The 65591-nt window shown below is 41.3% G+C and overlaps 3 protein-coding genes across 3 annotated transcripts; 2 read left to right on the top strand and 1 right to left on the bottom strand.

The window, feature by feature from the left end:
- Positions 1-4607: 4607 nt before the first annotated feature.
- On the bottom strand, positions 4608-24454 carry LOC119910297 (RAS guanyl-releasing protein 1-like). Its single transcript, XM_038728817.1, has 17 exons — positions 22771-24454; positions 21945-22120; positions 16338-16443; positions 14829-14891; positions 14610-14741; positions 13807-13960; positions 13442-13615; positions 12500-12616; positions 12139-12414; positions 9728-9808; positions 8609-8713; positions 8322-8431; positions 7703-7847; positions 7534-7570; positions 6987-7118; positions 5935-6254; positions 4608-5844 (listed from the first exon to the last, which is right to left on the bottom strand). The coding sequence occupies exons 1-17, from the start codon at positions 22905-22907 to the stop codon at positions 5710-5712; spliced, it is 2400 nt and encodes a 799-aa protein (XP_038584745.1). The 5' UTR covers positions 22908-24454; the 3' UTR covers positions 4608-5709.
- Positions 24455-25916: 1462 nt separating this feature from the next.
- exd1 (exonuclease 3'-5' domain containing 1) lies at positions 25917-30240 on the top strand. The gene is made up of 11 exons (XM_038728818.1): positions 25917-26289; positions 26456-26530; positions 26651-26684; positions 26767-26843; positions 26968-27041; positions 27154-27240; positions 27374-27478; positions 27568-27648; positions 27753-27896; positions 27985-28176; positions 29045-30240. Exons 1-11 carry the CDS (start codon positions 26157-26159, stop codon positions 29774-29776), a joined length of 1734 nt encoding a protein of 577 aa, XP_038584746.1. The 5' UTR covers positions 25917-26156; the 3' UTR covers positions 29777-30240.
- A 27598-nt stretch (positions 30241-57838) lies between these two features.
- LOC119910536 (delta-like protein 4) lies at positions 57839-64634 on the top strand. The gene is made up of 11 exons (XM_038729193.1): positions 57839-58293; positions 58395-58646; positions 58951-59008; positions 59538-59801; positions 60669-60729; positions 61078-61208; positions 61320-61489; positions 61753-61972; positions 62075-62816; positions 62950-63058; positions 63209-64634. The coding sequence occupies exons 1-11, from the start codon at positions 58240-58242 to the stop codon at positions 63212-63214; spliced, it is 2067 nt and encodes a 688-aa protein (XP_038585121.1). The 5' UTR covers positions 57839-58239; the 3' UTR covers positions 63215-64634.
- The last annotated feature ends 957 nt before the right edge of the window (positions 64635-65591 follow it).

Raw genomic sequence — 65591 nt, forward strand, 5'->3', positions numbered from 1 at the left:
CAGACATCGGGTGAAAGGCGGGGTACCCTGGACAGGTCGTAAATCCATCGCAGGGCCATACATAGACAACCAGTCACACTCACACCTAAGGACAATTTAGGGTCACCAATCAACCTAGGCCGCATGTTTTTGGACAGTGGGAGGAAGCCGGAGTACCCGGAGAGAACCCACGCAGATACGGGGAGAACATGCAAACTCCACACATGGGACCTTATTCTGGAAAAAATATGTAAGGTAGTCAAAAGCAAGACACAACTTATTTTTTGATCCTGTTTGAACTGTGCCCTAAATTACACATATGAAATTTGTCAATTTAAAAGATAATTTTGTCTGTCAAGAAAGTTGCAGTTTGCCGTAAAACAGTAAAGTTACGTGTTGTTTTGTGTCAAAAAAGTTCAATGAACTACATCTCTCATCTTGCACAATTCACGTCACCAACAGTGCTATAATGCTAGCTTACGTTTATTGCTTGGTTGCTGCTAATTAGAGAACCTATCTATGCTCCACACAGAAATATATCTCACCTGATGTGTTTAATCCAACGACTCTCAGTCCTTTTATCACATCATCCTGTCATGTAAGTTTTTTGATGTTAGCTTAATAACATTGGCGTCAGTCATTGAGAGAAAAAGTTACAACATCACATATGCGAGTTTTGGGTTTGTGGTCTTTGTAATTATGTATTTTCACAGTCTTATACCTCAACAGTTTTACATCAAACAGCAACTTTCTTGACTTTGAAATGTATATTTTAAATTGACTATAATCATATGTGTAATTCAGAACACAATTTAAACATGATCAAAATATTTGTCGTCTCTCACCATTGAGTACTGTATATATTTTTTCTGAAGTAAGGTCCCATGGTGGTCCACCGGAAGGGGAGGGACTTTAGCTGTGAGAGCCAGATATTTGGGTGAAAACTGGACTTGAAGGAGCACAGCTCCAAATGAATGATAATGTTGCTCCATAACCGCTGCATGTGTGAATGTATTTTTTTTTTACGTTCTCTATTATTATTTAATACTAAACTAAAATAACTCCACATAAACTGTTTTGTAGGAAGTCAAATAATCTCAAGCTTTGGAGCACATTTGGTTTTAATGTAACATAACATAAAATTGCATTAAAATGATATTTTAAAGTTGAGTGTTTTGTTTGGTGTCGCAGTGGTGCAGTGGTTAGCACTGTTGCCTCACAGCAAGAAGGTTGTGGGTTCAAACCCCGGTTTCCCCTGCCTTTCTGTTCTCCCTGTGTCCGTGTGGGTTCTGTCTGGGTCCTCCCACCATCCAAAGACATGCAGGCTAGGTTAATTGGTTCTCTAAAATTGTCCTTAGATGTGAGTGTGACTGGTTGTTTGTCTGTGTGTGGCCCTGTGATGGACTGGTGACTTGTCCAGGGTGTACCCTGCCTTTTGCCCGATGTCAGCTGGGATTGGCTCCAGCCCCTCGCAACCCTGTATGCAGGATAAGCGATGGATGGATGTTTTGTTGTGTATCAATCCTTTATCGAGGCTCTTGCAAAACAGGCACACACAAGTGTTAAAAAAACGGTCCACCATAATACCAGTCGCAATTTATGATTTCAGTGATCTGTCGTACAACACGTTCTATTTTTGTGTTAGTGAAATCAGCAGACTGTGGTTTCTATTAGGCGGGTGGGGGAAGCCAACTGTGTCCCACTGCTCGGTGGAAAAAGAAGGAGATGTTGAGTTTGGACGGTTCAGATACAGACCGGCTCAGACGAGTGCTTGATTTGCTCTGTGTTGCTCACCTTCATAAGGAACTGTCACTGGGGGAAACTCCCTTGCCTCCTCCTTCTTCCTCCCCTCCTCGCTCTATATCTGTTCCTCTGCTGCAATGCTTTGCTTCACTTTCCTTGATCTTGGCAATGTGTTTCAGAAGGTTCTGCTGATTGTCAAAGGAGCCCTGGTTGCTCCAGCACAGCAGCATCTGCTCTCTTCTCTCCCTTTTTTCTTCTTTTTCTCACTTGCCTGCTTCCTTTTTTTTCATCAATAAGTCTTCCTCTTATGCAGTCTGTGTTTGCAGTATATGTTCTCTTATATATCATATAGCCCTCAGTTCTTGGCGTGAGTGAGTACTTTACATCAAATGCCATGATTTAATTTGGCTGCTTGAGGATGTACATGAAACAAGACATAGATATTCTAACATCTCTGCATTTATTTCAGTGCAATTGCTTCGTTTAGAACTGGTTTTCTGTTTATTCCGCCAACACTTTCTACCCAAGTACACCATGAGGAGCAATAACAGGGAATGAAAATAAATCATAAATCTCTCTTGGCAGCTGCATTGGTGAAATGTGTGTTAACATAAATCTCACGTTACCTAAACGAAGTCCAAGCTGTATCCTGTTTCCTTTCTCATGATGTGTATTATTTATACTGTGACGAACAGGTCACAGGAACAAGCAGTCTAGCTATGATAGCATGCACAAACCAACCTAAATAACGGATGTGTTTTTGGCTTTTAAAATGCGTCACCATGTGAGTCTTGTTAAGTAGGCTTCGCTTCTTTCTATCCGGCCAAAATATATGCCTGTGCCAAACCCAATGGGGAGCAATTACTACAGGAAGAGGAAAGTTGCATTGTCTGGTATGCCAGTAACAGAAATACTGTGAAGCCACTTCATTGGCTACACAGTTCTGGACCCATAGATTGCTTTATATGTACACACAGCTTTATTCAGAGACAGAAATGTAAACCAATGTTTCTTTGTGGGTACTTTCACAGTCAACAATGTTGCCCACAAATTCATTACCCTTGTATAGGCTCCAGGCGTTGCCTCTCCTCTCTCTATTCTGCATTTACCAGGAACTGATAAGTGGATTTAGTCTGTATAACGAAGCAAAAATTTACATGATTGTTAAAGGCCAAAAAGGGACAAAGCTGAGCGACGATGTTTCTCTTGGCAAACTCCACAGCCCTTCTCCTGTTACACTCCTCCGCTATCATCAAGGTTAATTAAAAATTTCACCATGGCTTCACATCATTTTCACCACCTCCAGAAAAATTCTTCTAAATATGTGTCTTTCTCTCTCTTTTTCCTCCACCTCCACTGCAGTTTCTGTCTCTCTGCTCTCCCACAAGGGTCCTTTGGCCATCATTAGAACTTAATGAACTCGGTTTAATAATCAAGGGAATTAGTGGAGTTGGGTTCGGCTGTGGCTTTGCGGTATCCTACAGGCATTGTGGCGGTGGCTCATCCTCGTGTTTGAAATGAGCGTCGCCCATGTGTTAAATGTGTTGTGTTCTTATTGTGTTTTCTGTGTCCCACACTCTGCTATCAGGGGGACATAATGGGATGATCCACATCTTTCCTTAATTAGTTTCGGAGTGTGTTCATTAGACTTAGCACATTTAGTTAACTTATGGGTATCTCACAATGACCCAATTCCCCCAAGTACACTGATGTCTGGGTGATAAATCATCTCTGTCTGCCTGGTGTAATTACTCAGACTTTTGAAGTGCCTTATTTTGCTCTCAATGTATGAAGAGCTGAGTTATTCACTGTATCAGTTAACCACATATGAAATGTCCTTCAGGCTTAAATGCACCACAATTAATTATGTTTACATTCTCTGTTGGGTTTGTAAACGGATTTAAGTCTAATGTATTTATCTTTATGATGTCTAGTTTCACATGTCAGGTTTACATACAGCCTGTGCTGGGGGCATCGTCCCTTGAGTTTAACACATTCTCTCTGTCACATTCTCTCAGCCAGCCATGATATTGGAAATGATTCAGCATCAGTGTGCATGGAGCATGGTAGACTTGGGGTGTTACTCCCTTGCAGCTGGGTGTCACATTCAAATAGAAGTAAATTAGCTGTCACCAAGGCTGGGCTTGGGAGCTGCTGCTATGCCTCAGAGACTATCCTTTTTCACTGGATCTCTGATCACTGCCAAGTCAACGCAAGGTAACAAGTCATTATAGCCGCAAGAAATGAAGAAGCACAATATAATTTGAATCAAATGGCTTTCTTTACGTGAGAATGAATTATTGCCGTAGAGACACACAAACTAAATCCCAGCACCAAGAATATGGCAGTGCAAAATCACCTGCTGTTTGCAGTATTGCTTTAAGAAAGCTGAAGGATTAGGTACTTGGTTTGAATCTCTGCTTTTCCAAGAGCAGACAGTTGCCCTCTTATTATCTACAGGCAAACATTCACTGTGGAGCTGGACTCATTACCAGCAGCAAAGCACAAGGGACAGCGCAGATTGGCACAGTCTCCGTGCAAGAGGTTGACACAGCCCGTCTTTAAAGGTATATGTCCCACTAATTTTATAGGTAAATTCAGATAGATTTTTTATTATTAAACTCTGCTTTCCTCTTCTTTACAAGAAACTTATTTAACCACAACCTATTAGAGACAATAATCCAATTGTAATGCTTTTTTGTGCTTTAATTTGAAAGAAATAGTCAAGTGAGTTAAACACACCGATATCTAATTAGAGTGCTATATTTATAGTAAAAGGTCACAGAGATTCTGAAAACTGAACGTCAATAATCATCAGCAAGAAGCTATAGCAATATTATGAGGCTTTAGTGACCCCCAGTGGTCAAACTGAGTAACACAAGCAATGCTTTTACATAGAATGTACAGTATTTATTGTAATGAGAGAACAATACTGAAACAAAGGATGAACCTTGACTTAATTGTGTATACTTTGTATCTACAGCACATTACACACATTACAGACACATGTATCCCAACTCCCATTCACAGCACAACACTGCTACAGTGGGCCACACAGAACAATGACATGACCACACAATAACAATTAACAAATCGATCAATCAATCAGACGCCAACACATTCAAGCATAAATAACTGAAAGTACCAGTATACTGTACAAAATGTTCATTTAAGTCACCCTCTTAATGAATTGTGTAGTGTTTCAGACAATAAATATTAACAGAAGCACTTATCTTGTGCATTGGCACGAACAGGGACAATGATGCAACAACAGTTCTGTACATCTGAGGCCTCCAACATTCATTCTGCTGCTATGATCAGAGGGCCCTCGTCATTAATAATAATGATAACAATGCAATAAACTTCTTGTTTTTGAAAACTGTTTTGCTTGATACATTTTACTACAGACTCTGATTTCCATTTTTTTATGTTTAACATAAATATCTAGTATCATTATTGATCAGGAATTGATCAAACACATTCTGCTCTGTTTTCACTCCAAAATACCGCACTCCTTCATTCAGTGATTTAACATAGGAAACTCCATTCCACCTACTCTTAATGGTTCACTACATAAAGTGAGTAATGCTCATTGCAACGACTTTCATTCTTCGGTGAACAATACAAATGCAGTAAAGGGCCTTCATCTGCTCACGTTACACTTCTTTAAATATACCACTACAGCGTTTTTAGTCGTTTTACTGTTTTTTCTGTGCTGTGTACTGTAGCTGCTTTCAAAAAAAATCCATACACACCTCCAAAACCTCATTATTGGTGACATACTGATTGGCTTTTTTTGATTAATTGTGTACCATTAGCATTAAAACACAGGCTATGTGCATTATATGCCACTTTATACCATGTGATGCCAATTTGTCCTGTTATACTGATAAAATACTTGCATTGTTCATGACCAATAAGTTAAACATTGGAACCATACGGGGGCAGCACCAGTCTCCCTGGAGAAGGTCCAATGTGTGTATGTGTCTAGGAGGAGGAGTCCTCCTCCACAGGGTGGAGAGTGTGCCTCTTCAGTAGAGTCTTTAGTATCTCCACCTCCCGCTCTGCCTGCTTCAGTTTCCTACGTAGTGTATCGTTAGCTTTCTGGAGCCTCAGGTTGTCCTGAGAAAGACATAAGATTTGAATAATGTACAGTAACTGTGGTGCATTTAAGTACCGTGCATTAGGAGGAAAAGTGGTCCTGACACTCACTGATTCCAGAGATTCATAGGCAGGTTTGCTCTCATCCTCTGGATCCTTAGGCACAACAGACTCTCTGTTTTCCCACTTGGCACAGTGTCGCTGTTTTCTCTGGGGCACCGGGCTGGGACACAAGGCGAGGGTGGGTGCTGCTGGGACCAGCAGAGAAGGCTGAAGGCGGGTGGCCTCAGGGGCTGCAGAGGAAAGCTGGGGTCCCTCCGTCTGGGTACCACTATGGACCTTCAGAGGCCTCAGGTGGGAGGTGACAGGGGAGTCAGGGCTCCAGTCTTTGCCGTCATCTGGTGGGTAGGGGAAAGGACACTCCTCTGAACCTGGAGAGCAGGGCATTACTAATAATTATTTCAAATGAGACAAATGGAAAATGTAAATTGTTTATTGTGGTGTACTTTTCAGTCTTTAATCACAATCATGTCTTAAAGTAGAATAAGCTCACTAGATCTAAGCAATCAACGACCATAAAATGACTCAATTCAGTATGCAATGGAACACAAGCCAAATAAACCATATGAGAAAATAGCACGTCATAAATACTCATTTGAAGAAGGGGTAGTGTTAATAAAGCCCCCATGTTTTTAAGATGTGTCTTGTTGAAAGTTCTTCTGTTCTGAATATAGTAGCTTTCTCACAGCAGGTGGGTAGCTTAACTATTACTGTAAGTGAAACAGTTCCTAATGACAGCTGGAGGGAAATCACCCTGACAATAGACACTGCGCTCTAGAGTTGTTTTCTAAAAGCAGCAGCAAACAAAAGTGAAATCATGTAAATTCTGACTTTAACTGATTTCTGTAAAGTGTGGCAGGCAGTGATTACAGGAAATGACATCGCTTAGTTGGTGAACACATGCCTTCAAAAGTCTCCACCACCAAAGGGCACGTCTTAGAGACTGCTGCCATGTTACATGCATGTTATTGTCTTACTACGTCAGGTGAGAGTGTTCATCTGTGGGAAAATGATAAAAAATGATTGTGACTGTTTGATAATAATGTGTGTGTGTATCAATGGGATTGTTTGTGCTTGTGATGAACCCCATCACCTAAACCCACCCTCTGAGGTGCCCATGGTGACAGGTGTGGAGCTCAGCGTCGGACTGTCGATGGCGTTGGTCATTTTGGTGTTCTTTTTGCACTCAAACGCCACCTGGTCCTTGCACAGCTTGTGGCAGTTCATCCCGCAGTCTGAGCCAAAAGAATGCACAACATGTCACAACAGGAACTAGCGTTAGTCTAACATCGGCAAACTGACTTCTACTGACTTTTCTTTGAACACTATCTGTGCTGCAAATGCAACTGTCACAGAGCTTGCATGCTTACTGTCAGGCAAACAAATAACTCTCAGATCTTTTGAGGGACGGGGGAGGGGGAAAAAACTGTGGTTCTGGCTGCAGACTTTTTCTGTTTGTTTTTTTTTTTTTCATGTGCTGCAAGGTTCAGCTAGCTGTGTGCAACACAGAAAACCACACTCCACCTTCCTAAGATAGCTTCACTTTACCTGCTCCCCACAAGATACTCTGTTCACCTCTCCTCATTTTTAAGCGAGATACTTACATTTGGCCAAAGATAGACATGCCACAAGATTGAGTGCAGTAATTACCTTTGCATCTGTAGCCTTGCTTGATGACACCCCACAGCTGTAAAGAATATGGAGAAAACATCAGTATCATCAAGGAAAGCGTATATATTTGGAGAATCTGTAGACTTGTGGGGGCAGTAAAGCCCATATTTCATCATAAACCTTCATCCTTGACTGCGTGGTGACTTACAAAGCCTGAGCAGTTATCACAGAAGGTGGGCTTCATGTAAGTGGTCTCCTGGAAGTTGTGGACAAAGCCAAGACCTAGTTTGGAGCAGATTACACTGGCCCGCATAAAATAGGCTGTGATCTCCTCTCTGCTGATGAGGCCTTCCCTGGACAACACGTATACGGCATCATTTAACACAGGAAACATAGCTATAAATGCATGCATACACTGTGTGTGGGCAAAAAACATTTTGACAAATATTTTTGGATCTTAACTTACTATAGTTAGATTATGTTAATGTTCGGTAATGTCTGACATGATGTATTTATGACTGCACCCACTCATTGGCCCTATGTGTTAAACACTATATCATTTTGTCATTGTGTACTGTGATAAGAGTGTTGTGAACACAGATCTAAAAGATAAACCACGTACTTCTGTGGGTTGTCAGTATCATGTACAATTGGAAGGGCATGAGAAATGTTACAGTGAATATGTAGTAAGGGGGGCTATGGTTAGTTTTGCAGCTATTTTATGTTTCCTGTTGCTACACTCAACACTACAAATACCACTTTTGATTCCTCTCTTCTGAGCACACCAAATGAGCTCAGAGCGAGTACGTGACCTGTCAAACACTCACTTCTCTTTGTCCATGACACAGAAGGAAAAAGGAAAGCTAGCAGCAATTTTCTCAAATTCCCCTTGAGAAATGAAGCCGTTCTCGTCGTGATCGTAGTTCTTAAACACGGACTGTGAAAGACAAGAGGCAAACACCATTGTTGCTTAACTATTAGTGAACAATAGCTGCAAGAGCAGGCTGTCAAAATGGCAGCATCCAGAAGAATAGTTCAAATAAATGATTATGGTTATATAACAGCATTGCTGAGTAGCTCTGCGGAGGCTACACTTGAAAAGGGAAGCACTTACGTCCACCATTCTCTGTACATGTTTACTGATGGTTCGGGGGTCGGGTTTAGGAGCAACTCCTGATGCCCAGTCCACAACCACTGGAGGTCTAGAGGGGGTGGCTGGCTGATAGAAAATGAATAAGTCATTAAAAAAAACAGGCCTGGGTAGGCAGATAAACATGTAAAATATTATCTGCGCAATTATATTGCACTAAATAAATACACAACCTGTCCTTCAGAAGCAGAAGCAACACCGTCAACTAGCTACTAAAGAGCTGAGTTATGATTAGGACATTAAAGTATTTTGACATTTTAGGAAATACACATATTCACTTCACTTGCAGAGAGTTAAATGAAAAGATTAATACCACTCTCATGTCTATGACACGAGCCAGCAGCTAGTCAGGATAGATTAACTAAAAAACAGGAGGAAAGAACAAGCCTGGCTTTGTCTAAAGTTGAAAACGACAATTTGCTTTTATAGGCGTTCGTGTGCCAGACCAATCTTGGCCTCCTGACATTTTTATACTTCAGTTTTTGTACAAATTAAACAAATAAGATGCATGTTTATTCGTGAGCTTTTGATGTGTTAGCAGGTGGATTTTTGTTAACTTTGAACAGAGCCAGGCAAGGTGTTTCCCCCTTGTTTCCAGTCTTTGCCTTAAGCTAAGCTTAACAGGCTGCTGGTATTTAGCTTCATTTTTAGCGTATGGATAGGAGAGTGGTTTCAATCTTCTTATCCAACTCTTGGCAAGAAAGAAAATAAATGCATTTCCCAAAATGTCAAACTATTCCTTTAAGCATTACTCATCTTTTGTTTTAATAATATTCTCCTGATTTTATCTGAGCCACCAGCTCATTTCAATGTCTTACTTTTTTTTTTATCACATCTTTATCCTGTTTATCTATTTTATATGTAAATGTATGTTTTCATTTTCCTGTTATGATTTTTATTTTATTTTTGGCTCTTTACGTTTACCGGCTGCTGGCTTCGCTTCTTATTTAGCATGCAGACATGGTAGTGGTCTCAATCTTTCCATTCAACAAAAAGTAAATAAGCCAAAAAGCAAATGTCAAACTACTGCCTTCAAGCCAGCTGGTAAACAGTTGTTAAATTAAAGTGTCTCTGCTCACTCACAGGTGCTTTACAGTTCTTGGGTTCCCTGGCATAAGACAGTTCATAGATCTCATCCTCAGAGTAGTAAAGGTCCAAGGACAGCTATGGGGAAGGAGAGAGCACATGTCAGGACATGGGAGGTAAACAGAAAGAGAAAGAGCTGTCTGTAGATTTTTATCTTTGAAAAATGTTTTTCGATGAGGGCAAAATGAGGTCACGGGGTAACTATTATCCCTTCATGGGCATTCTGTTGTTCAAGTACGGTTAAAGCGCTGCACACAGATAGCACAACAATACAGAAATCTGAACTCACTCTCATTCACACTCAGTTCGTCACCCACACACTCATAGATCAGACTCTTATCACACCCACGCGAGCACAGACGATCCACATGCTCATTTGCATCTGTGCTTGTGTTCTATACAATCTAATGAATCACATGAAGCTACATAACAATTTAAAATGAATCTAAATGAGAGATCTTAATTCAAACAAAAAAAGAGGGTATATGGAAACACATAGCGGCGGATGCCGGGTGGTCAAGTCAGAGATAGCGGAGAGAGTGGGGAAATCTACAGTACACACTACAAGATTATACACAGGCATTATTGCAACCAGTTAAACCTCAAAGAACTCTGGATGACAGCTACTTTTCGAAGTGTCAAAAGGAAGTAGATACTTTTCTTCATTTACTGTGGAATTGTTCTTTTGTTTCTACTTTCTGGAAACAGGTATTCAAAAGTGTTGGAGAGTGGTTGCATAATCCATTGCCAGAATGTACCCAGTTGTGCTTATTAGGAGACAGGTTTCTCCTCAACACCAGGTATATCCAAACAAAAATGTGGACTTGGACTTCCATTGGCACTTTTATTGGCACTTTTAGGATTGCTCTCCACCACTGGAGTCAGACAGCTTGTTTTTGATGAATGGTTAAAATTAACGACAGATATTGCTTCTTTTGAATCTTTAATCTCAGTGAAAAATAATTATTACCAAGGAAAGTTTTAGGAAGTCTGGTCTCAATTTTTAATGTGTATTAAAAAAGAAACATAATGGAATGAAAATATTCCTACTTTTTTTTTAAACTGTGCTACTTAATTTATTATTTATACTTTGTGCCCCCCCCTTACTCCTTATTTTATTGGTTTGGCTTCTTTTACTTATTATTATATGTGCTCAGATTTGTTTTGTTCTATTTTGTTTGCTACCTGTTCTTGTACCTCGATTTAGTGTAACATCCTGTCTTGTGTTTCATTATGTTGTTTATCTTTTGGAAAACTTAATCAAAAACTTGAATTACAAAAAAAATAGAACTGCAAGCAGTTATAATCGGGGTCCAAGCCACCCATGCAATTCATAACAGTGGATGTCAGCAAACCATTGACATTTAACCAATGTAAAGTAATGTTTTTGGATGCAGCTATATTGTCGCATGTTGTGTATTCAGTAAACACGCTCAGCATAACACACTCTATACTTATAGAATATACAAGGTTTTTGGAATTGGTGGGGTCCCCTATGGGTCAGACTCAAAATGCTTTGGTCTCTTTTCAAATAATGAATGGAGATCACTATAAAGATATATGATGATTGGACAAATGGCCAATGAGTCATTGCCATTTTCTGCTAAGCCACGCCCAAGTTTTTTGATTGATGGGGGCCATGTTTTTACAGTTGAAATCCAAATAGAGGTCATATTACTGTTTTTCTGATTATACAAATTTGCAAAAAATCAATCGGGCCATGCTTTATCGTCCGGACGCGTTTCTGTAGAATAGTGTGAGTTGGATATTTCAAGTCAGTTGGACTCACGGTATGGGCGTGCCAACCATTATTAAGTATTATTATATATAAGTATTAACATTTTTGTCATTAATATCACCCTCATGAGGCCTCTTACTCTCCGTCGACAACTAATCCGATGGTTTGTCATTATTGCCAGGAGTACTTTTTTTAGATTAGATTCTTTATTGTCCTTTTCAGGAAATTTGTTTCCACAATCTATACGTACACTGGGTTCTACACTGCCCAATTAATAATAACAACAAGGTGGACACTAGAGAGATGTTTTGTTTTTAAATCAATATAGTGCGAAAACTAGCCACATGTGTAATTACTCATTATGCAAAAAACATACACCCTAATTTATTGAATGAAATGTTAAAACAACTTTGTCATTCGGCACTAGGGTTAATGAGTTTGAAGCTTAAGGGCTTAAATTATAGCATACCTGATGCGGGTCAGTTGTTTTGTGCAAGTCATTTTGCATTTCATGTACAAACTATTAAAATTTGGTGTTAAGTTTGGCCTGCAGCATAACTTTCAATGGCCGAATAATAATAAACAGTACAAAAACAATAGGGTTCCTGCTCTTCCTGCTTGGATCTCTAAAAAAAATCTAAATGCAAAGTTGCACTGAAAGGTGCACTACCGTCAACAGATGGACCAGGTCCTTGTTAGCGTCCAGCCTGGGAGGGATCTGCTGGAGCTGGATCAGCTCATTAATGTGGCTGTAGAGTGCTTGGAGCTTCTGGACATTCACCTTGTCATCCTCCACATAGTCTGACATGGCTTCATTGACCGAAATCAGGTCTTTGAGGTGGACACCCAGGATGGGGATTTTAAAACCTGTACACCTGTTGTAAGCTTGTCTATAGTTGTCATAGTTTCTGCAGGAGGACAGCAGGTCTGTCATCTCGTTCAGTACCTGGGGAGCGAATAGAATTTTTGGTAATGATTAATGTGAGGATGTTTTGGCTCTATTATCAGCTGGATCTTATTGTGTCATTTACCTTGGTGACCTCACTGGGTACATGTGAGGTGGTGTCCTTCAGTCTGGAGATCGAGCTGTGACAAAGCCCTCCCACCACTGCCATTAGTGTGTTGTAATTGTGCATAAGATGTAGACTCTGGTGGACGTACACAAAGAAGCACACGTATCAGTCCATCCACGCACACACATATAAACACACACAATTAAACTTGCTCCAGGTAGCCCTGGTTATATAATCCACAATGCTGCAGTTACATAAGCCACTTATATTGTTGCCTTTTTCTTACTGTGCTCTGATATCTCACTCTTTTCTCACAGTATTTTTCCCTCTCTTTTCAGTTCTCTAATTCGTGCTGTCACTGGAGCATTATGGTGTGAAATTCGTTTCCACACCCGTGGGTTTTGAGGTTGATAGCAGTGAGCAGCAGCAGACTGGTGCATTAGTGTTACAGTGCAAGAGGTCCTCCAGAATACAAGCCTGCCTAACGGCTCCCTGAAGCCAGCACATCACTTCTCAGCAGGCTGCATGCGGCTTCACATTGGAGTGGTTTTAACAAGCAAGGTCTACAAGCAAGCAGCTACACTCACGAGTCATTTTTCCCTTTTCCACTTCCACAAACTCCTCAGTGTCTGTGTTCCTCTTGATGAGTCCATTAGCTTGCATTCAGTTAATCTTATTCTATTGGTAAAATCTTTGGATACGCTAAAAGCCTGCAGCAGAGCTCTTGAGAATCATTACCAGCTCTCTGTGAATATGCATTATGCAACTGCCAATTATGTGGCATCTATAGTGTTGTTCAGAGTAGTGACAATAGACTGTCATTAGTTAGATAAGGTGTGTGAACAACAGCACGTAGATGCAAGCAAAGAGGAAATGTGTCAAATAGAGTTCCAGTTTTCCTTTTTGCTAAACCAGGAACAGAAACCGTGAGAGGTAGAGATGGGTTGATTAAACCACTACCTGGGCCACGTGGATAAACTTGGTGAAAACCTCAGCTCTCAGCTGAGCGGTCGGCCTGCTCAGCACCATCAACTGAACCCACTGGGAGATACCATTACACAGGGCGATTGAACGTTCCATCACGGGGATGTCCTTCATGCAGCAGCTGCGAATGTAATTCTGGAAGTCTACAAACTGGCAGAGAGAGCAGAGAGGCGAGCATAAAAGTGCTGCATGGAAACTGCAAGTCATTTCCCTCCCTGGGAGGAAACATCACAGTTTTATTAGTTCATAGAGATGCATGTCAAATAAAAAAATCATTAAAGTGCAAAAGATAACCTATATATATACTTATATAGTCATATGTCATGTGTTTGTATGCTCACTGATATCCTGCAGAAGGACTTGAATTCCAGGTAGGTGAGATGCTCAGCCAGCTCAATGGGCTCGAGGTGATCAAAAAGAAGGGAGACCTTCCTCTTTTTACTGCAGTTAGCTTTGATCTTCTGGCTGGCCTTCCACGACCAGTCCCGTTCACTTCTAGAACACAACATAACCACATTTACAATCAGCGTTAATGTGCACACTCGCTGCTCATTATTTTAAACTCTAGTCAAGATGCAAACACGTCCACACATTGAATTTTGCATTTATATCAAATTATCAAACATCCTTTTGATATGCAGCCATAAATTTTACAGTTTGGATTTAAATAAGGCTGACATCATTTATTGATTTGCAACAATTCAGCAGTTCCAACTTCTCAAACATGAATATTTCCAGTTTTTTATAGTCTTCTATGATCATAAATTGAACATCTTTGGATTCTGTTGGTCAGATTTTATAGACCAAACGATCAATTGATTAATTGAGAAAATAATGGGCAGAGTAATCAGTATTGAAAATAATGGTTAGCTGCAGCCCCAGATTTGAATTTTTCACTGAATACCAAGTAGTCACTTATGACATGTAGTAACTTAAATACTAAACTAGTACAAGAAGACAAACATACTATATGTATGTCAAACAGTGTGAAAACAAACATTTGACTTAACTTTGAAGCTTATGTTCACTGTTCAAAGACTTCTTGATCGTGACTGATTTCAACATTTTCCATGACGGAACAAACAACTGAGAGTCGTGTAGGCCTAACGTCGCAGTTGCCAGCTGGTCAGAGATTAACACTTACATCCATTTGGTCTCTAGGAGAGAGCAAAGATGCTCCTGTCCCTGCTCTCTGATCAGCTCCCGGAACTCGTCCAGGCTGTCTGACAAGCTGTGGTGCAACCGGAACATCATCCAGAATTCCTGGACCCAATACCTGGAAGTCAGGGAGGATACCATGTGACTGATACAAAACATACAATTAAAGTTTGACTCTTAAAGTGTGTCCATGTGTTAAACTGACCTGATGAAGTAGCATATCCTCTGGCACTCCGTTGGCTGCTCATTGTCCACCGCTATTTTAAATGTAAGGGCTTTGGTTAAGGAGCTACTGCTGACTGACTGGGGTTATTAACCTGAGTAAAGTGCAATTTTATTGTCTTAAAGTTCAAGCTGGGACCTGCATCAGGAGTCAGTAGCTTCTCATGCTTAGCAACACTTTTGTCTAGGTGAGAACAATTAATCTGCAAATCTGCTGATATTCAGGACAAGGTGTGTTTTGAGTAAATAATCAACAGATGGTTGATTTCACTGCAGTTTCTTTCGTGCTAACAACTCATTAATAAAAAGCTACAGCAGCTGAACAAAAACGCGAACAGAAGTGGCATTTGGTAATGTGGGAGGAGGCATCATTGAATCATTTTGGCATACAGAAGTTAGTGAACAACACAATAAATACCTCACATACTGTAGAACAACTGTTGGAGTAATGTGCATTGTTTACTGGTATGACGCTAAAAAATGTTTAATCACCATGTAAATATTCATTACTATGGTCAATTTGCTCTCCATTTTGCACCACAACAACACTATGCAGTGCACACAAAATCATAATCCTTATTATAAGAAGCAGCTTCTATAAACAGACAGGACACTATAGCTCTCAATTGGCACATAAAAAGGCTAATTGCGTCATGGGAGCAGAAGAACTGCCCACGCAATCCCAAGGCCAGACTGTGATGAAGGCTGTTAATGGCCCCCGTGTCTCTTTCCTGATGCTTACCCACACACTGAATTTATTTGATGTATCCTTTCAGGTCTTCAGCTCAGAACGAGAGGGTTAAAAATAGCAGAGGGGCATTTGGCGTTACATGCTCTGACGTGATAAACGTGAGTGGAGGCCTCTTTAAGCAAAAAGGTCTGTGTTTAAATATAGTTGAAGAGGACTTGTATGTGAAAGAGGCAGAGGTAATTAACACCTGAAACCCCAAGGCTGCTCGCCGGGCCAGCAGGCTCCTCTGAGAGGCTTTGTGACGCCACTGCTGTTTCCTGAATGGAAGCCTAGATTACAGGCCCTCCACTCAAGTCACGAGACAATTACACCAAAAAAACATGTTTCTTTTTAGGTGGTAAGTGGGGAAAATGAAAGAGACAGAATTAAGCATTTTGAAAGAGACCAAATACGTGATGGTAATACTCCCTGTTATTGAATGCATGGGACACGAGGCACAGAGGGAAGGAAATTTACACAGACAGAAATGTAAAACATCTACAGCAACTGACAGCAGGAGTAAACACGAACTGCCACTTGCCAATCACATTTTACTCTGACAGCTACAGGCTGCACTGTAAGCCAAGTCCAAGCTTGATTGCCCGTTGCTGTTGACAACCACAGGAAAGCAGCACAGCAGAGCCACTGATCTGATCCCATGTTACATTTAGCGCTCAGAATTGGCCAGTGCACTGTTTGTGCACGGGCTGGTGTTGTGATAGCAGTTATAACTTTACTGTATGTTGGACTGTTGAAGGATATAAAGTGATGAGTTTGTCCAGCAGATCGCCGGAGGAGATGAGGAGACGATGCATGGTCAGGCTGATGTTCAGCAGGTGGCTGCTCCCACACACACAACCCTCCGAGTCTGCAAGACAATGTGCACACACTTGAGTTTACCCTCATTGCTACAAAACGGAGAACTAATCCTCTTAAAATAAAAGTTGGAACAGTGATATGAGGTTTCTCTTGTTAGGTGGTATCTGCAAGTAAAAAAAAAAGAATCAGTGGCATCTGACACATCAAGTGTGTCTAACTTTACTTTGCATCTATCATTTCTATGCTTTCACAAAGTTAGCTGGTTGAACTGGGATACAAGAGCTACTGCACAAACTAAAAGAAGTAGTGGGGTGGTGATGGCGCATAGACATCCACCATTGTGTCCCTGAGCAAGACACTTAACCCCTCGTTGCTCCAGAGGTGTGCGACCTCTGACATGTATAGCAATTGTAAGTCGCTTTGAATAAAAGCATCAGCTAAATGAATAAATGTAAATGTAAGTATTCATTATACAATAGCCTAAAGCTTATTATTAGTTATTATGTTGTATTTATTGGAATTCTCCGACAGCAATCAATAAATCAAATGCTCTGACAAAAAAATGAAAAAACATCCAATATCTGTGGCTGTCGCAGAAAAAAATAAAGGGAACAACAACTCTGTGTTGTAAAATAATAAATGATCCACCTAGTAATAAGCACGGCCAATTATTTCATTCTGTCCGAATGAAATTTTGGCTGGCCTGCCTGTCTAATTGCCTACGCATGCACTCTACCCATGCAACCACTGTGCATCAAAGTGTGTTTTGGAGGAGTGGCTTTGGAGGAAGGCTTGAAGAGATGTGATTTTTTTCAGTTGGATACTTTCAAAATCTAGCTCTCTCTTGCTAGTTTCTCCAATATTTCCTATCCTAGCTTTAATTTGGACCAAAACAGACTAAACTGTCAACTGATATGGCTGGTGGCATCAGTCAGTAATTCCCACCAAAAAAACCCAACAATAGTTACCTAGTCCATCTGTACAGTATGTGTGTACAGTATGTGAGACTGAGGTTCCATCCACACTACTTCATTTTAAAACGGAGACCTTTTGCTACGTTTGCACCTCCCGTCCAGACGAAAACGAAGACCTAAAACGGAGAAGTTTGGAAACGCTGCCGAACCCGTTTTGCGTTACTAAACTCCGGAGGGCGTTTTAGTGGAGACGGGCAAAAACGGAGGACTTTAGAAACATGCCACAAACGCTCACGCTCGGTTCTCTGATTTGGTCTTATATGTCAAGCAGAAACACAATGCTACTGACAGAGTTTTTGAGTTGGTATTTTTATTCAAATATACTGTACCGTGCAAATAACACTTAGGCCTATCTGCCTACACTTGTAGGCTACTGTGCATGTCGGCGTTTACTTTGCAACGACTCCCAGTCTGTTTTCCCGCCACCACACTCCCGTGTTACATTCAGTAACAGTCCCAGCTCCTTATTGGTGCATGCAAAAAAAATCTGGTCTGATTCTGCGTCTGCATTTCTTTTTTCTTTCGCCAAATCTTCTGTAACTACAGAACAGACCGTCTGCTTCTTGTTTACACTGGCATGCGCATGCTCAGTGTGCCTGACCGGGCAATAGATGTGCGTTTTAAGTCGTTTTAATGTAGATGGAGATCAACTCTGATACGCAGCTATAAAGCTGGTGTAAACGGAAATCGTATTCGTTTTAAATCTCTGTAAATCTAGCTGTAAATCTGTAAACTAAAACGGAGTAGTGTAGGTGGGGCCTGACTGAAAATAAACTACAGAGCCCAGGAAGGAACATGTCACCCAGTGTGTTGTGGCTCACTAATTAGTTTTTACTAGCTTTTAGACAACAGTATAGGCACAGAGAAATAAGGTTTTGGTCTTTTCATGGGATTTGATGATGAAATAAAAATACAATATCTCATCCTTATCCTTTAATTACTATTTCTGGGGTGAACTATGACCGGGTTGAGAACAAGTACAAACAGATATTACAACTCAACAAGTATTACTTGTGAATCCATCACTGGACAACACAGGGTTAGGTCAAGCACACACAAAAACAAGTTATACACAGACTGTAATACATTTCATCATACTATCCACTGTTTCTGAAGATTTGCTTTTTCCTCAGATTGTGTGAACCTCTGTGGCTTGTTTGTCTCACTACCTTTTCGCTTCCTTTTTCCTTACGCAAATATCTCACTTCCTCTCTTTGTGACCAGAGCACCTTTTCCTTATCTTGGTTGTCAAAAACTTCTCTACAACTGACATCTTGAGAGCCACAGAAACTTTCTTGTCAACCAGTTAAAAAAAAAAATTAGACTACGTGTGTGCAAAATTTTATATATAAGGTCACATTGCCAGATCTGATCTGTAATTGCAGAAAACGAAATTTTCTTGCCCACTTATGCAAAGCAACGCACCACTTATCTTCTGCAAGACTTAAAAATACTGCTATAAGCAGTGAATTAGTAGGTGACATAAAGAGGAAGAGCGTTTAATTGCGTCTTTGAAAATATTATTTATACATCATGGGAAATTTTCCTCCCACAATATAGAGAGAAAACACATGGTGCTGAATTTTGAAGAACAACATTTGTGAATTCTCAAGCTCAATATTGTTTCCCCCTTATGCTTTACCAGTATCTTGACACCATCAAGGACATCAGGCATCTGTGGACCCATTTTTAAACCATATCACCTTGGAAATATCTTGGGCGCCATGGCAACCTGTTTTCTAATCTTTGTTATCTGTAAGCAACTCACCACTCCAGCCGCAGCTGACTAATCCACCCCCCTTTCCTGCATTGGGTGTGTTTCTGTTTGTAACACGCAGCTACTACCAGCTAAACCCAGCGTATGTGAATGACCTCATCAGTCAAGTCAATAAGACAGCAAAAGAGACAAGTGAAACAACATCTAGTTTTCAAGATGACATGGCTGGGAAAGCAGCAACCTTAATGCAGTTAAGACATTTGTATATAAAGCAATGCCCACTGCTTCTAGTTGACAGTTGTGTTCAACTCAGCCTGTTGTAATAAAATTAGCAAATTGAACTTGTGTTTTAGTTCACAATCTGGTAATAATCGGGTGTGAATCAGCCAAAGTCAGGCCTATGGCAAATGCACAGTAGGAAGTCATGACTCTCCATCAGGTAAACAATTACGCCATCATTTTTTTCACAACTTTCCAACCATTCACTGTGCAGGGTTAATTGCAAAAGGAAATCCCCTCTGGACTATCTGTTCCTGACTGGAAAATTAGGAAAGCTCCCGCCCGCGACACTGGAACTGCATGATGATGATGTATGGCTGTGTGACTGCACAGTGATAAACACTGTCGCACGCTACTGTCTAGCCCACTTTTAAGGTTATCTTAGTCATTCATCAGCGGCTCCAAACCTGTGTGTGGCTTTTCCTTGTTTTGACAAGAGTCTATCAGACTGGATTGTCTCTTTCACCTAGGGTGATGTTTATCTCTCTGCACTGAACATAATAATCAGGACACACTGTTACTTTATGGACTATGTTTCACTTAAAAGCAGTGATTTCCAATCAGTGCTACTAGTACCCCAGGGAGTACAAGTTGTCAGGGTGTACACTGAAAGATTGTAGTGTAGCTTGACTAATTTTATAAAATAGAAATTAACAATTTAATTGTCCACATATTGAGTCAGCTATAGCACCTGGACACCTCATGATAAGAGTGCATGAGCAGTTAGCAAAGAAACATGGATTTATTAAGAGAACACAAAGAAGTTGAAACAGCTAAAAGCAGTGGATAAATGGTAAAAAAAAAAAAAAAGATGGTTACATTATTAAAATAGATAGTAAAACAGTTAAGGATGATGGATAACTAGTTAAAATAGCTAAAAGCAATGGATATATACAATAGTTAAAATTCATGAATAGCAGTTGAACAAGTTAGCCTAAAGTAATGGATAAAGTGCTGAAATGGTTAACTTAGATATAGATAATGATTAAATGGTTGACATAGTTAGCTAGCAGTAATGGATAAATAAAATAGCTAAAAGTAATGGATAAATGGTGGAAATATTTAGCTAACAGTAACGGATAAATAAAATAGGTAAACGTAATGGATAAATGGTTGAAACACATTTGCATCATGATGAGTCGTGTCAGTGAAGGGGCACCACCCATAACTGAGTTCATCTGACACCGCTGTGGGGGTTTATCTTACAAAATGAGGTGGGGAGCCCCTAAGGTTCAGGGCTTTCTACATAGTAGAAAATTGAAGTTCTCACTGTAAGAAATATATTTTTTGATGTCTTACATATTTTATAAATACCAGCTAGTAAAAAAAATTTAAAACCTGTATTAATGTAAATGAATTGTAACCTGCACGTTTGGTGAGTGCGGCGCAGCCCAGTGCAGTGTAGAGCAATGATGTCAGCAGCCATTGATCCACACCTCATAGTGTTCTACATTTCAAAGGCTGGTCAGCATCTGAGGACCACTGTTAGGGAAGCTGACCTTTCAGCTCAGCCAGGCTTGAAGCTGCCATCGGGTAATCCTTCAAATAGCTCTTACGTGCACTCTCACATTTGAAAAGGTGGCAATGACTCGTGGACCTTAGGGGTTCGCCTGTGATGTGGGCCAGGAGGAGCAGGACTGTGCTCTATTTTATCAGGAGCAGCTGTTCAAGGAAAGTCCCAGTCATAACGCACTGTAGAAAGTGAGATACCGTCTTGATCGTGTGCGTATGGATCTCGTATTTTGCACAGTGACACTGAAGTAACTTTTTTGAGCAAGTGGTCAGAGCATTGCATGATACTGTACTACGTGGTTCCTTAACACTTCCTCTCTCCGCTGTCATTACTGCCCGGACAAATGTAGTTATGGGACGTCATTTTATGTGCAGCCTATTGTTACACCTCTCCATTGCTCTTGCTCCATTTGTGTAACCAGGCAACGGCAATTTGAAAGCTTGTCTCTTCAGAGACACAATCACCATAACTCTGAGAGCACTCCAGACAACTTGATGAAGCCAATGATTTTTGCGTGATTGATCAAACTACAGCCCACGCAATCCCTACTGAAACCCTCTGCATATCTTGTATACAGTCAAATATTAATCGGCAAATACAGTGAAGAACACAAGGAATTAGTACATAAGAATCATCATTGAACATTTTCAAATCACACGAAGAAAATACACAATCAAGGTTAACCCTCAGACAAATCAGACTGGCAAGCATCAACAGGAGGGATTTCACCTTCAAAACATAAAATCTGTGCTGTGTTAAGAAAATCCATTTCACTTGCAAATGCAAAGCTTCCCAATCCTGCTGTTTAGATGCCTGCCCAAACTTGTTGTAGATTTGCAACAAAATGCCAGGAAAGGGAGTGGAAACAACATAGACTTCTGGGAAACTACAACAGTATATTTTTTCATTTACACTTTTCCTGTTTTCGAGCTTAGCATCTTATTGTTTCTCAATAACAGAGACGAATACTGCACAACAGCATCAATCTTTAAAAAAATTCACGCTTCTCCAATACTCCACCTGGTCTAACTCAACACTAGTGCCAAAGCGGGCCAGCAAGGACTTACCAAAGGACTGCAGACAAGCCTGGATGAGCTCCTCCCAGCTTGCCCCCTTGGTTAGGTGTCCCAGGGGCATATTTGGTTTAGCCGGGACACTTTGGGTGAGACTGGGCTTGTGGAACCTGCGAGGGCGGCCTGGGGGAGAAACTCTAGGCCTGGAGGTGCATCCTGGAGTCACCCTCCTTGAGAAACAGCAACACAAGTAGAGTTAGGGGGAGGAGAGAAGCGAGGGCTTGTTGTAATGAAAGTGCGTTTCTCTATTTGCATATGAGGATGTAGGGTAGCCTATTGTATGTGTATGCAGACTACATGTGTTTCAAACCATTATTGTATGAGACCACAGATTAATACACATGAAAAAATATGTGCATGCCTAACTGTCACAAAACACTGGGGCGATTGTTTAAACTTTAAACCCCCATAGGATGTTGCGATTCATTGTTCTCATATCCTTCCTTTAACGTGGGGAAATACCGGTTGATTGCGGACATCCAGTCTAAACTGTTGTTGAGTGACCAGTAAACAAGAAGGAATGTGCTCGAAACATGTGCAGTTTGAGCGCATCGGGTCATGAAAGTAACAACAATTCAGATTAAAGACCACGTTAACCTCTTGCGCGTTGGTGCGCAAAATAGTTGGGTAGCTTCATTTCACTTTTACGAACCTTTCAGGCACAAATTAAGACACGCCTGTTTATGTACCACTACGAAAAGTCAGTAATACAAAAATTGATAAATCAAATAAGCATCTGTTGAATAAGCACGCGCGTTTTCGCCAAGCCAACAGCAGACGCTCTTCAGCAAAACCATTTAAAAAATGTGATCTGACTTACGCATCCTCCTTTCCCTTTTCGTCCGGCGTTACACTTTCGTTTTGGTTGTTTTCTTTTGGTTGACATCCCATGGCGAGGTACTGGGCGACGAGCGGCTGAACTAGGCTGTCCATCTGTGTTCTCCTCGATGGGAGCATTTCATCACTCTGCTCGGTTAAGTGTGCCTCCGCGGTCTCCGCAGCATTGTGCTGACTCGTCAATGAACATTACACAATTAAGAGTCACCCAGCTTGTCGGCGAGTGGGCGGCGGTGGCTTGTCACTCACACAGAGTGGGCTCCACACTTCACCAGTCGTCAAGTCGAGTTCTCATAGGTTTATAATTTACAACCTTCATCAAAGAGTTGCTTTATTCGGTGAAGTCTCTCTTGACATGGGGAGCCAACAAAATGAGAAGCAGTTAATGTTTCACTGTCTTCTCACTTATTTGAAACTGTAATAAGGATCAGTAATTTGATCATAGATTTCAGTCTCCACATATTTATGCTGTCCTTTATCAAATCATATTCAGCAAAATAAAAAAATCTCATTAGATTCACACAAACCCAAGGTCCATGTCTCTTCGGGTCTTAATAGCCTTCATTTTGCAAAATCTGTGGGAGGCAATGCCTTTTTTTTAGTTTACTAAAACATTTTTGTTTGCTCAGCCTGCAGAACAGGAAAAGGCTGGACCTTCCTCTAAAGATAACAGCGGTTACAGGTTGTACCATACTGTAGGTGGTCCAGAGAAGATGTTTCCTGAAGGCCTTTCAACAGCTTTAAGAAGTTCTGCGAGTCTTATCACATGGATCCGGGTGGAGAACAGAGCTCTGTGATAAGGGACTCATGTAGACAGCATGCCAATGAATAACAGCACAGTCAATTAGTTAACATTTGATTGCTAAGGGCCATACATAGACTGATTTAAGGGATTTAGAATTTTAGAATTTTGAAAAGATAGGTAGAGAGATATAGAATTTTACTTTTTTTACTATGACTTAAAAACTACATCTACAATCACAGTTAGTGGTTCACAAGAAGAAGAGCACACCTGAGTTCTCATCTGCATACACTGCTGTAATAGGTAATATGAAAATCTTTACATATGCAATTAATCACAGCTTTTCGTTGACCACAAAACATCCAATTTAAGCAAAAAAAGAAATGTTGATGAATAAGCTTTGTCTTTGCTTTTTTTCACTTGACTTTAAGTGAGTATTAAGCACAGGAGAAACAATACACAACAAAGGACAAATAATTTAAGGTGAGTACAGTCTATGATTAAATCTGAGACGGCTCTGTGTCTCCTGCATCCCAGAGCGCCCTTCCTTTGATTAGGTGTCTCCCTGTGTGCTGTACACAGACAAACAGTAGCTGGAGTTCATGTGTTTCCACAGGCAGCGTGAAGTCATGAAAACCTGTGTATTAGCAGCTGGCTACTTCTGATAAGATAGCTTGCCTGCACACTTGTGTGTGCCATTGCTGTTATCAGACCAGCCAGGGATGCCTTAAGGCTGCCTTTTTGTCATAACAGTGAGCCTAGTACTGCTGACAGAAATGCCCTGCTTAAATAAACATTAAAAAAAAAAAACTCTACATACATTACCATTTGGGGTTTGTGTTACTTGTGACCATGGCCTCTTTGTGAGTCTCCATCCAACCTTAGTCCAAAGACAAACACATACCAAAGTCTGCCTTCTACTACAGGAGTGACTTGATTCAACTTGTTCCAAGCATTTTAAACGCATCTCACTGTAGCACTGCTTCTGGCATTATATGATACATTTGGGTGGATCATATTTCTACATCGGCTTATGATTATGCCCCCTGAGAGACCCCATGCAAAGTTAGGAATGTAGATGCTTCCTTAGATAAAATCTCTAGATAAGTGGCCAATGGCAAACAAGTGTCAAATGTTTAAAAGAGAGAATAGTTTTGGGTTTCATGGCAGAAATCACATAGCTTTTCATGTACATGTCATCGTATCTTATCTTATTATTATCTTTATTTGCATTTTGTATTGTAGAGGTAAAATATCAGATGTGTTTCGCCTGCATACCCGGGTACAGATCATCTAAAGATGATGAGTTCAGGCATCAGCCCTGTGGTCTGACGCAAAATATGCAGCATGGCCAATTAGTAGTCAGCCAGTCACTGCTGCAGCCAGCAGCACAATGATTTATGTCTTTAGGGTGTAAGTAAAAAGGGCAGTGAAGGATTTCTTGATAAATTATTAAGATCTAATTAAACTATATTCAAATGTTATCTCTCTAAGGATATAGTGTGGGCCAACACAGGGCACTGACACACTGTACGCAGGCAAATGAAAAATGGTCACATGCACACACTTTGTAATGTGGATGAAAATGTATGACTGCTTTTATGTAAAGTGTCATTGTCCGATAGAAAATTGGCAGAGTTCTAATAAACAAACTTGGGTCTAAAGAGTGAAAGACCTCGGAGTAACAGCAATTAGATCAATGCCTGGGCTGTGACCACCCCCTGGTGGAAATTTTGAATTATCTACTTACACCTGGGAGCATACTGGCCTCTGGTTTTGAGAATTACCTACTGCAGTGAATACTGTATAAGATGAAATAGCTCACTCAAGTGTTAGTGTTGCATTTCTTTGTAGACACTAGCTTACCATACCAGAGCTGTCTGCCCCTGCTGTTTTTCACCACCACAGACTCCACAATTAGCTGAATCTGAAAAAGTAGGAGCAGGACTGCAGTACGCTTCAGTAAAACAAAAATGTTGCAATCATTCTGTAAACTGTAAAAATTTTCATTTTTAGATTGATGTGCCCCCTGATTTTAATAATATCTATGTTTGTTAAATTGGCTTAACACAAGCTTAAAAGTTTGAAACACACAGACCGTATCAATTTCAAATTCAACTCCCACCAGTCCTTATTAAAGACCTAATAACAGTTAGTGTATTTTAGATCCTGACGTGCCGCCTGACACAGTCTCTATTTTAATCCACTGGGGGGCGTCAAAGTTAGAAATTATGGAATTATTCACTTAAGGTTAGCTTTACACAAAACTAATAATGCTGATGCGCAGTTTGTGTGGGCAACTATATAGCTAATGATATACATACATTTCTATGCTAATATTAGATATTGCATTTTAAATTAGTTTAATACTTGTGTGTACGTGTAATACGTGTAATGTTGATCTGTTAGCCAGGGAAAAGAAATCGTTACCGTTAACGAGGAGCTGTTGAACGCAACATTAACTTGATTTGCACGTCAGGATGCAACGCTAACTTTCTGACGCTTAGCCAGGTCAAGCCTTGCTAGTCATTACTGTGGCTAAAGGAAAAGCGTCGACAGCCTGATCCTTCTACGCTAGCAGCTTCATTGTGTTTAATTGCTTGAAACAACTCATACATGACTTCAAAATGGTTGTGGGCGACGTCCAGTTACTGAACAACCTCAAGGGAAAACGCATCAAACTGACCCTCAAGAGTTCATCTTGTTGCCTTGGCGTCGTCGAGCGCATCAATCCCAACAAAACGTTGATTTTGGCGGACGGTTAGAAAAATGTTCATCGTGCATTTTGTATAGTTACTTTTTTTTCGCACAGCATTGTTTAAGAGTTAACTTAATAATTGGTAATAATTGGCAACTTGCTGCCTGTAAGTAAAAAATGATTCACTATTCCTAGCTAGAATAACCTAACTGGTGTTTTTTGTTGCAGTTATGGGAGCCACTGATGGTGGTAACGTTACTTTTCACCCCTCAAAACTGTTCTTCGGGCACCAGATTCTGAATGGTGAGTTCACTCGTGACAAGTGCTATCTGAAAAACTGAAATATCTGCTAAATAGTTTATTTTGTTTTGTAATTTAAAAGTTTATATCTGACGTGCCATTTTTGTGTAATTCAATTAACAGTGGAATTTACCAAAGAAGCAAACACTGACAGTGGGTAAGAATTTAACCGCTAACAATGTGTCACTATTGGTGACTATGACTTGACCATTAACTATAACATGCAATGTGTTGCACAGAAATAGTCATGACCCCATACTTGAAGAGCACTTGAATGTGGAAAAGTTTCAGCCATACAGGAAGACGATCACATTGGGTAAGTATAAAGAAGGCATGGGATATTCTCTGAAATTGTTTTCTCTAAAGTTTTATTCATACTAAGAATTCATGTCTTCTAAATGGAAATCATTAATCGCCATTGAGAGGATCATTATTTGCAGATGATGATAAAGATGAAGAAGAGTATATGAACCTTGTAGTCATTGATGAGTTTCATGAGAAGTTTGTACCTGCTGTAAGTTGAATTTAAGTTCCTTTATGTACTCTTGACGTATATTTTTCAGTATGCAAATGTGTAAGGACAGTGAGACCTGTTTAAAAAACTGTAATGAGTTCCCATCCTTCAGGTGATGCACATCAAGAAGCAGCGTGTGATCAGTGTGGGAGCTGAAGGAGTCGAGGTGTATAAGCAAGGGAGACTGTGTTGGCTGCAGGTGAGAAGTTTTGAATTGCTGCTTTTTTTTTGAGTCCTTCCTTCTGACCTTTGCTCCCTTCTGCTTTCTTTTCCTTCGTCACAAGAATGACAGAAGAAAACACCGTAACTGAAACTGGTCTTGATTCTTCTAGATTGCCACTAAAAACAAGGTATACCTATTTGATATCCTGTTACTCGGAGCCCGGGCTTTTAAGAATGGTCTCTCCATGATCCTGGAAAGTAAGCACATACTGAAGGTGAGCAGCATAAACAGACTAGAAATACTGTCCAGTCACAGGGATGGATTATTACCATAACATCTATGTTGATTGTGCATTTCGTACAGGTCATTCACGACTGCAGAGCCATTGCTGGATGTCTGATCTCTCAGTTTGGAGTGCAGCTAGTCAACGTCTTTGACACACAGGTACACGTACAGAGGCTTACTTTAGAACACTTGATGTTATTGCATCACTTGTGGTTTAGTTGAGCTTACATATTTCCTGCTTTTCTTTCTGCATCCTTGTTAAGGTGGCAGATGTCCTGTGCTTCTACTCCGAGACAGGAGGTTTCCTTCCCAACAGAGTCTGTACTCTGCAAGAGGTGGTGAGTCTCCATCTGAAGGTGCCCTCCTCCCAGCTCTTATCCCTTCAGATGAAGTCACAGCTCACCAAGGTACAGCAAACAGTCTTATCCAGGATAGGTTTATTTGACGTATAGTTGTATCTGTGTGTGCTGTAATCACCGGTGTGTGTTTTTGCAGGAAGAAAGGGAGATGTGGCAAAAACGGCCCTGTCCTGCAGCCCTTCTTAAGGTGATGGCTCTGTCAGTGATCCACCTTCAGCCACTCAGACTGGTGCTGCTGGACACTCTTATGACAGACTACATGGCACTGGTAGATTCATACATCAACAGCAGTCACTATGAACCTGATTACTTGGAGCATGTCAGCATGGTGGGTAATTTACAAATTGTTTTTTTTTAAGTTTTTGCTGCAACTATAATCCTGTCAGGATTACACAAATGCGCACATTTCCACGGTGTATAGTCATCCGTCTTTAGATTGCAAAATCTGGCACAATTTGTCTTTGAAATGTGCACTGCTTAGTAAAAGTCTAAAGTCTTTTTCCATTTTGATAATTTCTACTTGCTAGCCACCTTGTAGATTCTGTGACCAAGTAAAAGCAAAAGTATATCTGTATCTCCTGTATCTCTGTATATAGGCTTCTGATTTGCTTTTTTTTATTCTAACTGGTTTGTTAACTAGTCTGATCGGTTAGCCCCTATAATTGTTCCCATGTGGCAACAAATAGTGAAAACAAAGATCCATGTGTATTTTTTTCAATGGATATTTCGCAAAGAAGCAGATTATGGATGCAAGATAGCAATAAAAGTTGGCAGGACATCACATATAAAGGTAAAAAAGCAATAAATAGTTGGCAGGGGGTTTATTTCTTAATTTCAGTCCCAATCAGGTGAACCAAAATGTTTGTTGCATTCACAATTCAATTGGATTTAAAGCAGGATAACTGCATTTCCATACAGGTTTGTAGGTGCCTTCTTTTTTTATACTCCCTGAGATTATTTGGATGGATTTAAACGGTTTTATTTTGTGTATTGCTTTCATGAAAATCATGCTAAACTTGTTTAAACAATAGGTTCACAAGTTTATTTTATTACAATACTCTCATGCCAATATGTATAAATAATATACTATTGTCTAATTTCTCAATCTGGTAAAATTAGGACCAAAACGGTGTGTTTAATAATACCCCGTGGTATAGCAGCATACAGGTAAACAGTCTGCCTGTTTGTATCTTAAGGAGAGCATGTTGGAGTTGCCCAAAGAGCTCAGGCAGCTGGAGAAAATGCGTCGGGAGCGGCAGAAGTGGGCTGCCGATCGCTACCCTGTCACGGAGCACGGTCTGCTGGCTCGATTCAACCCCCGAACGCAGTCATCATCCCAGACCTCGCCTGCAGCACAGAAGCATGGCCAGACACAAGCAGATTCCTTTAAACCTGCAACTGTGGAATTGCCTCCCCCAACACAAGTGGACACACACAAGCCACCTACGAGCCCTCCAACAGTCCCTAGGGTTTTGTCTGTGAATTTCCATGCCTCCCCTGACCGAGCTGCCCAGGCTTCAGTCCCGGCCACTGTGTCAGACCTCAGGAAGCAAACTTCTGTTAACAGTCCCCCGCCTCAAGGTGTAGGCAGAGGGAGCACAAAGATACAAAGGGAAACAATAGCTAAAGGAAGGCCCTTTGGGAAAGAGCAGTCATCTGTCCTGGCCGCTATAGGAAGAGGCTTCCATCTCCAGATACCACAATCTCAGATCCTCAGAGAGAGCAGTGGGGACATGGAAACTCCTGGTAGGATGGGAATGGCACCTCCATGCCCCAACTATACACTTACCCAAGAAGTGATGCCCCAGCCAAGCCCCAGTGCAAATGACCAGCCAAAGGACGTGTCTGGTTTAGCAGGAGACAATTTTACACCAACACCCCAGTCCCTCTCCTCTTTTCTCAGGCTGTCATTCAGGGCTTTCAGATAGTGCCACTAAGCCATACAAGGACATGCCAAGTTTCCTGCCCAAGTTTCCTGTTACACTGTTTGTGATTTCCTGGTGTGACCACTAGATGGCAGTAATCTTCTGTTTTGCGGAAAGGTTAGTTTGAAACCAGGTATTTTGAAAGTTCTTCTTATCCCCAGTGCATTACAAACTGACGCGATGGGTCTTGACCATGCGTCCATATGTGACAAGTCAGGGAGTGAGAACGGGTTGGTTTGGGAAAAAGATTTTGTTGTTTGCACGTTGCATGCCAGTTTACTTTTCTGTTTCTATTGTTTGTGACAAAACATATTTTAGTCTGTTCCTTTTATTTGTATTTTTGTATTAAGTGTTCTGTTTATCTAGAGCCATATCAACTTTGGTTTGATTGAGTGGTAATTGATTGCACTCTTCACAGTAACATCTAGATGACCTGTATGATATTAAAAAAACGTTGTTAAAAATTGTTTAAAGTGTTTATAAATGTTTTGTTATTTTTATAATGCAGAATTCGTTCAGATTGCATGTTACAGTACCTCAAAGTGCCAAGAAATACTGGCCTTGGCTATTGGAAAACAAACTACAACCAAAATCAGCTCCACGCGGCCATTAAACCATAATGTGCTTAGTTTAGCATGATTGATTGCCGGTACGGCTTGGCTTCTGTGTTGCAGGTAATTGATTGTGAAAACCAGAGACAGACATTGATGGATCTGCTGTTAATTGAGCAAAAACATTGCTAGGTAACACTACTGTTGATTACAGATGACTAAAAAAATCCATTTAGATTTGGCACAGGCTGAACAGTGATACTGACTCTCTGCAGCCATGCAGTCATTGCTGCAGTTCAGACGTACATGATCACAGGCGGCCAACACCTGCCATGTTCTACAAAAGCAGATCTTATCCATTGAATTTGCTTCTGGAGGGGCAATGCAGACTTTGCTGCGAGGCACTGCACCGCCATTTTTGCCTGGATCAGCGGAGGTTGGTGTCAGGGATCAACAGCAGGGCCTTGCTGCAGCGCAAATGGACCCCCTGTATTAATTACATCTTCTTGCTATGGTTATCTACATGCAGAGGCTTGGGCCCTTTCCAGAGTTTTCTAATTGAAAGCATGAAACAGATAAAGTAGGATTTTAATTAACTGGGAGGCAGCCCGACACAAAGGCTTGCATCTCTCTTAGCAACCAGCTCCTCCTCAGCTTCTGCTAAACACAAGCAGGGTGGATCCTACCCATATGCCTCCTTTAAGCCTTTGAAATGCTGTTGTTGCTCAGTCTGTATGTGGGTGGGTCGGCAGGGAACAAGAGGCTTACTACATCATCTTAAAGCTTATTCAAGAGACGTTATCTTTGAGCTGCTGCACAATTTCCTGAACCACTACTTAAAATGTAGACTTAACTGTATTGACTTGACTTGATTGTCATACAGATCTATGTGCAAGGACTGCTAAGTCTATAGAAGGAGGTATAGGAGGTTGTTGTACATGTCTGCGTCACTCAACAGTGAAGTTGTGGAGGCAGGGAGGGTGATGCAGGTCTCTGTGGGGCTGTGGAGGACAGCCTCCTGTCATTGACAACCAGTTTGGGGCTCTTATTTTAGAGGACCCTGCATTTCCTCTCCGTCACAATAATGCCTTATGTGCAGCGCTTCCTGTTTCTCAGGCCTAGGAGGAAGGAACAGGGCGCTTGTCACACGGTAGTCACAGCTTCCTCCCTCCCTCCCCCGTTCCCAAACTTCAGACAGTGTTGTGTCCTTCGGAGGGGAAAGATGACTGCACCTTCAGCATCACAGCAGGATGCTGCAGAGCTATTTTTAATCCTAAGTCGGAAAGGTAGCGCACAGACATAAACACAAACTTTAGGATGTCCAGCTGTGTTGATTTAGCATCTGAAAATGGAGGTTCAACTGTGTAAGGCCAATTTTTGTTTTGACTGCGCAGTGGGATTCAGGAGGCCTGCTCTTTGCTCAAAGTGCAATTTATCTAGGTGGCCGATAAACAGTGATCACTTTTAAAACATTACATTTGTCTATGGACAATTTTGAACTACATCCAAAACTATACATATTTTGCTTGATCAAAGGTGTTATTTCTCTGCCATTATTCAACCACACAGTATCAATAGGCAACAAAGCCACCCAGACATGTGCTAGACTGCATTATTGATCACCTAGTTTTGTGGCGCTCTTCTGGCTGCACCCAAAACAAAGGTATTGTGTCCTCCGTACCCCACTGCCTTAATTACTTTCCGCCATATTACTGTCATATTGCAGGGGCTCCAATTACCAAACACCATAGCAACATGGTATTCAAAACTTGAGTGTTGCTGCAGATTTGTTCATAATTAATAGGCTTTTGTTAATTATTAAAAATGGAGGGCTAATTTATCAAAACCATTATTTAAACTCCCTTTAAATGACGCCTTGTTAGAATTGTGGTGGTGTTTGCTGGTTTGTACTCCTAAGCACGTCATTAAAATTCATTGAGTTTGCTGACCAAGTGCACATTCAGATCACAGTGCATTTCTCTGTTAATGCTTAAGACACAGTTTGGACCACTGAACTGTCAATAATCAGATTGTGTTTGAGCTTTTTAAATTTATACTCATGATTGAGTCCCACCACGTAGACATTTCTCCGACCATTACTAGCCTCATTTCATCTGGGAGTTGTTTTAGCCTTAGGTGGTAGACTTGGCAAGAAGCAACTTGTTTGATTGGCTTGTTTAAAGAACTTGATCTGTATGTCTTACCTGAGTAATACCGTACAAAGAGACAGATTGATTGGCAGTATTCAGCAGTTCTCAACTGTGATACAACAAATTAGAAACATGTCAACAAAATAAACTCAATTTCATTATTCATGTAACCACATGTTATCCCTTTGTATTCATGGGCTGGACGGAGTATTAATCAGATATCACGTTCCACTTTGACACTGAACTATATCCCTGCAGCCAATCTTCCATCTGTTAGGAAAAACCTGTTGTTGAATCCTGCTCAACCCCCCCTCCACCACCTCTCCCTGTTTCTTTCTCTCACATTTCAAAATAACCCTCTTTTGCTCTCCCCTCGTCATATTCAACGGGAGAAATATTATTTAACATGAGAAGGTCTGATCTGTCCAGATGGCCTCTCAAATACAGCAAAAGTGAGAGCAAATACGGCATCAATCTTTCAGCCAGCCTTGCTAACGGTATGTGTCCCTGCAGTCAGGAACCCCAACTCAGGAAGTCCTCTCAGTATACATACGTTCATTCAAACAGATGCAGGCACAAAATATGAGTCTTTATGAACTGCTGCGCCATGTTTACTCAGGCAGCATGGAGCATCGGGACCTTAAGGGCCTCTCCAAAGGAACCAGCCATGTTGTGACCTTCAGCTGGGACAGAGGAGCTTAGATGGTGAATGAGTGACAGATGAGGGTGCAGATGAGAATGTGTTTGATGCACTTTGAGTGGGCTTTAGGAATGTAAGTCTTATACTGGTCTGACTGCAGGCATAATAAACACGTAGTTGTTTTTTAGCCACGCTAGCAGCTTGTCTTTATGGATGGCAATGTGGTTGGTCGGTCTATTGGCCCACCAATTCATTCACACCAATCGATTCATGTTCCTTAAAGGATGAATCCTAATGACTTTGGTGATCCCCTGACCTTTCCTCTGGTGCCATCATTTGCCCAGTAGTTTTCCGTTCAGCCTCAGCTGTACATTGTGTTTTTAGCGCTAATTAGCAAATGCTGGCATGCTAACACGCTAAGCTAAGATGGTGAACTGGGTAAATGTTACCTGCTAATATTACCTGCTGAGCATTAAGCTCAAAGCACTGCTGCTGTTTCACATAGTTGCTAGCTTGGTCGTAAACTCTTAGTGTTGTTAAAGAGTGCATGTCTGAGAGAGGGTGGGGGAAAAAGAGACATAACAGAGAGCGTAACAGCAGGCAATGCCTTTGAAACCTGGTCTGGATAGGCACAAGCATGAGAGCAGAAAGACTGAAACATTCTGAAACTCTCATGAAACTTTGTTTTGATAAACTATTATATAGTGTATTCTCTGTCCTGTTTTTTGTGCACAAAAATACTTATACTAGGGTACGATGCTGAATTTGAAATATTTTGTCCTTTCAACCATAAGCTTAGCTCAGGGTGAGAGGCCCGGCGTACAGCAGGATTTAACCACAGAACATCTTCATCACATCAGAAGAGCAGCTGAACACTTCTGTGCATTTTGGCTGTCCCTTAACCAACCACAGAGAAACTGGCCTGGCCACAGTCCCCGGGGCTCAGTGACTGCGCTCTCATTCACGGAAGATAATGACAAAACGAGCGGGATGTTAACGATTTGTGCAGCGACCATGGACATGTGTCAATGGCAAGCATGCAAATTAATGATACAAGCCCCCCATCAAGGTTGTAATGTTCAGAAATAATGCTTTTTTACATTTTGATCAAATGAGGGCATTAAAAGTGTTGTAAATATGATAACTTTGGACACATCTAAAAAGCGTCCCTGTAGCTTTGATGAATCTTCTGCAACAGCATCAACCAAAAACTGTCTTCCACATTTTCTTGCATCGTTGGCTTTGAGAGATTTTCAGGCTTTGCTTGACTGGGAGAGGCCACTGTTGGTCAAAGGAAAAGGTGTTTATTCACCAGAAATTCTGGTAATTAGTTATTAGAATATTGGCAACCCCCTCAACTACAAATGTCTTTGATTAAAAAGATGGGAGATTAGCTTCTGGCAAGTTTGTCATAATTAAAACCTGCATTGTGTAAGGTGTGTGTGGGTGCACGCACAGATGGGGGGGGGGGGATGTAGTTGGAGCCACGGGGAGGGCCTGGAAGAAGAAGAGCTGGGAGGGGCACCCTGTGGCTGGCTGAATTAGTGCCCGCTGGTTTGGCCTGGCAGCTGCTCTCTGAGCCTGGCACGCTAACAGCCTGGCACTGTGGCGCTGTGTTGTCAGGGCCAACCAGCACACAGTAAGGGAGGCGGTAACGCCAGGCCTACCAAACACAAAGTCTTTCACCATAGCAGGCTTTGTCTTCCAACCAGCTTGCCATACTTGCGTTATTTGTTATAGCAATATCATTGGATTAGTACGAGATTAAGTTGGGTAATTAAAAAGGGCAAATTACAATCATGTAGTCAGGGAAAATGTAAATGCCACCCTGAGCCTGTTATGACATTTAGCCGTAATGAAAAATGTGATCATTGTTGGGGGGGGGGGGTTACAGTTTGGTTCCAAAACATTCAGGTGTCACATTCACTGTGCTGTGTCACGTGGTTGGCCGAAGTAAAGATGTATGATTCAGTTAAAAGAAATTCAATTTAATTTGAACTTTTTTGTCAAGAGTGCTCCACAAAAGCCCTAAATTGTAAATTAAATGTGATAAAGAAAGTAATGCCATCTGTTTTAACATCGACTTGTTACTGCAGTAATATAAAAACCACCTTGTCAACAATATGCATGGATTTACAGTACTCTAAGTCTGATATGATGGTGGAGGAAATTAAAAATGATTTGATGCCTTTTCAATCACTGAAAATTCAGCATGAATACTGTGCTTCCATGGGAAACCTTTTGGTACATTTAACTGTGTATTGTATAACTATCTTGAATATAAGGTGGCATGCTTGTGAAAACCAAGATAATTAAAGGAATAGCCATTTCAGACTGTTATTTTCAGAATGATTTATCCAGCTATTTCATCACCATCACAGTGACATAATGAAAGTGTCATTGTGTGTCTGCTGCAGGCTTGCAGGCTGCTAAATGTGTTTTTTAAGTCTTTGACCACCCTTGTGTAGAGGGTGTTACTAGTGGGATTTGGGGAGATTCTGGGCCTGCCAGGGCCTGTGTTGGCCCAGATGCAGCGGCTTCTGTCCAGGCATGGCACTGGGATATCTGTGGGGCCTAAGCACACCAGCTGCTATCTCCGTGTCACAGACAGCTGTATGTGAATATTCATACAAAGTGCAGATTAATGTGTGCTTGTTTGGCCCCACAGGGTGGGCTGTTGAGCAGGCCAAAGTGTGAAACTGCCCAAAGAATTCATAGGTGTAAACTGCAGCGTAAATGGAAAACTCCCACAATTCAATGTAATTCAAATTAGCTTTATCGGCACAAATGTGTAACAACAATATTGCCAAAGCATCATACATACTACATAAGAACAATCAACTCCATACATTTCATTAAACAAGTAATTAAAGCGTAAAGTAATCAAAGCGTATGTGTGTTTGTGTTAAAAAAAAAAAAAAGAAAAATGTGATCATTGTGGGGGCGGGGTTTAAACAATGTTTGAATCTCTGAATCTCTGCCTGAGAGAGAGGGACAGGATAGAGGGGAGCAATGCGGGGTGAGCCCCATTAAAAAAAACAAAAACATGGATCAGGGTTAAACCTAACAATGATATCTTTACCTCCTATACGATTTAAACATCAATTTTAGCTGCTATGGCATGCTGGCTCATGAACATTATATATATTTTGGCCCCTTCACGTCTGGCTGTGGGAGGACCAGAGAGCAGCTGCCCAACTTTTCTACCAGTAGCTGTAATGCCTCCGTCCAACTTTTCCTTTGGTTGATGCCATTCATCTCACGCCAGTAGGAGACAAGGAGCAAAGGCTCACACATTCAAATTCAAAGGAATAGCCACCTTCCACAGCCGTGGCTGGATCAACCTTGGCCTTCTTGGAGATGTGTTTTAGAGGGAGTTTTGGTGGGTGTTTCCTCAAATAATCTGCTGGCGAACGGCAATAGCATCTGTGAATGTGTATTAGTGAGTGTTTTGAGACTGGAATTCTATAAAATGAGCAGATGGTCTTTACCTCCCTGCCTGAATAATTGGAGTGATCGAGTGGGCACATACAGGGAGATTTGTGGGCAAACTGTTTTACCTCCCCTTTCTTTGTGTTTTAATGGGGAAGGCAAAATGGTTGCTAACTGTTGACGGACAATGGCTTGGTCCTAATGAGAGCAAAGTGTTTTGGTGCTGCTAGTATAATGAGGATGAAGTGGGGGCAGCTAATTATTGCAACCCTCTGAAGGTATCAGAGCCAGATGAGCCTATATTTTATTTCCAAAATAATACAACTGGTGTCACTGTCCAGTATTTTCTAATTTATGTTGAAAATATGTTTGACTCAGAACACCCAGATGTAAGATATTTGACCCACATGTGTGAGGGCAGATGTGCTTGTTGAGCAAACTGAAACAGAAAAGAGTGTCTTATCTCTACAGTGTGCAGTCTACTGTATGTTAATCCATCACAGGATAGTAAAACCATAAGGAGACTGGGTGTATAGTTTATTTGCTCAAGCAGGTGTGCTACAGCCCTTATCTGCTGCCCGGCCCCTCGCTGACCCTGAGAACCTGTTAGTCTGACATTATACCAGTAGCACAAGCTGTGAAAACCCGCAGGTTACGAAAGCTTTGATTCTTACTGGTGAGATGTTCTTGGCAGCCATGTTTGTCTGGTGAGTGTCTTGGTAATATATGGAGGAAATGGTGTGTGGGTGTTCCTTTCCCATTCTATCCAGTGGCCTTCACTCACCAACAGCTGGATCCCTATTTGTTAATTGAATGCACTAAAAATTTAAGACAAACATGCTTTCAAATAAAACACCATTTTACTTGGCCAGAGATCTTTGCCAGTCGATCATTTAAATGTGTTGTTCAAAAATAACTTTATTTATTTTTTGATCTGTTATTCAATCTGTTATTATTATAATCTCAGCTAGATTTTGCTTCCATGATTGACTATTGGTTGATTACAGAGTGAGTTGTATTCTTGGATAAGCAGCATACTGTACCCCCATCAACAACAATCACATCTTGAATCACATCTTGAAGTGATTGCTGTACCAATGCCCAGGCAGAATCTAACTGGATGGTAGTGTTTGCCCTTGCAGAGTGTATGCAACACACAAACAGTTCACTTGTAAATCTAACTGAGCTTGTTGGAGATTCTTACAAGTGTAGAGTCATGGGAGACTCTGACTTTGTATCAGCAAAGCAAAATATTTAAACAGCATTTTTTTCATATTTATTGTATTAACTTTAATTACTACAAATACGTATAATCTGTACCAACACATTCTGATGGACGTTGGTATGAGGGCATGGGACAACATTTAGCAAGATGGTGAAACTTGCTCTTTTTTAAATTAAATTATATAATTAATTCAAGTTGACTTCGTCCATGAGAAGTTAGAGCTTTTTAGACTCTAGAGGTCACTTTTTTCATTCTCCCTTACGTAGAAAAAACTTTATATTGTGTAAATAAAGATAAGAGCCACATGCTATTTCATCTTATGAAATTTATGGTTGTAGAGTGTGGGTGTAACAGAGCTCACAGAGCCCTAAAAGGAGACATTTTTGCAGAGGCTTACAGTTTCCCATCAAGCCTGTGCCTTTGCTCTCTGTGGCAGGAGGGCCAGAGCACTTTCCCGTCATTATGAGGGCTCCAGAGGAAAAAGAAGTAAAATGGTTTCCAGGTTTTACTTTAATCTGAAAAGGGAGGGGTAAAGGGTGGGAGCTCAGTAGCAGGTAGCTCCATCTGCGCGAATGTGGGCAATGGAGAGACACAGGGCTGTGGGAAACCTACACACAGTAGTAGTGGGTCACATTGACATGACATGATACATAAAAATAAAAAAATGCTCTTCCTTGAACATGTACAAAGCAAACACACACATGAACACACATTTACTACATTTTGGACTCACTGAACATATTTCACTACTAAGATTAACAGTTGTACATCAGTCTTTCATGCATTATTCTCAGGTTGTCAACCAGAGGCAGCCATTAGAACAATGAGCATTGTGATGTCTGACAGTTACAAACCCCTGCAATTCTATGAGCTACACCGGGGGATGACACCCATATGGGGGGAAGTGGGTGTAGATTAGGAAAGGAAATGACACAATTTCCAACTTTAATTGTGTAACAGACAAAACGACAGCAGGGGTCCTGAGTTTCAGTAAGTTTTGTGTCTGCTTGTTTTAATGACAACATGACATCATTAAATAAGTAGTTTCCAAAGTGCTGCTTTCTTTTCTCAGGTCATTTACTTTTTGGTGTAATGCTAAACAATAAAGGTAAATGCACGTCGAAGATAATGATCACATCAAATTAATTAAACACTAAAAAGGCTTGTGTTTAAAACACTATGTATATATATATACTTCAATTCAGCATACTCAGCAGGCAAGGTGGGTCCTCCAGCAGGATTCCCACGTTGTCCCCTGTCCAAAGGAGAGCCTTATTGTCTGAGGAGGAGCCACGTTGTCTACAGAGGGTCCCATTCTCTTTTGTGCCCTGATAGGTTTACCAGCAGCAACATGGAATAAGGAGTCACTCTCTCCCACAGGACTAACAGGAACCTGCCTGAATGTGGCCCAGATGCTTATCTGTTTCTCCCACGCATAGTACTTTGGAAATTAAATGCCACTTATGCTATTCTGACAGTCCTTTAGTAGTCAGACTCCTTAACTCTGTAGTCTGTACAGCAAGAAAAATAATATTTTTCTGTTTTGGGAAATGTGCTTTCTTGCAGAGACTTAGATGAAAAGATGCATACCACTATCTAGTGTTGCTAACTTTGTTACTATGAAATAAAGGAATTGTTATAAGCAATTTGTCATGATAGTTAATCTCTTAATTAAATATTGGGTTGGTTTAATAATAGTTTATGTACAGCAGGTCCCTTTAACACAGTCCTTTAATTGAACCACTACCTGTTACCTTTACTATTTGTCTAATACAAAACACTTGTGACTCTTGCATTGTAGGTTAGAAAAGGTTATCCCCTTCATGTACATATGACAAACTAAAAAGAACATAGCTTCTGTATGCTGTACCTTTACTATTAAACATTTGTGATGTGTTTTATTTCCAGTTCATGCTTTTTCAGGCAGTTCATCAGAACTTGATGAATACCATTTGCAATTTAAGTAACTTCCACCATACTCCATCAGACACAGAAAAATATCTCATGCACACTGGAAACATTTTTCTGTTTCCCTTGTTTGAGGCGTCTGTGGCAACAGAGTAAAACACTTCTACTCATTCAGAATATCCTGCACAGTCTTTGGTCCTAAAACATTCATTGTGATCATCTCAGCTTTCGTTCTTAGTGCATCTTCTTCACATTTGAGTAATAAAACAACGCAGTGTTTTTTGTTTGGCTTAACAAGACAGTCCATGTTTGACAGTGTGATAAACGTACAAGGCTTCACTTGCCGCTATTTTGTCAACTTCCACAGTAGCTGCAATTAACGTTACTTAGCGTAGGCTATTACTGAGGCACGTGAGGGGGGCTGTGATTGGATGTCGGTGACCATTGTCAAATGTCGTGATCGCACTGCTGCTGTTATTGTTTTAGCCTATCAGACATCCCAGCTAATACGGGACAGTTGGCAAACCTACCATTATCATTCATGTCCGTACAGTAAATATGAAGCCACAGCCAGGACATGGTTAGCTTAGCTTAGCACAAAGGCTGGAAACGGGGAATCAGCTAGCCTGGCTATTTTCAAAGTAATCTGAAAGTACCTGTCGGCATACTAACACGTTATATATGTCTAGTTTAAACTGTACAAAGATTACAAAGCCAGTACATAGCTGTTTCCTCTTTTGCAGTCTTTGTGCTAAGCTAAGCAGCTGCTCGCTCTATTTCTTTACCATACAGACATAAGACTGGTCGACATCTAACTCAGCAAGAAAGAAAAATGTTAATAGGTTGATTATGGAGTGTTAGAGATGCATGTCGGCAAATTCTGTTACCTTAAATTCTAGAGCCCACAGCCGGTTAGCTAAGTTTAGTACAAAGACTGAAAACGGAAACTGCTGGCTCTGCGCTCTGCATTTTTATGGGTTAAACAAAGACGATGTTAGTTATAGTTAGTGAGCTTCAGAGGTACTAGTAGGCGGATTTGGTTACCTTTATACAGAGCTAGATTAGCTGTTCTCCCTTGTTCCAGTCCATAGACTGTATGAAAGAAGTGGACGTAGTCATCCTGACGTCACCCGTTGGTTTGTGGACTGTTGTTTTGAAGCCAGAAGTTTGGCCGATAGGGTGCTGCCATGTTTATTTTTTGCAACCAAGAAGTGCCCGGACATGACCATATTTGGACAAGATGGTGGAGCTAATGGCCGTGTGTGGGGCTTGCTTAGCTAGGTGCATCTGTAATTCACCTTTACTGTCATTTTAACAGGGCTGAATTTTGTCTCGCGAACAATAGTCTTAAAACTAAATGTACTCACCAAGCGACTGAGACCATAAACTCATTATGAAAGTGGTAACAGAGGTAATAAATCAGCTGGGAAGTATGGTAATTTTACTATTATTTCTAATCAGGGCTGGGGTGATTCGTCGTCATAGTCTACGTAATCAATGATGTAAATGTCGAAGTGTCGCTGCATCCGGTGTTAGCAGGGATTCCCCCGGACAAGCTCCAGCTACAAGACCACGCCTTCGACCCTATAAAGTTTGGCAGTATTTTAGACAGACACTCAACAATGTGCTGCTCGCTCCGTGTGCTTCACTGCAGCACAACTGCTGTCCACGAATACGTGAAGCTGCATGAACACCGATGAACACATGAAGCGAAAGTATCCCGGAGCACTGACGGCAGCACCGCAAATCGTGGGCAGAAATTTGATTATCATATTCAAAAGTGAAATAAATCCATGTCAGAAACATTTAAAGTTTTAAGTAAAGTTGCCTATTTATTGTCACTAATGTGCTTCATCAGGATGATTGAATAAAATGTTGATTTATTGATTACACATGTTTTTGATATTTATTTTGGATAAACTGGTATGTTAATCGCGTAATAGGCAACTTTCTTTAGAATACACAAAATTAGTAGTCATTAGTCATTACATCTGGCCAGATCAATGTTGCCAACTCCTCGGTAAGGAAAGTAGCTATTGGCTGTCCTTAAAGTCGCTAAATGACACCATCGCCTAATTTGCATAATTTGCCATGTGTATGCAATTGTGATGGATGTTGGAGAGAAGAATAAACTCGTGGGAGAGACAAAGCGAGGAAAAAAAAATACCCTAAATATGTGTAGAACTACAACCATTTAGTTAGAAAAGTATTTATAGATTTGAAAACTGAAAACTTGTTAAATGTAGCGACAAAGTCGCTAAGTTGGCAATACTGGGCCAGATGCAGTGCTGTGCATGAACGAGCTAAAAGAGCGTGTCAATGAACAAACTCATTATTTTTGTGAACTGTTAAAGAGTCATATTATGCTTTTTGGCTTTTTCCATCTCCTTTATTGAGTTATATATATTTTTGTGCATGTAACAGGTTTGCAAAGTCCACCCCAAAGGGAGTTCCCATCTCCCACAGAAAACACTGCTCTGAACTGCCTGAAAACAGCTCGTTTGTAGTCCAGCCATTTCTTCCGCTATATGCCGACGTCACAAAAAACACGGGTCACAATGCTCGCCTAGCGGCAAGTATGAAGCACCCTCAAAAACACAAGTGGAAAAACACGCTGAGCTGCAGCACACAGTGACAAGGCGTCCGCCTACTGCCTCTCCTCTCTCTTCCAAACATTAGCTACCCTCCAGGCAGTTAATGGACATAAAGTTGTTACTGTTATGTAGAGACAGAGCTAAATTAAAACTTTATGGATGAAAGATACATTTATTACAAATTAATAACTCACCACACTTGTTGCAACTGTTGCTCCAGTCCATGTTGCTAAGCTGGTAAGGGGAACTTTTACAGCTAAACCATAGCAGTGTTTACAGGCTTCTCAGGGCCCGCCCTACTCTGCTTCTGATTGGCTAGTAGTCCTTAACTAGGTACTGTGCATGTGCAACTCCCAACAAAGATCTTGTGAGATGCACCACTCCATAGCTAAAACGGATCGTTCAACACACAGGGTGAAGAGGAGCTGCAGCAATGTGCAGTATGAGAAAAAATATAGTGTTTTTTGAAAATTAAACCATGTAAACCTGTTCTGGTACAACCCCTAAATAAGATTATGAACCTGAAAATGAGCATAATATGAACATAACTGAATGTATGTGTTTGCAACTAATGACCATGCTCACACACTGCGTTCTATGTCTACGAAAATACGAGCAAGAAGAATCAACAAAGGGTATAGACCACAAGCCAACAGCTGCAAAGTTTCTCATCCAAGTCAAACTACCAGCATTTTCCTAAGGAAAAAAATGGACGAAATGAACGTGAACATTTTAATCTGTGTGAAATGAACTTGTGCTAGCTCTTGTAAAGTGTGAACTTGCACTACAATGGCCAGATCAAAAGCTTACAAAATATCCACCTCACACATTTGTGTGTTATGTGTTATAGAACATCATTTATCATTTATTTGTGCTAGAATTACATGGGGGAATTAAAGGCAGATTCCGTCAATTTTAAGCTTCTTAAGTAGGGCCGAATAATTAATCGTTTTCAAATCGAATTGGCGATTTGAAAGAACGTGATTAGCTAATCGTGAAGATGGCGATTAAAATGTAGGTAATGTAATATGTAATTACACAGCGTATCTGACCCATTTTAAACAGTCGTGCAGTTACAAATTCATTCCGTTTTCATCCTTGTGTGACAAATCTTCTCGACAATCAAAAGCGCCATGAGCCTCCTGTTATGGTCCTACTCACCAGTCCGGCGTCAACTCACACTCAGCAGCGGAGCGTTTAGCCTGCCCTACATTGTTGACGTGCTGTTAATTTGTCATTTTGTGTGCTTCAACTACGGATAACAGCTTTCTGTGAGCCCGATCCGCTCTCTGCAGACTACATTTTCCACATGGAGCATTTCAGAATAAGAGCATTTTGCCTGTGATTAAGTAGGCTATGTAATTAAATTGTTTCTTTCTTTTGTCTGTTAAACTGTGCTTATTGTTGATGTACGATCGTGAGTCTGCAAAGAGTGTTTTATTTTGAAAATTGACCGGATCCTCTGAGCCGTTCTGTGTCTAACTTCCTGCCAGGTTCATCTGCTCTGTGCTGCTTGACGCGGCTTCCGTCAAAAATAGACTGGCAGTGAATATTGAACTTTAGCGAAACTTCAAAAATAAAACAAAACAATAAGACAAATCGCAAATCAAATCGTAATGGTAATATCTGGCAGAAAAATCTCAATTAGATTTTTTCACCAAATTGTTCAGCCCTATCCTTAAGTATACATATAAATATTTACACAGGTGTGTAAGTTACGAATAGGCTTCTTAGAAACTGGTTAAGCAAGGTTTTCTATGCGTAAGTGAACGCTAGCACACTGTTAGAAATTATCTCAAGACTTGTTCCATTTGAGTCTCTCCAACAGACATACCTGCAGCAAAAGAGGAAGAGACCCAACAAATGTTTTTTGAGCTTCCAGCATTATCCAGCATTGCACAAAACATCACCCAAAAAACAGTTTTAATGTTGTTGTCCTTCCATCTTCCCTACTGGTGCCATGGTGACAGCTTCAAGGAGATTGATGATGGGACAAAATAGGCCTGGCATAAGGGAGCAGACCATCTTCTGCCATCAAGACCAACATGGTACATTCCAACTTTAAAGCAACATAATGTAGTATTTTTATCTTAAAATAACACCTTCAAAATCATTTTGATGGTACACTGACTTGTAATAGAGTGAGTGACGCCACTATCATTGCCTCTCTGGGCCGTGGGAGCTTTCTATGGCACTATGAAGAGCTTTACATCAGTGGTTCTCAAAGTGGGGGAAAAGGGGAATAATTTTGTTATAATTCATCCATAAGTAACAAAATGACAGAATGTATGACTACTTGGTTCGCGGGTTTCATACGTTCTTTAATAAAACATCTAAATGCAAAAATCCTATTAGATGGGGGACCCTGAGACAAAATCTTATCAAATAGGGGTCCGTAGTCTTGTGTCAGTTTAGGGGCTCTTGATTTAAATTTGAGAACCACTGCTTCATGGAATCAACAAAACTCTTCAGCAAGCAAGCTATGAGAAGAAGCAAAAAGTATATACAATATAAGGTCTTTGTACTACTTTGTACATACTGTATTTTCAGTATGGATATCATGGCAGAGGCTGCAAAGAGAACTACAGTATCTCACAAAACACCACTCAGAGTTTTGTAAATATTTGATTATATCTTTTCATGTGACAACACTGAAGAAATTACACTTTGCTATAATGTAAAGTAGTGAGTGTACAGCTTGTATAACAGTGTAAATTTGCTGTCCTCATTAATGTCTAACCTGCTGGCAACAAAAGTGAGTGCACCCCTAAGTGAAAATGTCCAAATTGGGCTCAATAATCCATTTTCCCTCCCCAGTGTCACCTGACTACTTAGTGTAACAAGGTCTCAGGTGTGAATGGGGAGCAGGTGTGTTAAATTTAGTGTTCTCGCTCTCACACTCTCATACTGGTCACTGGAAGTTCAACATGGCACCTCATGGAAAAGAACTCTCTGAAGATCTGAAAAAAAGAATTGTTGCTCTACATAAAGATGGCCTCGGCTATAAGAGGATTGCCAAGACCCTGAAACTGAGCTGCAGCACGGTGGCCAAGACCATACAGCGGTTCGCCAGGACAGGTTCCACTCAGAACATGCCTTGCCATGGTCGACCAAAGAAGTTGAGTGCACAGCGTCATATCCAGAGGTTATCTGGGAAATAGATGTATGAGTGCTGCCAGCATTGCTGCAGAGGTTGAAGAGCTGTCAGTGCTCAGACCATACGCAGCACACTGCATCAAATTGGTTTGTACGGTCGTCCCAGAAGGAATCTTCCAAAGATGATGCACAAGAAAGCCCGCAAACAGTTTGCTGAAGCCAAGCAGACCAAGGGCATGGATTACTGGAACTATGTCCTGTGGTCTGATGAGACCAGGGTGAACTTATTTAGTTCAGATGGTGTCAAGCGTGTGTGGTGGCAACCAGGTGAGTACAAAGACAAGGGTGTCTTGCCTACAGTCAAGCATGGTGGTGGGAGTGTCTGGTCTGGGGCTGCATGGTGCTGCCGGCACTGGAAGGCTACAATTCATTGAGGGAACCATGAATACCAACATGTACTGTGACATACTGAAGCAGAGCATGATCCCCTCCCTTCGGAAACTGAGCCGCAGGGCAGTATTCCAACATGATAACAACCCCAAACACACCTCCAAGACGACCACTGCCTTGCTAAAGAAGCTGAGGGTAAAGGTGATGGACTGGCCAAGCGTGTCTCCAGACCTAAACCCTATTGAGCATCTGTTGGGCATCCTCAAACAGAAGGTGGAGGAGTGCAAGGTCTCTAACATCCACCGGCTCCATGATGTGGTGTGCTGGAAAATAATGGTGGCCACACAAAATATTGACAGTTTGGGCCCACTTAGGGATGTTCTCACTTTTGTTGCTGGCTGTCTGACTAACAAGTAAATATTAGCTGGCTTGCTGGGTCTTGTGTTGTTGACAGAAGAGAGTGACAGGGATCATGGGAGACTCAAATTGACGACCTTGAGGTTAAATGGTATATGCTGATCGCTAGCCAAACAGGACAAGCCTCTCTAAGTTTTAATCAAAATTTAAGTTTGGTTACAAATAAAATACTGCCAAGAAAAATATCAGTTAAAACTGACATAGATTAGAAAAGAGCCAAAGAGTACTTGATCCAAAATACCGTATGTCAATTGTGCTGCTGATGCTTCAAATTGTAGCGTTTTTCATGTCCCCAAGGGTTTGTTTTTGTTGATAAGGAAATCAAGAGATGCAGAGTTAAACAAATGCATCATTCCAAATGAGTGCAGTATTTGTTCCTGTACTAAACTGGAAGCACTCCTGTGATACATTGTGACATAATTTAAAGCAAACATGCTTAGCTTTGCATAAACAATCAAAGCTGGAGAACAATCCACCCTCCTATAAGGGAGGAACTTCCTTCTGATTTCCCCTACACTTACAGGAATATTGTTATTTTACAGTGGGGGAAGTTGTTTTCATACTGTATCGCAGTCATTTTTCACGCTCCTGATGACTGCCAGAGTCCCTTTTCCCTCCGCCTTGCAACATTTCCTTATCAAAGCAATTTTGTAAAACGGTTACTTATTTGACTTTATATCAAAAGCCGTGCAAGATTCTGTGCGTATCTAGGTTGTGTGCTCAACTTAGTTGGTTCCCACCATAGTTCAGCCTGGCATAAGGTAGCAGGGAGCAAACCCAGCTGCAGACAGGGCCTCATGTGTGATCTGCCCCTGCTGTCCAGGGGGGAATGACTACATGCATAGTTTGGGGGGGGGGGTTCCCATGTCAAAGCGAAGGGCATGCTGATGTTGTAAAGCATACTTTATAGCATGTTTTTATTTTTTCTCCTCTGACATGCCTCTTGAATCTTCAGAGACCCTTTAATTCCTGGTCCCAATCTGCTCACTGTCAATCTTGTCATCCCCGGGGGTCATTCCCATCCATGGGAACATTGGCCGTGACAGTAGGACTCCCGGAGGGGATGGCACAGGGGTAGATCTTGACAGAAATTCACAGCGAGGCCAGAAAGGCATAGTTTTATAGCTCGAAAATTCTCTCAAACTTAGGTGGTTTGAGGTTACGGGGTGGCAGGCCTGCGGCTCCATTTATGGACAGGCCATGCTCCTTCCAGAACAACTAGGGAATAGAAGGATGTGTCACCTCTCCCTGGAATAGGTCACTGCTGCGGGACCTTGATGATATAGGTGAGAGCATGAGGTCTGATTAAGGGCCAGGATGTGCGTGATACATCCTCTGATGTTCAGGAATTCCCTCATTAAAGAGGGTCATGTTGATGGTGAATGGGAATCAGCCTGCGGAATAAACAGGGGTGGTTCCTCCAGCAATTTCAAATAAACACACTCATTTAGTCGACATGGAAGTAGTTGTCAGATATATGAATATTTCTTAAATGTAGGATTTCCTTTGTAGAAGGCCAAACATGTGCGCGTTAGTTATCTTTGCATTAAAGGGCAAAATACCAATTTGTCCATTTGCTTGATGTGTTTGTATAATTTAGTTAATCCATACATATAACAATCCCTCACTGCAGCCTGTCACACAAAGTGATAAATATGGAAATGCCATGGAATTGAACTAGTGTCAAGCCTTCTGAGTATAGCGTAAAATTAGAAAATTTCTTCCATTTAGCCGATAGTTAAGCGTCCTGGATAATGTGTTTTTTTTAATAGACTGAATTGCAGCAATTAGAGGGGCCAATAACATATCTGTTCAGTGTATGGTTCACTGCTGGGGCTCTGATTTTGTTGTTGTTTTTTTCTCTTTCCTGCCCACCCCCTTCTTATGTCTGACAAATCGTTTCCAACTAATTTACGATGGTCAAACTGTGGGAGAACAATACCCCCGCGGACGTAACACGGCGCAAGCTCTACCACATGTCTCAGAGAAGAGCAAGGTGCTCGCAGGAAACACTTGCTGAGATAACAAGATAGTAAGGAAAGCAGGGCCACTGAAAGGCCATGGAGAGGACTGCGGAGAGAAGGAGGGCTGACCACTTAGACTGAGAATCACGTGCAAATATCGGACACATGTCCTCAATCTGTTCTGCACGTATCTTTTGTTTGTTCTGTCAAAAGGATGTTATAACCTGTTCATCTTTGGTAGAGCATACTGCTTTATTGAGTCATAACGCAGCTGATTGAGATATGCAATTATGGATATTGTCTTTGCTTCAGTGACTCACTTGGCTGACCATCAGAGTCTGTGATGTCAGACCGGCTAAAGCCTTGCCAGGACAAATAGCAAGGGTATGAACCCTGCAGGGAGATACTGCCATATGGGTGCACGTGTACACACTGTGTGTCTTCTACGCACACACACACAATGCACAATCCTCCTAGTGAGAATAATCATTTGATAAAACTGTTTAGATGCGCATCTGCGGAGGTTAATTATATGTATTTAGCCAAGATAATCATTTCTGGATCTCATGTGCACTATAATTACAGACAGCACCTGTGCCTGGCCCACCTGCAATCATTACCATGCATGCCAAGCAGCAATTTAACCATAATTATATCAACAGGGGGGTAAGGAAACATTCAGCAGCAGTACAACTCAATAACTTTACTATTAAAAATGATGCTGCGTTTTCATCATGAGAGGAAAAGCACTCTCTCAACAGGATTCCTGGAATAATGAACTAGCAGAAACCCCTGCATGAAAACATTTAAAAACCCTGACCCCCCCAGGCAGATCAGTGAGTTAGGGTTGAGCAATATAGGTGACATGGAGGACAGCTGGATCAAGGTGATCAGTCAGGCTAATTGATGAGTGTACTTGTTTTCACTGAGGCCAAGTATAGGCATGAGGAGGAAAAGGAAAGCAGCCTTCAAGGTTGCCATGTTTGTGTTGTGAGGACAGAGGTGAGAGGTCGAGCAGAGCTTTGCGTTTTTAGCTTATTAAAACTGATCCCTCTGTTTGCAACTGAGCTCCAGGATGGTGATGGGTAAATTTCTCCTCTACACATCGTCATTCTTTAGGAAAAGGAGAAACAGGGAAGTGGCAAACCCTCTTAAGATCAATGAATGTGGTGGAAAAAGGAGTGGCCCAGGGCAGCCAATAGTGGCTGGGCCACAGGGAGCTGCAGATAACGTAAACAAGGAAACCACCTGATGTGAGCGGGGTCAGATAAATGCTCAGCCCTCCGCGCAGGCAGGTGCTTCCTGAGTCCTGCGCTCTCAATCAGTTGAGCCTTGCTGCCCTCCTCACTTACTTTCCTCATTCTTTTTCTGTTTTCTCAATCTGCCTTAAAAGGTTTTCCTAAAAGTATAATTCATGGCATCATAGCAAGGTTTGAGATCAGCCCACAATCACTGCCTGTTTTCTTCAAACTGGAGCTAAAAGCAAACATTCAGGCACGGTAAAAAGCAGCGTGAATTGAGATTCAATGTGATGACGATCATACAGGCTGTAAAGATAAGACTCCTGTTTGTCACTAGAACAGCAGACAGCGCATAATAGTGAGCATGTTTTGCAGGGATCTGTGTGTGCAGATAAACGACCTTTACCTTTGAAAACAGCAGTCAGGTGAATACTGGAAATTGCAGAGACAATCTGCATGTTTCCAGTTACAGATACACAACCACACAGACTGAGAATAACCCTTTATATCCAAGCTCATCTCTCCTACTGCTCTTTTTCCTTCTCTTTCTTTCTTTTTCACTTTGCTGGTTGGTCTGGGATTGTTTTGTGCTGTCCAATGAGGAAGGAAGTCGGTGTGAGAAAGTGCCTGTTTTTTTTGGGACCAACAGGAATTGGCCTCATCACAAGCGGTTCCTTTTTTTGCCGCTGGAACAATGCACTGGCGTCACACCCCTCGACTGGACCTCGGCATTTCACATGGAAAAATGTTCCCAGAATTCCGCTCCCAGGCTCAGGGTAAGGCTGAGGATGGGGTGAGGGTGAGAGGGCGCGAGGTGGAGGGCGGAGGGTAACGGCTGTTAGCGCAGCAGTTGACACAAAGTGAACAGTGGACACTTGTCACTACCACAACCAGGGAAAGTAAAGTACCACTTCCAGATTATGACATGACAACAAAAGCACAAAAAGGAACGTAAAATATTTATACTCAATACTGAAGTCCTCATAATAAACTCTTCATGGTCCATCACGCTCACTGCAGTGTCAAATTCTAGCTTTAGCTTCTCAGTGCAACCCTACAAAATAAAATCATGATCACTTCCATAATATCGTTTTGCTCAAAGTTTTCCTCCATAAATGACACCACACTTTAGCAGACTTTAGCAGACCTGACCATGTAGCGTCGAGCCAGCGTCTGACCACACAGATGAAAAACTCAATGAGTAGAATTGTGTGACAGGTCAGCAGAATGCTCCTCAAATTTTGCCCAAAAATTTATAAACAATTCTTTTCTACCAATACTTTTGCAAGTTCGATACATACCAGTTCTGCAGTGGTATGTACTGCCTCCAGGAAATAGCCAAAATCTGACGTGACAAAAGCTCTAGCCTTCAGCCTACTTAGCTTTTATATGTTGCCAAACTAACTGCCAGCCATATAAATTTAAACTGTACAACCTTAAATTGTGTTACAAACTCAATCCAGCAACTCTTCCTGCTGCCTGCTAACTTTGTCAAGACAGTTGGACAACTTTTTGTGCCTGTTAGTGTAAATAATTGTTTTACAAATTGATTAAGATGCTCATTTTCTCCAGCAACATACATAGGAGTTGGTATATTTTTGTTAATTCACTGCAAACATAATGGCATTTATCACAGTATGTAACGTAAAACACTTCATCCCTGCAGTATTTGTAATTACAGTGAGAGGGTACCCACTGCTGCTCTCTCAGAGGCTTATCAGCTCCAACATATTATAACTGTTTGTTTGTTTGAGCATTTTGTGGCATAAGAACGTATCTTGAAAATTGAGGCAAAAAAATGTCAAATGTAAGTTAAGGGTAAAATGTTACAAGGGAGAAGGGGACTGAAATCATTAATTTCTGTTTTTGCTTGTTTACTTTGGTGGATGATTGCTTTATTCTGACCACTGGCTGGAAGTCATATATTTTATCTACCACAACACTGATCAGTAGCAACTTGGAAGCCACAACTACGACTGATACATTTGGAGTGAATAATTTTGGTTAAGTCAAATTTTTTCAACAGGCTGTAACATTGTCCAATGACCAATGATTACCCAATAATTAAGCATTGTTCCATGCAGATGGAAAAAAATTAAAAATATGAAGCATTTTCTTAATAAAATATGAAGCAAAACATTACTTTGAATTGACGTAACGGGACCCTCCATGTGTGACTTGAAACATTTACAGCTCTATGTGGTTGGCATCCCAGTATTGTGCAGCACTGATTTTTTCACTCTGGTCCAACAGCATTGGGCTGCAAGATAAACAAATTACCCCTGCTAAAATGTACAAGGCCTGCACTTATAATATCAGTGCCATTCATCACCCTTGCTTATAAATCATCATGCAGTGTATGAGAACACAAACTATGAACAGAAAGATTAATTTTCAGTTAACTATTCCTAAATTCTTTAGAAGACCTCCAGCTTTGAAAGAAAACATAAAAAATCGTACAAAAAAAGTGTACATCTAGAAGCGGGCAGAACAGGCATTTGTTGAGGAACACTCCTTACATCCTCCTATACATGTTTATTTTTCACAGATTTTTCTTCATAAGGAAGAAAATGACTATTCAAAAATGTGAGCATTGCCCAGTGTGATGCATTTTTGAAATGACATAATATTAAGCATATAACATCTAGCCTAGTATGGCCTGGAGAGCAGAGTTCTTGAGAGATGTCAAATATTGGACAGAGACATAAAAATTGCCTATGAGAGCAAAGTCAGAGGGGTAAGAACTCGGGGGGGGACTCACAGGGTCAAGTTGGAACAACACTCCACAGCAATTAGGCCTGGCAGCAAGGGAGCCCCTCCTGGGCTAGAGGGCCGACTTCAGAAATTAGGCCAAATGCATCACCAGCGCGAAACATATTCATCACTGTAAACACGAAGGCCTTCTACACAATCTCATCAGTGAAGATCCAACCTCAATGGGCCTTCACTAGACAAACAGGCTGCACCCTGACTTCTCACCACCAGACCCCCACTGAGATAATTAATCAAACGACATCCAGTCAGCTCCTGTTGTCTCATTGCAAGGTTGGGTAAGCATGGCCTGAATGATGTCAAACATGGCGTGAAGCCCACTCGCTCGTTGGCCACAGGAACCCAAACTGGCCGTGGAAACATATACATCTTCCATCTGTGCGGTGCACTGCTGTTAATATCATGGCCAGGCCTTAAGTTGACTTGCATAACAATCGCTCTACACAAAAGGATTTTGCATCTGTTGTTTGTCCTGCGGAGTGGAGATGGGTTTGTGTGTACACAGCGAGCAGTTATGAGGTCAACTACAGTTCAGCTAGCTAGATGGAATCCAAACAAAAGGTCGCATTTCACTCTCACAGCTCCAAAAAGCTTCTGATGACTGTTTGTAGGACAAAAGAAAAAGCCTCACACGGGCACAGAAAATGAGGGTTTCTTGAGAGGCCTCACACTCTCTTAGCCTTTCACCTTCAAAGACTTCAAGATGCTCTTGCATTACCCTGAAACACAACACTCCCTCACACACACACGCAATGCCAGCAGAATAAATTCCCAAGAATCTCTGTTTGTGAAATCGGAAGCAAAGGTAGGAAACTGCTCGTGCATAGACCAAATGGGAAAAGGACAAATAGGAATTTCAAATCGTCAAAGGAAAAAACATTGCACCCTCCAAAAATACTTCTAGATCTGTCTATATAAATAAATAATAATATAGAGCAGTGTACTGTAGAGGTCATGTGCCCCCGGTCAGGAAGTGGAGGAAGAAAAGCAGATTAGAGCTCATTAAGTCCCTGGATAATTAAACCAGAATCACAGGCTCTTATCGCACCAAATCACAGCATCTAACAAGCGTGGCATGCCAAGGTGAAATTACTAGATGCTAATCATGCTGATGGTGTTCAGTGATGATGTTGAAATTCCCCTATGGTGACATTGAGGCAAGAATCCTTGCAACTTTGAAGATTAATATTGGCCATTACTTTGATGAAAATTTCCCCTAATTCACAAAGCGAGGCAACTTCAATAAAGGACAATTAATAGGAGCTATTTAAAGGTTTGCCTGTGGCGCATCTGCGCTGCAAAAACCACTTGAGGACACAGAGACCCCACTATGCAGCACATAAAGGGAATGCACCTGTTCACACCTCACACTAACAGGTAGATTAATGTGTGAATTGCGGTTAAGCCAGGGCCTGAGGGTTCATAGTCTCAGGCAGGTCTTCCTGATTGGTTAACTGGTGCAGTTATAACAGCCCTCTTCACACCAGCACGCTCTTCCCTCTCCTCCATTTATCTCTTTCCCTTTCCTGCTGTGAGGTTTTGTCTTGCATAAAGCAATGATGCTTTGACTCTGGCGAGGGAGGATTTCCTCAAGGCTACAGTAGCTTCTTCCACTTACAGTCTCACACACACACACGCACACACGCACACAAACACACACAAACAATTAGCCTTGCACTGGTAATCACTCAAGAACTGCTTTGACACAAAAACATGTTTGGCTTTCATGTGCTTTGTGCCTGGGAGTGTCCTTCACTTATTTATTTTCAGCACAAGTGCAGCACAATCACCAATAACAGGGGGACAATGACAGAAAGACACTATAAAACTGAAATGCTTCTGCCAAAATGTAGCAGGATGTGACATCATTTGTGACAGATGTGGTGATGCCTGTGGTCCCTGCTGATACTCCATGTGTCAAAGGTGGAGCTGGTCTGTTGGGATCAATATCAAGTATTAAAGGGTAATCGCTGTATGTGCTGCTGTCTCTTGGCACACTGGCACACAGTGACAGCTGTTACACACATGTCCTCAGATCACCCCGACCTGATTTACACACTTCAACCGGAGCAGAAGCCTTTTTAAAAGGTGCATTGTTGAGCCGTAAATTATGCCACAGCCATAAATGTTGTCATGATGCTACCATCCAGCAGACTTCTTTTCAAGAGCTTTACTCAGAGGCAGTGACACCTACATGCATCACGGCATGGTGTCGGTGACCAATGTCTGTTGTTGTTTGCGTTGTAAGGGTAGAGGAGTGCTGACATGGCTGTTTTGTCAACTGTATAGCAAGAGGGCAACTGGAAAGTTCCACAAAAGAGCAGGGCTCTTATTAGGCAGGCAACCATAATGTCAGCATTTGCAAAAATTCAGCCAAATGTCAAACTGAAGTTTTGAGGGTTTCGACTGGTTTCGACTGAGTGAAAACAGGCTTCCAGAAGAGTTCTTACACTACAAAAGCTCACAAACAAAGATGTCGATCAGAAATCCCGTTTAGGTCATGAAAGTGACACATTTATAAATAATATTAAATGTCACACATCGCATAATTCCGAACACATACTGTAGATCAACTGGTCATGTCAAAGCAAATTACTGCAGCTGACAGCAGACATAAAGGCATGCTTTCTCCATTACAGAGGGGCATTCAACAGTTAACCCTGGGTTTATATAAAGGTTTATAAAGTTTTTCTAGAAATTCTCTTTACGTATCTGAAGAGAGCCTTAAGTTAATATAGGGCAGCATGGTGCTGTGAAAGAAGGAAACCACCCCTTGCCTTTTTAATTGCGCCAGCAGGTGATTTCTCCTCCGAGGGCAACGTGCTTAGATGCCTCAGATCCATTGGCAGAGCACATCAAAAGCCCCATTGATTGGCTGGACAGACTGGGGCATAGAGATCAAAAGCACTGTAAAGAAGTGTTAAACTGTTGTGCATTAAACAGGGTGGATTTCTGGACTAAAAGGGGCCATCTGTTAGCACTGTAGATAATTTCCTATTGCACTTGCCCAGATTGTTGATGCTATTGGATCAGTGGCCAGAGCAGGTCCAAATCAGGCCATGCAGCCCAGCGAAGCTAGGGAAGAGATAAAGAGGAAAAGTCCAGTCTGATTGCATCTAAGGAAACACACTATATAAAAAAGAATTTATAAAATAAATGCTAACACATAATTAGAATACACAGCACAGTGTTTTCACACATGACAATATGTCTCTGTCAGGTGACTTCACTTGTGTCATTAGGTTCACTTGTTTAGTTACTGCCAATGCAAATTGACAGTAAACACATATTGATGATGGACACAATGATCTTCATGTGTTGTGGAAACAAATAAGTATCAACAATATGTTAGTGTGGCGTTTTGAGTAAATGTGTTTTGAGTCAGTCACTTACTTTTGAAAAAGCCAGGATTGAAAAGAGCCGCAATTGAACATCCCTGATTGGATTAAATTATTAGTTTTTCGAGTAATGACATTTCAAACATCTTGTTAAAATCTGTAATTTATGAACAGTGTTGAGAAGGCTGGCTGTCCTGGGAACAAACATTAGTCGGCCAAAGACCCAAACAATTGCATCAGGCTGTAGCAACTTGCCCAATAAGTCAGGGTCCAGAGGCACTTTCATACCTCTTCTTTTCCCAATCAAAATGTTATTTTTAACGTTTGGATGCCAGCTGAAAAGCCATACAACCATCAGAAGTCAGCTTTACAAAACACTGTCACAAAGAAAAATGATGTCCTATACAAGGTCCTATACAAGGCTGAGATGGAACTGTGGTGGGCCGATGTCTGCTTCCAAGGCTGTGTTTATTCTAGAGGGGACACAGCAGAAAAGTGCCTCCTAGATGATTGTTTGCACTGGCCACGAGTAAATAACCCATAGAGCTAAAATGTCTTATTATTTCAGGCTAGCCTTTCTTTCTATTTATATATGCAAAAATCATATGAAAAGATACCAATCAGGAGATTAATAGGTAAATATTAAGATAGCCTGGTGAGTGCATCGCAAGTGCAGCGCAATATTTTCCCTATCTGATCCAAGCTCATGTTTTTCGTCAATGCTGCACCAAAGAAGTTCCAATCCAAGCATCACTGCTTGTTTAGCACGGTCCAAAGCTGTACAAGGAATTGTAACCTGAGCTACAGTTGGGAAACCTTAACCATGGTCCATCAAGTATTAAAGGGAATGGATGTTTTGACATGTATGAAGGGAGGGCAGGAGCACCAGTACACTGTATACCTCTCTCTACAAAAGAGATTGATTGGGCCTTAGAGCCCATGGCAGCCTGACTAGTGAAATCGCTCATAAGTGAATTGAGGTAATTTACACAAAATTATACAGGATTAAAGTACACTACAGGTATGCATTGATCCTCCACAGGATCTGTGTGATTCAGTCAATGGTGGGAACGCCAAATGCTTCAATACAGCAGAGCTGTGAGATGTCCGGGCCTCTTAGTCACACTGCTCCAGACTCAATAGTCCATTGTCTCTGCCCGAAAGTGGAACCTCAAACCTATAAGTCAAAGGTGGGGGCTTAGAGATGAAGTCATCTCGGCGGGAGAGCTGTTCTGCCAGATACCTTCATGGCCAGGGAACAGTTCCTAAATCCTGTTCCCTTATTGTAAATCCTCTCAGACACATTGGCCTGCTGCAGGGGTGATAAAGGTAACAATGCCTGTGCCCAGCATGAGTTTTCATGAGATAAAAATGCATATAGCATTTGACTTTATTTGCTTAGCAACCTTTATATACTGCTTTGAGTTCATTTTTCTTTTCCCTCTTGGAACAATTATACAAACACTTGAAAGGAGTTTTTTCAACTGGCTCTAGTGGATGTTAGGTCAACAAACATTGTTATGCCACATGCAGGATACAATCTCGACTTCAATTTATATAAATTTGCTTTCAATTGAGGGCATTATGAGTTATGATGTTAAATAAAGTACTGGAGCAGCTGGGTACTTGTGCTTGTTATGGTATTTTAAGCATAACAAACATTAAGCATAATAAACAATTGCTTAAAGTAAAACATGTTCTCTCTTCCTTTCCTTCTATATGCAACAGCATACATGGACAAATTCAGGTGTGTGTCTCTATCCTCAAATAGGCTTTCCAAATGATAAAGAAACTAATAAAGACATTAAGATGGCCCATTGGAAAACACAGGTTCCTCTGCTGATTTATGAGTAAGACAATGTGTTTGCAGTAAGAGTCCATTATCATACAGCTGTGGAATTATCTCCTGCTCCATCCTCTCTATAATAAAATAAACACAAGAAAAAAGGGAGAAGGCTGTGACAAGCATATAAGGTACCCGTGGCGCCCAAGCGCGTAAAGACGCACAAACAATAAGGATACCCCTGTTTTTACCGAGTTTATGGTAGTCTACTGTCAGTTTACTGGCCTTGTCGAACTGCAGGTTTAAAAATAAATTATTATACCCTTTTCGTTTTTTGCTATATACTTTATGTTGCTTTGAGGGATGAACGGTCTGCATGCAAAGCGCAGAAAAGTGCTTTTTTTGCTGGATCAGGTGAGCCAAAGACAATCTCCTCCAAAAGTATAATGAATGATGATAATATCCCAAGCAAGAAGAAGGTGGAGAGGGAAGTGGGCGGCGTTTAGTGGCTGACAGTGTCTGAAATGGCACTACATGCGGTATATAAACTGGGAGGGACGTCAAACATCCTTCACTTGAGAGTCACTATGCGCTGATGCTCCGCCGCACGCTCGCATCACTGTTGGCAACACAGGTCTCGCATCAACACAGCAAACTCAAACAACATCTGACCGGCACGATGGATGGGCAACATAAAGACCGCAGACAGAGTCACTTGTGGATATTGACGTTACTGATATTTGTCTAACCTCTAGCACTGGATAACTCGGTCTTTTCCAACCTCTTCTTCTGGATACGGGCTGTGGAACTGGATCTTGTCCTACGGGCTTTGAAAAAAAGGATTATATTTATTCTGATCACTTTTATTTGTCATAACTCCGTTTTCGCCATCACCACTTGGAATAGGAACGTTTTGTTGCAGGACACACTGATTTTTTAAGGATACGCACATCCAACTCTAAAGAATGGCCGTTTGGTTCACCTCTATCCTCGCAATAGTTATAACATTATTTACTCAGGTAGCGTGTTGTTTTTATTCTTTGCAAATTAGGAAATAATTATGTTTAGAAAAACAAAATGTTGCATTACTTTGTTGTGCTCCCTTTATGTATCCTTTTAGGTTCTGGGAGCAGGTGTATTCGAGATAGATCTCCATCACTTTCAGAATACAAAAGGTTTGCTGGCAAATGGACTTGGTTGCAGCATGACTGGCTGCAGGACTTATTTCAGGGTTTGTTTGAAGAACTTCCAGACGGTGGTGTCTCCCGGAGACTGTATATTTGGCAAAGTCACCACACCTGTTCTGGGCACTGACTCCTTCAGCATCCAGCAGGACGCCAGGCTGCGTCTGCCGCTCAACTGCACCTGGCCGGTAAGAGCACCTGTCCTGCCGTGCGGACTAATGGCTTCACACACGTTTATGCTGAAGCCAACCACAAATGTGCACACCATGTGCATTTCCTTAAAGCCAAGCAATGTAGATTAGATGTTAAGTGGTTTTCTGCATCCATATCAAACTATTCATTCTCATATATCTTCATCTTCCGATAATTTCTAGCGAATTAAAGCTTTCTTCGTCGCATCCCTTTCCAGGAAAACTGTTTTTTTTTGTGTGCAATATCCCTTGTATGTATTTTCGTTTTTTGTGACGTTTATTTCCTTATTTGTCCACACAGGGAGCTTTCTCACTAATTATTGAAGCCTGGCATTCTCCTGCAGCGGACCTACCTGGAGGTGAGGAGACGTGCGCTGCCTCTCCACCACTAGAGGGAGACATGCCATGTATAGCCCAGATGACTTATTACCTGTCACACATTTCATCAATAACCCCCACAGTCAGCGTGGTGGAAAATGCATCTGGCATTTTCAGCGTCACAGACCCGTGTTTGTTAGGATGCCTTATGAGTCACACGACAATTCTTCACAATCAAATCTCTCGCAAACACAATCGCACTTCCCTTGTTTTATTTTTGGCATGCATGGGAAAGTGCACAGGCTTAAGTGAGAACACGAAGCCTTGCCAAAAATCCCATGACAGCCTTTTCCTGGATTTTACACCTTTTTTGTTAGGTCCTTCTTAACAGGGGAATAATGGGCACATGTGAAAGGAAAAGGAAGTTTCAGTATGCAGATTGTGTATTGTCACATAAATCACTAAAGGGATAATTTTTAGATTTATCAACCACACCATAAGCTATTGTGAACTGATACTTTCTAAATGTTTCTGCTTTAAACTTATCTTTATCTGTTGTGTCCTTCGCAGACACCAACAACCCTGAATTCTTGATTAGTTATTTTGCCATCCAAAGACAGTTGGGAATAGGGCATGAGTGGTCCCAGGATGTGCAGAACGGGACGCAGACGGAGCTAAGGTACTCATACCGCTTCATCTGCAATGAAAATTACTACGGGGACACTTGTTCCAAAATATGCGCTCCAAGAGACGACCATTTTGGCCACTACACCTGCAAGCCTGACGGGCAAATAGCCTGTCTACCGGGATGGAAGGGAGAATACTGCCAAGAACGTAAGCAAGAGTAAAGACACCATATGGACACTTTTTCTTTGTTTGTGATAAAAGGTCCCAAGGCAGAATTTAGACGAGGGTACCTTGCTCCAAAAGGGAGTAATTTAGGGAACATGAACTAAAGTTAGATATTGTGCTGCTTAAAGCCACTTGTTCAAAGGAACAATGGGCCTTCTTTTGTACAATTTGTGGGTAGCCTACCTTTTGCTTTTATTATAAGCTGCAAAGTGACATATTGCACATTTCAGAATAAAATATTAGTTTTGTTTAGAGCTTTAATGTCTAAATCACCTGTAACATGATCACGGGTGTGCATTTGGTTATCCAGCAGACAAACACAATGGAGAGAGAGGAGCTGTTAAGGTGAAATTTGACTACAGAGAGCCCACTTGGTGCACTCTCTGTCCGGGCGCGTGCGGTTTTTTAATCCAGGGCGGTGTTCGCCCAGCAGCGCGCGCACCGGGGTTAATCGCGGCATTATCGCCCGCCACGCGCCACTAAATTGTGGGCTCTATTGTTGAAGCGGTGTAGGGCAGCAGCTGCAAACGGGGCACGAACTACCCACCGATAACAATGGGGCAGCTGTCCCGCTTTTTTTCCTTTTTTTTTTTTTTGAGAACAAGCATCTGCTCGCTCTCACCAGCCGTTTACCACTATAAAACCATGCGAAATCAATGTCACATGCAGCACAGAGCAGGCGCGGCAAATTATGTTTTCCATTGTAATGGTCGTGTAACAGGTTTTATTGTGAGATGAAAACATTCAAAGGCCTTATCAACAGCTTGTTTAAAATGCCAAATGAAAAACCTTGAACGTTAAATATCCCCTGTCTTGTTTTTTTCTTCTTTTTTTATTTTTTTTTTACAGCAATCTGTCTGGAAGGATGCAATGAAAGGAATGGAAACTGCACATTACCTGGAGAGTGCAAGTGAGTATTCACTTACTCCTGTGTTTATTGTCTATTCATAATTATCAAATTAAATGTTCATTTCTGTTCAATGGCATCAGGGGATCCACAGACAGCTGAAACACAATGATAAATATTTACAGTGACAACAGAAATAATACCTCCATTACCAGCAGACAAACCATTAAATAATCTATTAGTATCTCATTTAATTTCTGCAAATAAAAAGAAGGCAACATTGTGTTGGATTTCAGGATGTATTTCTTTGTCTTTCTGTTTTAATTAATCTCTAGGTTATTTTTGTGTGTGATGAGTGTGCTAAACATGAGTGTTCAATTGTGTATGAGCAAAACTGTGTTGTGTGAACAGATGCAGAGAGGGCTGGCAGGGACTCTTCTGTGACGTGTGCAAACTTCATCCATCCTGTAAACATGGTACCTGCAAAGAGGCGTGGCAGTGCACCTGCAAGGAAGGCTGGGGCGGCATCTTTTGTGACCAAGGTGTGGAGCTACCTCTTTCACTAAACTGCAAGGAGAAAGGCAAAATGAAGAAACTCTATAAAATGTTAGTGCTGTATAGGTGAAAGAATGTTTCCGCCCATTTGTTTACAGATCTGAACTACTGCACCCACCACAAACCCTGCAGGAATGGCGCCACATGTATGAACACGGGCCAGGGCAGCTACACCTGCACCTGCCTGCCGGGCTTCACCGGGGTTAACTGTGACTTGGAGGTCAGGGAGTGTGACAGCCTGCCCTGTCGCAATGGAGGCCACTGCCTGGTGAGTCCGGAAGCCTCTCTCTCTCCTTTCCCACAACACAGGCTTTCCTGTTTTTGTTTTTGCCTCAGTCTATCTGCTAGTGCAGGAGGATGCTATCGATTGTCAAGTCAGTAGATGACCCAGTTCACAGAGTGTGGACTGTAAATAGAATTCAAACTAAGGATAATGGGGTTCGTTGGGGCAGTCGTGAACAGGATATGACCAAAAAAAAAAAACATCTGACAGGGAGCTTTTTGATAAACTTGATATCTTTTACTCTGCAGGACTCTGAGAGTGGCTACAGATGTGTGTGCCCACAGGGATTTGAAGGGACACACTGTGAACACAGGATGCTGACCTGTGCGGATACACCCTGCTTTCATGGTGGCAAGTGCAGAGAGAGGGACAATGGGCATAGTTACATATGCGAGTGTCCAGCAGGCTACACGGGACTAAACTGTGAGAGGAAAGTGGATAAATGTACCTCGCTGCAATGCACCAATGGTAATACATCATTCTATCTACATCAAAAATAATTCTTCCCTGTATTTAGTTGTGTGATCATCTGAAACACAAAGATGTTTAGCGCTGTTTTGTTTTGCACAGGTGGACATTGCGTGATCCATGGTAACCTCCGACTGTGCAGCTGTCGCTCAGGCTTCACAGGTCTGCGCTGTGAGATCAACATCAATGAGTGTGCCAGGAACCCTTGCGCCAATGGCTCCACCTGCATAGACCGTATCAACGACTACACCTGCACCTGCCCCCCAGGATACACAGGCCGCCACTGTGAGAAGCCAACAGACCACTGCGCCTCTCAACCCTGCCTGAATGGTGGCACCTGCACCTCTGGAGCAAAAGGCCAGTCTACCTGCGTCTGCCCTGCCCATTACAGCGGTCCCCAGTGCCAGTCCAACGACATGCCTTCATCCAACACCCCCAGCCCCAACATAGGCTGGGAGTCCAATGACAGGTTGAGCTTGGCAGCCATCACCTTGGGAGTAGGCCTGGTGGCTGTTCTGGTCCTCTTCTGCATGGTTGTGGTCGTAGTACGTCATGTCAAGAAGCAGAGAGACAAGGAGCAGGATTCAGAGACCATGAACAACCTCTCCAAGGGTGACTTTCAGAAAGAGAACCTCATCTCTACTCTAGAGCTCAAGAACAACAATAAAAAGATCGATTTGGAGGTGGACTGTCCCACGGAAAAGTCTAATCACAAACACATCAACCACTACCACCTAGACTATAAATCCTCCACGGGGTACAAAGATGAACTGTCCCTTTTGGACAAAGATGAATACTGTGAAAAGACAATAGAAGAAAAAAAGCATTTGAGTAGAATGTACAGGTACGTGCACATGAAAGGGTTCATGGTTATGATGTCACTGTGTAGTGTTGCAGGTGTCCAGGCCATTGATGTTAATGTAAGACATTTTGTTTTTTAAGCTCAGTAACTGACCTGATGTTTCTTCCCTCCACAGCGAAAGGCCGGAATGTAGAATATCAACAATATGTTCTCCCAGAGATTCAGTGTACCAGTCTGTCTTTGTGATAGCAGAGGAGAAAAACGAATGCATCATTGCAACTGAGGTACGTTTCTTTTTCTCCATAATTCATCTATTTTCTTTTGTCCTTATGCAGGACTTTTATTATTAAACAGAAATAGTATTTTTTGTTATGTCAGATGAAGAAGTAGTAGTAGAAAAAGTAATTAAGCTCTATTATCTTCCTCTTTTACAGGTATAATAAATAGAAGATATTACTCACTGTCAACATTGGATTTCTTGTGGACTGTTTACAAGTGTGGAGAGACTGGGATTTATTTAATTGCAAGTTGCTGCTCTTGAAAACTTGATAACTGGATGGAGCCTGTGTGCTCTTCGAATTCAATAGATCTGAAGACCTACTAATCTTTGTGAGAATGTAAAGACTGAAAAGACTGCAGGAAACAATGAGCACATCTGAGCTGAATGCGCCTTCCATGTTTTTGACTCAAACCCCTTGTTTGCTCCGTCCAAGTTCACCCGAGGGCTTCAGGCCAAGATGTTGATGTCTGTGTGTTGATTAGAGGAAGAGGACTCCTTGATGCGCTCCTCTCCACCTTATTTGCAGTAATCAGCAATCAACAAGTCAACTTACTGCCAACAAGCCTGTTGAGGGAGCCAGCCTTTTCCATTTTTTGTGGCCTGCAATGTGCTATGCAAACAAAAATCAGCATTGTGCTCAATGAAAAACTAGACTGACAGAAACTACTGAAAACGGTTCATTTTTGAAGAATATTTAGGATTATCAGTTTTGTTAATTTGAAATCCTTTTTAATAAAGAATGTATGCAGCCTAGATCACAAAGCCTTATGTGTTTAAGAAAAACATTGTGCCCCGCCATCTCTTGGATTCCTTTGCACAGCAAAATGGAGGTAATATAAAAAGATCAAAAGATGCAATATACTGTAGCTCCATGCAGGGAAACTCATGATAAGGCCTTGTTTTACCTTATGCAAGATCACCCTTAAATAAAGACAAAGAATTACATTAAGTGACTATCGTACCAAGGACGCCTTCAAAGGAAATTACTGAACCAATAATGTTATTTTGTAAGATTAGCATTTCATTAGTAATTTAAGAATATGAAGCTCTGATCTTTCTATGTTTTATAAGATTATTTTGTATATACTGTATATTTATATGTTGAGATTAGAAGTATGAATTGTACATCTTTTTTTAAGTTGACGCCCGGAAAAGGTGATTTATTTTTGTTGTTGGTTTTATTATTTTTTGTTATAAAAACAAAACAAAACAATGAATACATATCTGGTACACTGTTTGTTTGTTGGTCTTCAATGGTTGAGTGTACATGTGGTCAAATAGAGATCCTAATATAAATGTTGGAATCATCTAGAAACTTTTATGTGTGTCAGCTGGCGTGGAAGTGGCTTCATTGTCTATACATACAGTCATTTATTTGGCCTGGTAGCATTTCTAATGATTCCATGTCTATGTCTATGACATCTGTGTCAGTGTGATGTGAAATCAATGTGCTAGCAATCATTCAGTGGACAGTGTTGTAATTGGCAGCAATGTACGGAATTACTCAAACAAAAAGATATATATTTAAAATAACACATCTGTATGTGGAAATAAAGAATCATTGTGGTCTTTCTACAGTACTTAACTGCTTCTCTGAAAGTATCACTAGATATATCGCTGAGTGACTGAGGCTCCAAGGAACAAAGCACTATATGCTCTCTGATGATAAGATAGCTCTTATGGCTCTGGCTGTTAGCTGAAAGGGGGAGGGGACAGAGTGCCATGTGAAGCATAAACTTGGCATAATGCACATGTGTCAACAAGAAATTGTGCATGTGCCCTTTCACTACTGGAGCGTGAGCACGGCAAACAGGGCCCATGAGGTATATAGGCCATAACAACCCAGCAGGCACCAGCAAATATCACTGTCACTTTGAACATCCTTCATGTGCTTCACCAGAACTCCTGCAGGTAATATTGAAGCATCAAGTCAGTCTAAAAAATGGAGCAATGTCCTTTTACGGCCACTTGGGGGCAGTAAGCTTTGTTTGAAGTTGGAGAAAATGCGTTTCTTTCACTTCTCACTCAAGCTCATGAAATGTAATGCACAGTAAGTAAGAGTAAGGCAGAGGACAAATGATCTCAATCAGTCATTCATAAGCGATCAGACTGTGGTGGCACAATAGTGTGCCCGACAGAGCTCAGCAGAATCCAGACACTTAATGAGCTTAAGAGAGCATATAGGCTACATAACAGTCCCAGCTATTTATAGGTAATGTGATTACCTGCTGGACTGTCGCTGACTGTTTACACTCAAGGGTACAAGAGGTGCAACCACATTTTTAAAAGGAAGAAAATTGTAGTAAATAAAATGCAGGTAGCCTATATATCCATTTGACCACGATGTGAAAAATCCAAAAGATTGTGAAAGGAAAAAATCACTGTCATGTCAGATGTAGCCTATATGAATAGATATATATCTATTATAGAGAGTTCTGTGAGTGAAAGATGTTTGTAGGCTGTATTATTAAAATAAATACATTCAGTTTAGTAAACTCACATTCAATGTATTTGTTCAAACTGCAACCCGTTCCTCC

Source organism: Micropterus salmoides, unplaced genomic scaffold (assembly GCF_014851395.1).
Source record: "Micropterus salmoides isolate LMB-PRFRI ecotype aquatic unplaced genomic scaffold, ASM1485139v1 Ms_hic_scaffold_19, whole genome shotgun sequence".
NCBI lineage: Eukaryota > Metazoa > Chordata > Actinopteri > Centrarchiformes > Centrarchidae > Micropterus > Micropterus salmoides.

Coding starts and splice junctions, on each gene's coding strand:
- LOC119910297 (XM_038728817.1), bottom strand. CDS start 22,907: ATGCTCCCATCGAGGAGAACACAGATGGACAGCCTAGTTCAGCCGCTC. Junction 12,617..13,441: donor AGTTTATCCACGTGGCCCAG/GTAGTGGTTTAA, acceptor TACGTCCACCAG/AGTCTACATCTTATGCACAA. Junction 8,432..8,608: donor ATGTACAGAGAATGGTGGAC/GTAAGTGCTTCC, acceptor TGTCTTTCACAG/TCCGTGTTTAAGAACTACGA.
- exd1 (XM_038728818.1), top strand. CDS start 26,157: ATGGTTGTGGGCGACGTCCAGTTACTGAACAACCTCAAGGGAAAACGC. Junction 26,290..26,455: donor AACGTTGATTTTGGCGGACG/GTTAGAAAAATG, acceptor TTTTTGTTGCAG/TTATGGGAGCCACTGATGGT. Junction 26,844..26,967: donor CAGGAAGACGATCACATTGG/GTAAGTATAAAG, acceptor CATTATTTGCAG/ATGATGATAAAGATGAAGAA.
- LOC119910536 (XM_038729193.1), top strand. CDS start 58,240: ATGGCCGTTTGGTTCACCTCTATCCTCGCAATAGTTATAACATTATTT. Junction 58,647..58,950: donor CGCTCAACTGCACCTGGCCG/GTAAGAGCACCT, acceptor TTGTCCACACAG/GGAGCTTTCTCACTAATTAT. Junction 61,490..61,752: donor GCAATGGAGGCCACTGCCTG/GTGAGTCCGGAA, acceptor TTTACTCTGCAG/GACTCTGAGAGTGGCTACAG.